This window comes from Arachis hypogaea, chromosome 20 (assembly GCF_003086295.3).
Source record: "Arachis hypogaea cultivar Tifrunner chromosome 20, arahy.Tifrunner.gnm2.J5K5, whole genome shotgun sequence".
Lineage (NCBI taxonomy): Eukaryota > Viridiplantae > Streptophyta > Magnoliopsida > Fabales > Fabaceae > Arachis > Arachis hypogaea.
Window position 1 is genome coordinate 12,142,270 of NC_092055.1, and position 62,607 is coordinate 12,204,876.

General features: G+C 35.0%; 1 protein-coding gene, 1 long non-coding RNA gene and 1 pseudogene across 2 annotated transcripts; 1 reads left to right on the plus strand and 2 right to left on the minus strand.

The window, feature by feature from the left end:
• Positions 1 to 2,396: 2,396 nt before the first annotated feature.
• LOC140182778 (uncharacterized) lies at positions 2,397 to 12,634 on the minus strand. The gene is made up of 2 exons (XR_011878892.1): positions 12,065 to 12,634; positions 2,397 to 2,648 (listed from the first exon to the last, which is right to left on the minus strand). It is a non-coding gene; the product is annotated as an uncharacterized lncRNA (long non-coding RNA).
• Positions 12,635 to 17,256: 4,622 nt separating this feature from the next.
• LOC112785437 (GDSL esterase/lipase At2g42990-like) lies at positions 17,257 to 22,207 on the plus strand (annotated as a pseudogene).
• An 845-nt stretch (positions 22,208 to 23,052) lies between these two features.
• Positions 23,053 to 24,684, minus strand: LOC112782547 (glutathione S-transferase F9). The gene is made up of 3 exons (XM_025824986.2): positions 24,215 to 24,684; positions 24,017 to 24,065; positions 23,053 to 23,668 (listed from the first exon to the last, which is right to left on the minus strand). Exons 1-3 carry the CDS (start codon positions 24,356 to 24,358, stop codon positions 23,214 to 23,216), a joined length of 648 nt encoding a protein of 215 aa, XP_025680771.1. The 5' UTR covers positions 24,359 to 24,684; the 3' UTR covers positions 23,053 to 23,213.
• Positions 24,685 to 62,607: the final 37,923 nt, after the last annotated feature.

The following is a 62,607-nucleotide window of genomic DNA, read 5'->3' on the forward strand; positions in this document are numbered from 1 at the left end:
TGTGGTAGCAGATGCGCTGAGTCGCAAGGCTGAGTTAGCGGCCATTTCTATGGTTGAAGGAGATATTATGCATATCATCAAGGAAGGGTTGCATCACGATCCATTAGCCAAGAAGTTGGTGGAGTTGGCTAGAGAAGGTAAGACCAAAAAATTTTGGTTAGAAAACGACCTTCTCTACACTAAAGGAAGAAGACTATACGTCCCTAAATGGGAAAATCTAAGAAGAAAATTAGTGAGGGAATGCCACGACACCAAGTGGGCTGGTCACCAAGGTTAGCGAAGGACCTTGGCACTCATTGAATCTTCTTATTATTGGCCTCAAATGAGAGATGAAGTGGAGAGCTATGTGAAGACTTGTCTTGTGTGCCAACAAGATAAGATTGAAAACAAGACACCAAGCGGGTTGTTGGAACCTCTGCCTCCATCAGAGCGACCGTGGGAAAGTGTCTCTCTAGATTTCATCTCTGCCTTACCGAAGTCCGAGGGGTTTGGATCTATTCTCGTGGTAGTGGATCGATTTTCGAAGTATGCTACCTTTATACCTGCCCCTACTGACTGCACTGCAGAGGAATCAGCACGACTATTCTTCAAGAATGTGGTGAAGTACTGGGGATTGCCTAAGAGCATCATTAGTGATCGAGATCCACGCTTCACAGAACGACTATGGACAGAGCTGTTCAAACTCCTTGGGTCGGAGCTTCATTTCTTAACAAGCTTCCATCCTCAAACCGATGGACAGACTGAGAGAGTGAATGCCTTACTTGAGTGTTACTTGAGGCATTTTGTAAGCACTAATCAGAAGGGTTGGACAAAACTCTTAGACATTGCTCAATTCTCATACAATCTGCAAAGGAGTGAGTCTACAGGAAAGAGCCCATTCGAGATTGTGACTGGATAACAGCTGCTTACACCTCACTCTCTTTCTTCCTCTTACTCAGGGAAGAGCCCTGGAGCTTATCATATGATTAAGTCATGGGAAGAACAAGCAGATGTCACTCGTTCTTACCTCGACAAAGCTGCCAAGAGGATGAAGAAATTGGCAGATAAGAAGAGGAGGCATGCAAGCTATCAAGTGGGAGACAAAGTAATGATCAAACTTCTTCCACAACAATTCAAAACCTTTCGCAAGGTTCATAAGGGCTTAATCCGCAAATACGAAGGGCCATTTGAGATCATTGGACGTGTTGGGAAGGTTGCTTACAAAGTACAACTCCCTCCCTCTGTGAAGATCCACCCGGTCTTCCATGTGAGTATGTTTAAACCATATCATGGAGACTAAGACGAACCGAGTAGAGGTGACTCAAGTCGCGCTCCGCCTGTGGTAATTAGATCCTTTGATAAAGAAATCGAAGAGATCTTAGCTAATCGCATCGTGCGACGAAGAGGGGTGCCACCAAGTATCCAATACTTGATCAAGTGGAAAGAGCTCCCGATAACCGAAGCTAGTTGGGAAACTCGCGAAGACCTGTGGCAATTCCAAGAACACCTAGAGCGCTATCATGAACAGAACGCGACGAGGACGTCTGCGCATTAGGTGGGGGAGAATGTCACGGTAAATTTTAGAAGGTTAGATTTAACAGTGTTTGTATGGTTTTCTAGAGTGTTTGAGAATACTCTAGATGGTTCCGGAACGTTCTAGAATGTCCTAGAAGGTCCCGGAATACCCTAGAAGGTTCTAGAAGACTCTGGAAGGTCATAGAGTATTCTAGAAGAGTGTAGATGTATATAGAAGTATAAAGAGTGGTATGGAATGATCTAGAAACATTTAGAGAGTTGTGGTAGGATAGATATTTGTAAAGAAGGTTCTGGATGATTAATCTGGACCGTTGACTAGATTTAATCCTAACCATCCATTGAGGAGGTGGATGGCTATAAATAGGGGTGAGAGTTAGAGTTTGGGTGTGTGTGAATCATTTGTAACCACACTTGAGCAATAAAGTGTTCTTCCACCAAAGCTTCCTTTCTCTTGTGTTCTCTTGTATTCTTAGCTTTCTTGCTAAGTATTGAGGGTTAGGCTGACTTGGTCTTAGCTCAAGAGGTTGAGTAAGTCCGAGTGCCGGCACGGTAGCGTTGGAGTGTGTCCAAGGCCGTGACATCCCGCTCCCAATTAGAGATACCTCTACTTCTTTGTCTGCTTATTTCACTTTCACAGAAATTCCTACCATTGTATTGTTGCCTACTAATAGAATCTCCATTGCACAGTTGGTGCAGATGGTTATATGCAGTTGATTAAGGAGGTTACAACTAAGTTGTCGATATATTTACCAAATTCTTTGAACAGTTTGAGACTTGAGGGGTAGAAGACAACTGCTATTGAGATTCTATAGTAGTTTTATTGGCAGGTTCCTGATTGGGTCATTGTCCTCGACAGCAATCTTGGCAATACAAGTATTGAATTCTTTAAAATTTTCTTGAATACTCATACAACTAAATAATTTTTTTTTGTTAAGTATGATTTTAGTTCTTAAGGTATAGGTCGAAAATTTTTTTCGTCCCCAACTTTTTTTTGCATACAAAATCGTCCACAAGGTTTAACTTGATTTTTAAATTGTCCTTCGGACCAAAATACCCTTCTTCTTCTTCACCAAAATACCCAATTTATATTCTTCTCCATCACAGCAACATCTCTTCTTCTTCTTTTTCTTCTTCTTTTTCATCACATCATCAGTAACAACAACAATAAAATCAGAAGCAGAACCAATGTAATAAACATAAAAAATAGAATCAGAAATAGAAGCAGAAACAAAAGTGAAAAAACAAATCTGCATTTCAAATATAAAAAATCAAAACACAATTCATTTCAACTAGTAGCAACAACAGAAGAAATAAATGAAAGATCAGAACTAGAAGCAAAATCAAAATCAGAAGAAACAAAATCAGAAGCACAACAACAATAAAATTAGAATCAGAAGCAGAAGAAACAGCAGAAGAACAATGGAATCAGAGACAACAACATCAATGGAATTAGAATCAGAAATAATGTGATTAACAAAATCAACAAATCAATAATGTAATTAACAAAATCAACAAATTAGAAACAGAATTAGAACCCTAGGGAGGAGCAGCAGCGAGGACGCGAAGCGGTGGTGAGGGCAGTAGCAGTGGTAGTGGCAGAGCACGACGGCGACGAGGCACCCCTCTTCCTCTCCTTGACTGTGCATTTTCTCTCTCTTCACGACCTCCTCGACGGCGGCAAGGCGCGGGACATCACCTCCTTCCTCTTCCTCTCTCTAGTGCATCACTGGCTCGCATCTCCTCTCTTCTTCGCGAGCTCTCTCTTCCTCTGGTTTTGATTCCCGACGGCGACGGTGGTTCCAAGCCTCGCCGGCGCCGTCCCCCTTTTCTCCCTCTTCCTTTCTTTCCCTTCTTCCCTTCCTTGTGATTCCCTTTCTCCCTCTCGTTATTTTTTTTTATTTTATAATTTTTATATTTAGGAGTAATTTGACAATAAATTTTAAGATTTTAAGTAAAAAACACAATTTTAAAATTAAGTTAAACCTTAGAAACGATTTTGTATGTAAAAATAGGTTGAGAACAAAATTTTTTTTATCTATATCTTAAAGACCAAAATCATACTTAACTATTTTTTTATTACTGTTAATTCCTTCTTTGAACAAACTTATATATTATCGATGGATATGTCTATTCCTATTTTTATTTGATACAACAATTATATAAAAAAAGCTAATACAAATAACATGAATAATGAAAAAGTAGTTGATGTGATTGAAGACGTTTTTACCAACAATATCAACGAACTTATTCTTGCGAACCGTGCATCTTGAAACGATTAGAACATGAGGGAGGATATTAGAGAGATCATAAATTCAGAAGAGATGATTATGGCAATGATTATAGTAATGATGAGCTCTTAATTATCTAAAAGATTTAATCTGAAGTGAAAACAGAAGAGGACGTCGCTGGCATAGTGAAAGCACAAGAAAAGAAAGACGAGGCGATATACAACAGCGAAATAGAAGCAATATGCGGCAGTAAAAAAAAGACATAAGAACCAAGAGAAAGAGGCAACATGCTACGGCAAAACAAAAGCAGAAGAAAGAGGAGGAGGCAACCAAATGAATAGGAACTATAGTGGGGTTTTACTCTAGTTATTTTAAAGGAACAATTATACTATGTATAAAAAAAATTTAGCTGCTAATCAAATACTACATAAGAATTCGTATTCAGTGTTTATAAAAATTTTTGAATGATGTTGTTGTATACAAGTTTGGTTATTTGTGTAACACCCTAGCCTTCAGCACGTCATGATCGTACTAAGAATAAGGCGTTACGACTCTATTTTTCTTTTATTAGCTATTTAATATTGAGCCTCTACACAATAACTGATCGATAGATTTTAAGAAAAAAAAAATTCCTTTTAGTTTGGTATATACTTCAACTCAACTATGTCAGATAAACATATACTCACATAATTAATATTAATACATAATAATTATTCATACAAGACTTAAATACAACCTACCCCTCTGTAAAAATACAACACTTTTCAACATCAAGGGCGAGGGGAAATAAACCCAAAAGCAACTAGCCAAACAAGCCTTCTATTCGTCCGTAGCTTTTCAATTAGCCATCTTGTCTGTACCTCTAAAAATGATTTTTTTAAAAAACTTTGGAGTGAGAACAAAGCCACACGTTCTTAGTAGGGAATGTGAATGCCGCAAAAAAACAGAGTAAATACAAATAGCTAGCTCATATCACAAAAACAATTTCACTTAAAACTGCTTTAAATTCCTTTCTTTAAATCACGTTACTTAAACAAAATCCCAGTCACATAAACAATTCCTTATCCATAAACAACATTCCTAAATACATTATCAAGACCACAACACAAGTAAAGTATCTATAAAGCACACGGGCACATCACCAAAATAACAGCACAATCACAAATAAATAAAAATAAAGCAAACACAATCAAATGTAAATGCGCAAACAAGATGATGCATGCCTGTTCCTAGCGCAGACCATGAGCTCATGCGTTGGTTGTCTACCCGCAACCCGACGTTACTCGGAGTGAACTCCGAATATGGTCCCTTTACTGTGTCAATTAGACACCTTGGCATCACGGTTACCCGTGTCAATTAGGCCTCATTATAATAACAGTTCAATGTGTATCACAGTAAGGAACAGTGCTATCAATTAGGCGAACATTCCCGCATTAGCAATCTCAGGCTATCAATTAGGCGGGCAATTTCGCATTAGCAGTTGGCACAAGGCCCATTTAACATACAATTCTCATTCATTTATTCCATTCATGACTTTTCATTTTCTTTCATTTCATTATACTGTTATGGTTGCTCTAGTATCCTTACTGTTAGGGCAGAATTGAATGTAGAAGATAAGGGTAGAAGGAAAGAACAGAGTAACTGAACAGAGGAAGGAATTATCGATGTGATAATTACCCCACTGACAGAATAACTATTATAGATTTAAATGAAAGAAAAACAAGAATAATTGACTTTCGAGAGGTCAATTCTCTCCTACTAGATTTTCACTCCACTTATTTCCTGCCTACTAGCTTTTCCAGCCTTCCTATTTATAATATCTACTCCTATAACTACTGTCCTAAAGATGTGGAGTTTCAAAATTTAAAATTCATTTTGCTACTTTTTCTCCTCTCCTTTTATAAGTATACTTAAAAGGAGTTAAATCCCTATTATCTCTCTGGTTTGTTGCAATACCCCCCTCCCATGAAGAGCCACCTTGTCCTCAAGGTGGAAAGAGGGAAATGTTGTTTGTAATGTTGCTGCTGACTCCCAAGTGTTCTCGAAATCTAGCAGTTCTTTCCATTTGATAAGGACCTCAAGATCTCCCTGATTGTTGTAGCGGCTGTCAACGGCGTGTTCAGGTTCGACCAGCAATTCCCCTTCTTCCGTGAGTGCTTCGGGTAATGGTTGAGGATGTAAGGAGGGTCCAACACTTTTCTTCAACTAGGAAATATGAAAAACAGGGTGTATTCTTGCGGTGTCAGGCAATTTCAGCCTGTAGGCCACTGCCCCAATCCTTTCTAGCACCTCAAAAGGACCATAAAACCTTGCACCCAACTTCTGATTTGATCTGGTCGCCAAGGACTTCATCCGATATGGTTGAAGTTTGAGATACACAAAGTCCCCTACTGCAAAAGACACATCACGTCTTTTCTTGTCTGCACTTTGTCTCATTCTGTTCTGAGCCTTATTAAGTTGAAATTGAATTTCATCCAGCATCTGATTTCGTTCCTCCAATAAGACCCTCACTTCCTCCACTGAAGATTCCATCCCTCCTCGTAATAAAGCTGGAGGTTCCCTGCCATATAACGCTCGAAAAGGTGTCATCCGAATAGAGCCATGGTATGAGGTATTATACCAAAACTCTGCCCAAGAAAGCCACGCTGGCCATTGTTTAGGTTTAGCACCAGTTAAGCATCGCAGGTAGGTTTCTAAGCATTTATTCACCGCCTCAGTTTGGCCGTCAGTCTGTGGGTGATAGGCCAAGGACATCTTCAAAGTAGTACCGGCCTGTTTAAAAACTTCAGTCCAGAAAGCACTCATGAATATTTTGTCTCGATCGGAGACAATTGAAGATGGAATACCATGGAGGCGTACCACTTCCTTAATGAACAAAACAGCAACATCCTTCGCCGTAAAGGGATGTGAAAGTGGGAAGAAATGAGCATATTTAGTCATGCGATCCACCACCACAAATATCGTATCCATCCCTTTGGCTTTGGGTAATCCTCCTATGAAATCCGTTGAGATGTCAGCCCATACATTGGAAGGAATCGGCAGCGGTTGTAGGAGACCAGCAGGTTGCAAGGTAGAGTGCTTGTTCTGCTGACAAATTTCACAGCTTTTAATAAAGTTCATCACTGCTGCCTTCATACCCTCCCAGTAAAGGATAGCAGAAATCCTCTTGTAAGTTCTAAAGAAGCCCGAATGGCCACCCAGCTTGGAGCTATGAAATTCCATCAGAATTTTTGGAATCCATTTAGAGGTTTTTGCAAGCACTAGCCTCCCTTTATATTTGAGTTTTCCATTCATTAATGCAAAACCGGGTGTAGTTTCTTCCCCCATCAATAACTTCTGCATAATCCCATTTAATTTCTCATCAGCCAATACTTCAGCCTCCATATCATCCCACTCTGCTGCCATGGAAAAAGACAGGGAGGAGAAATGAAATTTCCTAGAAAGGGCATCAGCCACCCTGTTCTCTGTCCCTGCCTTATATTTAATGTCAAAATTGTATCCCAGTAACTTGGATAACCATTTCTGCTGGCCTTCATCTGCGACTCGCTGATCTAATAAAAACTTCAAGGACTGTTGATCAGTAAAAACCGTGAATTGCTGTCCCATGAGATAGTGTTTCCATTTTTGAACAGCTAGGACAATTGCCATCAACTCTCTTTCGTAGACAGATTTCCGCTGGGCTGTTTCCGAGAGTTTTTGGCTCATAAAAGCAATTGGCCGACCCTCCTGCATCAAGACAGCACCCACACCCTTTCCAGAGGTATCGGTTTCCAGCTGGAAGGGTTTAGAAAAGCAAGGAACGGCTAAAACCGGAACTGAGACCATAGCTGTTTTGAGCATTTGAAAAGCAGATTCAGCATCCTTACCCCAATTAAAAGAGTCCTTTTTGAGAAGTTGGGTGAGAGGAGCAGCAATAGCACCATACCCCTTTACAAAACGCCGATAATATCCGGTTAAGCCCAAGAAACCCCTCAAGCTGCGAATATCTTTTGGTGGAGGCCAGTCAAGCATATCTCTGAGTTTCTTAGGATCAGCCGCCACCCCTTCGGCAGAGATAACGTGGCCAAGGTACTCAATGCTCGTTGCTTCAAAACAGTACTTCTTTTTATTTACCAATAAACTGTGCTGTCTTAGTACCTCAAAAATATTCTGCAAATGACCTCTGTGGCTAATGAGATCCTTGCTATAAATAAGGATGTCATCGAAGAAAACTAGAGCAAATTTTCTGAGAAACGGACGAAGTACAGTGTTCATGAGAGCTTGAAAAGTGGATGGAGCATTTGTGAGGCCAAAAGGCATTACAAGGAATTCGTAATGGCCGTCGTGGGTGCGGAAAGCTGTCTTATGAATATCCTCCTCCTTCATTCGAATTTGATGATATCCGGATTTGAGATCCAATTTGGAAAACACTGTTGCACCATCGAGCTCATCCAATAGCTCCTCTATAATAGGAATAGGAAATTTGTCTGGCACCGTGATCTTATTGAGGGCCCTATAGTCGACGCAAAACCGCCACCCACCATCCTTTTTCTTTACCAGAATTACCGGGCTCGAGAAGGGGCTTGTGCTGGGCCGAATAATCCCAATCTGCAGTATTTCATCAATTATTTTTTTCATTTCTGCCTTCTGATAATGTGGATATCTGTAAGGTCTAATGTTTGGAATCTCTGCACTGTCTTTTAATACGATAGCATGGTCGTGAGTTCTTTGTGGAGGAAGACTAGATGGGGACTGAAAGACATCCTCAAATCGCTGCAAAATTGCCAAAGTGGCTGACGAAACAGATAGTTGGGCTTCTGTAGAATCGGCAATGAACACAGGGGTTACGAGAAAGCCCTCTTCATTATTTCTCAGGGCATTTAAAGTCACTTTTGCACTAGCTCGACTTCTCCCTAAAGAGGGATCACCTTGCAAGGTCACCTTCTTCCCATTCAACATCCAGCTCAAGGATAAGGCATTATAATCCCCTTCAAATTTGCCCAAACTAGCAATCCACCTTGCACCCAAAACTACTTCAGAACGTCCCAATTCCATCACCAAGAAATCCGCCACAATAGAAAGTCCTTGTACCAATATTTCCACTTTTTCACAGCCCCCTAACCCTTGCTCGATTGCTCCATTTCCAACCTCAATTCGGAAAGGAGGCAGGTGTACCAATGGCAAACCCAGTATAGAGACGAGAGAAGATGAAATAAAATTTGCCTCAGCCCCTGGGTCAACCAATACGACCACCTCAACACCGTTTATAGTAGCTCGTACCTTCAAAGTTTGGTGTGATGTAAGTCCCCAATAACTTAGAGAAGAGAGACGAAGAGAAAGACTGTTAATGGTCACTACAGGTTCCTCCGAGGCCGAATCTTCGCAACAATCCTCGGGTTGTTCCTCCTCCTCCCCCAAGAGAATGAGTTGTTGATGTCTGAACTTGCATGCGTGGCCAGGATTCCACTTGTCCCTGCATCGGAAACAGAGACCTTTGCGCTGTCTCTCACTCCATTCCTCATGTGAAATCCATCGTGATAAAGGCTTTGTTATGTTAGTGGTGGAAGGAGCCGAGGAAGTATTGGATTCTATTTTACTATGTGGGATGGGTGTGGGCTGTTTAGTTACTGAAGGGGATTGTGAAGTGGGCTGAGCCCAATTATTGGACCTGGCCCCGCTCCAGCCCAGACGGTTAGTATTTTCATATCGTCTTCCTCCTGGGTGCGTTCCTTCTTCACGCCACGCTTCATTCCTCGACTCTAACATCATGGCCCTATCCATCAGCGCCTGGAGGTTTTCAAACTCGGCAACTCGCATCTCCGCTTTGATCGACGGTTTGAGTCCTTCATGGAACATGCACAACAAAGTATCTCCTTCCAAATGTCTATGTGCCCTAGCCGCTATCTCAAAGTCCCTCCGATACTCCATAACCGACCCATGTTGTCTCACTTGCAATAATGGCGCAAGAGGATTCGCATCTGCACCTGGCTCAAATCGTTTGAGCAAATCATGTTTAAAACGAATCCATGAAGGGAAGGTGGATTGAGACTCCCACCATTCAAACCACGTTAGAGCTTCCCCATGAAGTGCAAGCACCGCGTACTCGAGTTTCTCTTCCACCTGAATCCTCGATATGCGAAAATAACGATCCATTCGAACCAACCACCCACTCGCATCCGAGCCATCAAAGGAAGGAATGTCCACTCTGCGATTGAGATCACCCCTGTTTGGAGTTGGATCTCGCTGACGTCCGCCACCCGAATCGTTGATGCGTGAGTTCCCACTGCTCGAATCCTGTTGTGGAATTCGCATCACCAATTCATCCATCCTTTTCGTCATCGTTTCCATTATTCTGTTTTGTTCAGATCGAAACTCATTCAACTGTTTCTCCAGACTCTCAACCCGATCCTCCATCGCACCTCCGCTGCGTGTGGAAACCATTCACAGGAAGAAGCCCAGATCGAACTTCTGATACCAATTGTTAAGCCGGCGTCCACGGCGGCTTCACTCTATCGACACTGACCCAATGGTAGCCACTTTGCTATGGTCTATCAGTATTCGGTATTCACCTTAATCCAGCCTATAGGTAGCTCTTTCCATGGCGCCGACAACCATGCTCTGATACCATTGTTATGGTTGCTCTAGTATCCTTACTGTTAGGGCAGAATTGAATGTAGAAGATAAGGGTAGAAGGAAAGAACAGAGTAACTGAACAGAGGAAGGAATTATCGATGTGATAATTACCCCACTGACAGAATAACTATTATAGATTTAAATGAAAGAAAAACAAGAATAATTGACTTTCGAGAGGTCAATTCTCTCCTACTAGATTTTCACTCCACTTATTTCCTGCCTACTAGCTTTTCCAGTCTTCCTATTTATAATATCTACTCCTATAACTACTGTCCTAAAGATGTGGAGTTTCAAAATTTAAAATTCAGTTTGCTACTTTTTCTCCTCTCCTTTTATAAGTATACTTAAAAGGAGTTAAATCCCTATTATCTCTCTGGTTTGTTGCATATACCTCTGCATCACCAATTACATACTCATACCTCCGCATCACCATATTATTAAACATACCTCCGCATCACCGCTTAACTATATATACCTCCGCATCACCAATTAACTTTAAACCCTTCCTAGTTGTTATAGTACTAATGATTTAAAAGCAAAACTTGGTGTTGAGGTAATTTGGTCACAATAAAAACTTGTACCATCTCTCTTAAAATTCTGTTATTGTTTCCTAAGAAAATGCAGAAAAACAGCAGCAAGTAGTAAGTTTGATAAATTCCTTAAAAATCCAATTTTTACCCAATGCCTTTCAAAATTCACGACCTCAAACAAGACTCTTTTAGCTTTCTATTGAATCAAATTCCAGATTAATACCATGTGATATGAAAAAGTTATGAAGTGAGAAACACAGCCATGCCTTTTAGAATTCGATTTCGAAAATCCAGTGAGCTATCTATACTCTTTTCAACATATCTACTTGGTTAAATAGGGTATTGACATGAAATTTAAAATGAAGATTGTGGACACAGAAAGCTTGAAAATGCCGTTGGTTTCAGCTCAAATACTTACCAGAATTGAAAGTTAAGTGAGTTGGAAGTTAGTGCTTCTGCAGTAAAGAAACAGAATTTTCTGCAGAAACCATCAATCTTCAAAAATTCATTTCTCCCAAACCACTCATCAATAAATTCTGAATTTTTTGAGATGCTCAAAACACATTAAAGTTTCATAGAAAAATAGTTTCATTCAAAATTATGACCTAGACTGCTCCCAGAAATTGATTCTTTCTACTGTCATGTATGCAGAAATTCTGCCTTAAGCATTTCCAACAACCTTACTTATCAAAAACCACATTTGAACTTATAACCCTTCCAAAATCACACGTTTAACCTCTTGTCAGTTATTCGAAATTGTCTTCATTGCCAACACAGCCCAAGAACCCAGAATCAACAATTTACACGATTTCAAGTACTTAAACATCATCAAACCTTTACTTTTCTACATAATGCCAAGCATAATTTTCCATATACACTCATCAATTCACACCAGCAAGCTCAGCAACAAAAGTAACACCATTTATCCTATCTCTTACAACATTCAGTACGCAAAATCATCATAAACAGATACTAGCAACAAGTATAACTTCAAAATACACACCATCATCATTAATAATTACTACATTAAATCATCAAATCAATCACCAACTACAGATATAATTCAACTCAACTCCGTCAATTATTCACACAAAGCAACCATAAACCATTTGCAGTTACTCAGTTAATTTTAGTAGCATTCATGAGTTAAAACCTTTACTTTTAAAACAAATCTCTTACCTCAATTGGTCGAACTTCGAAATTAACCCAACAAACCCTCTTTTGTTTTGAATCAGCAGCGGCGACACCCCAATGCAGTCGGAACAACAGCGGCAGTAGCATCAATTGAAACAGCAGCAACGCCAATCACCTATGGTGGTGGCAGTAACAGCAGCTCCGATGTAGAACCAAGGTAGCAGCAGTAGCTTGTCCTCTCCAACAGTGGTTCTCACAGCAGCGCCATAAGCTCTATTGGGTAAAGAAGATAGGGTTCAGTCATGGTGGAGTGAAGCAGTAATTAGAAACGGCAACACCCACAACAGCAGCAGCCCCAGTGGCATCTCTTTTCACTCTTGACAATAACGATGATGGCAATAGCAGCGTGGTCTTCCTCTTTTCCCACCATGTGCAGCAGCGACACCAACCCCTCCTTTCCTCTCCGCGACAGCGACGGCGCCGGGAGCGATGACACCTAGCCCCGACGGCGGCGAGCCTCCCCTCCCTTCCTTCTTCTCGGATGCCCTCTGCTTTCTCTCAGATCGCTCTCTCCCTTTCTTTTGTTTTCTTTCTGTGTGTGTGTTTGTTTTAGTTGTGTTGTGTGTATAACTAGGGAGACTTGGCAGTGGGTGAGGCGGTGAGAAGAATGAGCGTGGCTCACTGAGAGGTGACCACGTGGGGAGTACGTGTGTGAGTTGGATAATAGGGGTTATGGTTAGTGAAATTAGGGTTTGAAATTGGGAATTTTAGATACTTTAGTAATTTTAATAAAATTAAAAGTAACAGAGTAATAATTTGAAATCAAATTTAATTAAATAATTTTTATAAAAATACTATTTAGTTATCAACTTACAATTTATTTTTTAAATAAAGATTCTAATTCAATAATTAGAGATAATATCATTAATTTTTTTTAAAATTATAAAATAAAGTTCAAAATCTAATTATTCAAATTAGCGCATATAAAATCCTCTTGTTTTTAAATCACTAAAGCTTTAAATCAATAATTAAAAGTACTCAATTAATACAAAATTTTTTGAAAATATGCTTTCGAATAAATAAAATAAATCATAAATAATTTATTATTTAATTTTCAAAATCTGGGTCTTACAATTTGCGTTATGGCAGGTTTATTTGTTCTATTGTAATAAGTTTGATTATATTATTTTGGTGGCTAATTACTTTGTAAAAACAAAAAAATATGAAATAATTCAACAATATATTTTATCTTATATTTTTAAAATATTAGTGACTAACTAATGATAAAAAATAATAAATTCTGTCTCTAACATTTCTCAATAAAAAATAAAATTCAAGTACTATATGAATTCCATCTTAAATTTTTTTTGTGTGTTGGAAAATGAGAAGTGAAAAATTTTGGAATCAAATTGAATTCTAAATCAATTTTGGAATAAGTCATATAAAATGAGAATTAGAATGATTTAAAAATTAATTTTTATGTTTAAATAGTAAACTAGTGAGAATTAAATTAATTTGAATTTAAAATGTTGCATTTTTATCCTTTTCCCTTCAATTATATTGCATAATCCACCACCGTTTTTCAATAGCTGTGGCTCATTGTCAACTTATTGTTGAATCAATGTCCACCGCCTAAAGGACACAAAAATAATTCCTCAATTGTAATACCTGCTAACTAGGATCCAATTGGAATACTTGATGTAACGAGAGTACGTCTCCCTACAAATATACCTGATTTTCACGTAGTTTTTTTTTTTTTTCTGGTCTTCGGCTCATTTGTATACCAAAAAAATATTATATCAAAAGAGAAGAAAGAGAAATTGAAATAAGAAATCAAACAAATTTAGGAGATTTAAAAAATCAAATTAATTCTAAACACTAAGTACTTGATTAAGATTTTAATTTGATATTAAAAATTACATTTTGAATAATTTTAGGCAATTATAATTTCATTACTAGAGGAGTAGGAAAAAACTGAACATGAACAAGTATGTGAAAAAACAGAGACATTCTACATAGAAACCAAAAAATAGCTATAGTATAAGATACGATGCTTATGAAAAAAAATGATTATTAAGTTATAACATGTTTGATTATTTTATTATGTTAAATTTAGTTATTTTAGTGGTTGAATATTTTTTTAAAAAATATATGAAGTAATATACCAAAAAAATACATAAATATATAATAATTCATTTAATGGTAAATTTTTTTTTGTAATTTTATACAATGACTAAATATTTCTTTAATTCTAAGATATTTTAAAATTATTTTTTGATGTGAATTATTTTCTTTCGTCTATCACACAATTAAAATAAAATGTTTAATGAACAGAGTATAAACCGACTTTTATTTATTTTTAACTTTTGAATTTATCAGAATTTAATGTCTACAGGCCCTGTAATAAATACATTGATAAATTTAAGAAAACATTAGCTGTGTAATATAACTACCTATATTTATGAGTGGCCCATTGCCCCATTCTTTTGGTCTATGGTATCTGTGTTACCATCCCCTTAACTTATCTTTTGTTAGATTAGGTCCATAACGTATTAAATTTACCGTGAACCTTTAATTATCTGTCAACTTCAAAATCAAATCATCCATCTTTATTATTTATCTTCTTAACTTTTTGTATGTTTGATGATTCATTATTCCAATTACTCAATCTATCAAAATTTCTTACCAAAATTATTTTTTTATCCAATATTTCTCGAAAGCCTTATTACTCATAATATTTAATCATGCACGCAGTTCAATATATCTTAGTGAGTAACTAATTTGTTTAAATTTTGTTCAAAATAAAGATAAATCAAATTTGTATCATAATTTCAATTCAAAAAATAAACATAATTTCATTTTGTGAGTTGCACAATAAATTTATAGTAATATTAAATAGCTCAAAGTAATAAAATAAAGTTTAAACATGTCTTCGTAAATAAGAAAAATCACATAAAAAAAAAATAATAAATAATTTGTATTAAAATGCGTAAAAATACAAAAAAAAAATTGAATGAAACTAGCAGAAATATAAAATTTAAGAAAATATAAATTGTGAAATGATAAATTGCAAAATTTATAAAGATAAAAAAATAGAATACAAAAATATAAATAGAACAAAAATTAAATTTGTTCTAAACTCTCACGTGCATTGACAATGTATCCTTCCTTTCATCAGTATAATCCAAAATTTTTCAGAGTACATGTGTTTATATAATAGAATGAAAATATGGCTTGACTCCAACTTCTTTATATATTTATAGACATAATACATTTATAGAAGAAACTAGACTGGTGACATTAAATTTTCATGTTGCATGATCTTCTAAATTCTTAATCATTATTTTAGTTGTTGCTTTCTGCTCAAATCTTCATTCTTATCCAAAAACCCATGTGGATTGTTCTATAAATCTTTTGACAGACAACCAAGTCTTTACCAAAAAATGTTCGTATTTATGAACAATCTTTTCATTTTTTCGACCTTGACTAATTGTCTCAACATTCAACTAATTATCCTTAGTTTTCAGATAACAAATTTTTCCTTGAAGCATTTGATATTAGTATTTAAATTTATTGAAGTTCTTGAACTGATAGTAAAAAGAGATTATATTAGAGAGAACTGAATTGAGAAAAATTATAATTTCTTAAAATGCAAGTAATGCAAAGAAAATGAGTTATGATTTTGTTTGGTACACTACCCCTGAAGCACGGCTATATATAGAATATAACAAACTCGATGAGAGGTCTAACTAACACTAACTATCATTGACCTATTCTAACTAATTTAGTTGAAGATTCTTTATTAGTTGCACTTCTCTTATCAGTCCCTCAAAATCAAGGGAGATTTGTGAATGACCTTTAGTTTGTACTTAAGATAGAGGTTTTGTATAGACGTCAGTTACCTAGTGAGTTCTTGCAACATGGACAATTTTTCAATTTTTGTTGATTAACTCTGTTTCAAACATGATAGGATTAGCCAAAATTTGGACAGCACTTAAAGATATGCTTGAATGATTTTCAATGAGTGATTAATGGATTACTCGTGAATTTAATACATTTATTTATAACAAATACGATTTCAAGTGTAATGAATGTGCAATACTGCAAAGCATCTATGAAAAAATTATCTATAATGAGTAGGATTAAACTATGGTTCAACACCAAATTGTGAGATCTTATTAGATGATGTCATTGGTTTTAGAATTGGTTTTGCATTTTTCATTCCAGCACTTAAAAGAAAATATAATTTGATTGTTTCAATCTCAAGAAAATAATTAAAAGTACCAAACTGATAAAAACCTAATGGTTGAATCATAAAAATATTTTTATTTAATTTTTTTTTTAAAATGACATTATTAAAACTTAAATTGTTAAGAATAAATTTCTTAAAGATCTAGTAAAAAATAACTATCCAACTCTCATTTTATTATTATCTTTGATTTTCACTTTATCTATTAATCGTCATATCTTTTTTCTCATCAATAACAGACAATATTCATTCCCATATATACTAATTAGTTTTCTAATTTTATAAACATTTATTTATAAAACAAATTATTTAGAAAAAAAGTAAATACTTACTTGAAAACATAAAGAGTAGTAAGAAAAAGTATTAAACTAAAACATTTTCTTTTGGCTCTAATTTGTTCTAGTTTTTGGTCTTTTTGGTAATGGCTGTGTATGTGACAAACATCTCAAAAGTTTTCCACCTAAATTAAAGGTATATACTATGTTTGGTATTGAATTGGAAGTAGCCATGTCTGTATCTCTTCCTTTTCTTTTTTTTTTCTCTAATTTTTTAATGTATGGTTATAATTAATTTTGTAGTGGCTGGGGTATACAAGGAGTACATAAGGTTAATCACCTAACAAATATTATTTTAGATTTTTATTTTTTAGTTAAATTAATTTATATTTTAATTAGTATATACTAAAGTGACTAACTAATTACAATTAAGTCTATATCTATTGTTATGAAAAATGATCTAGATAACAGTATTGATTATACACTTATTTTTTCAAGATTAAATCTACAATTTATAAAAGTTATTCATTATAGACGATTTTCTTAGTGCAACTGTTAATTTGTGATAGTTAACGTTTTTTCCCTCTTATTAAACAAGACAACTGCCTGTCCTCCTCAATAAATAGCATACTTGTCACAAGTACCTCTCTGTCTGCAGTATTATGCACTCAATATAGGATTTCTGTCACAAAAGCATAATCAATATTATTATCATGGAAAAAATTTTGTGTTATTCATTATTTCTGTTTCAAATTCATTTCCTTTCACATAGCAGCAGGGCCAATAATAATAATAATAATTATAACAAAAACAAGGTTCCAGCAATAATAGTGTTTGGAGACTCATCAGTTGATTCTGGTAACAACAACTTCATTCCAACAATTGCAATGAGCAACTTTGAGCCTTATGGACGTGATTTTCCTGATGGAAACTCAACAGGGAGATTCTCAAATGGAAAAATTGCCCCTGATTTTATCTCTGGAGCCTTTGGTCTTAGGCCAATTGTTCCTGCATATTTAGATCCGTCTTATAGTATTTCAGACTATTAAACTACTCTTCTACTTTAGCTCATGACAACAATAAAGAAGTATCATGGCCCACAAATTCAGCCCAACAGAATACAAAAATTCAATTTTAATTTTAGTCTTTATTATCTTATCTTTATCTTATTTTTAACTGTTCTTATCTTATCTTTATTTGCTTTTATCTTTCATAGGACAATACTCTATATATATTTAGTTTTACCCTCATAGTTTACAATACACTTCAGTACAATTCAATCAATCAATAATCAATAAAATTTCTTCATCTTTTATTTTCTTATTCTTTCACAATTTTATCATGGTATCAGAGCTATGGTATCCTCCTTGAGAAGGATATATAAGTTATCATCTTTTCGGTGAGAAATCACCATGCTTCTTTTTCAACTTCCTCCCACAATAAATAATCATAGATTTAGTTACATGCATCCAAGTGAAAATTCTACCACAGTTTTGATTATCCCGGTTCTTTACTAGCAATTCCGTCTGCGCCTTCTTCTAGCATTTCATCTGCAACTTCTTCCGGGAGTTTCGTCAGTATTCTGTTTCAGCAATTCAATCTGCATCTGTTCTAGCAGCTCAATGTGCATCTGTTCTAGCAGTTCCATCTGCACTCTTATTGCGCCATACGCGCCCTCTAAAGATCAATCTTGTTGCGTTTTACACGCTTATTTTTTTATTTTTTATTTTTTCATTCTTTTTTTTATGAAGATCGCTGCTTGCTCTCTCTCCCTCAAGCACAGCATCTCCTTTTATGTATTTTTGCCGTCGGCAGCTCAAGTTCCGCCGCACGCAATTGTTTAAAGATCGCTGCTCAAGTACAGCATCTCCTTTTATGTATTTTTGTCGTCGGCAGCTCAAGCTCCGCTGCACGCAATTATTTAAAGATCGCTGCTCAAGCACAGCATCTCCTTTTATATTTTTGCCGCCGGCAGCTCAAGCTCCGCCGCACGCAGTTTTTGAAGATTGCTGCTCAAGCACAGCATCTCCTTTTATATTTTTGCAGTAGGCAGCTCAAGCTCTGCCGCACGCATCTTCCTCCGCGTCACCACGTCAGACGCGCTTTTCTCAACAATTTCATTAGGAACTTATCCAAGCTGTGGATTATTGACATCTTCCATCCACCAGCTTGCGGGGGCGTATTAAACTACTCTTCTACTTTAGCTCATGACAACAATAAAGAAGTATCATGGCCCACAAATTCAGCCCAACAGAATACAAAAATTCAATTTTAATTTTAGTCTTTATTATCTTATCTTTATCTTATTTTTATCTGTTCTTATCTTATCTTTATTTGCTTTTATCTTTCATAGGACAATACTCTATATATATTTAGTTTTACCCTCATAGTTTACAATACACTTCAGTACAATTCAATCAATCAATAATCAATAAAATTTCTTCATCTTTTATTTTCTTATTCTTTCACAATTTTATCACAGACTTTGCTAATGGTGTTTGTTTTGCATCTGTTGGAACTGGATTTGACAATGCTACTTCAAATGTTGTTGTAAGTGTGTGTTACTACTTCCACTCTATCTATTTTGCAATAGAAATTACTCTTAGTAAATGTATTGTTATCAAAAGAAATAAAACTACAAATTAAGAGCCAAAGATAAAGAGATATAGATAGATAAAGAACAAAAATAATATTTGTGAATTATTTTAATAGATGTCACAGTAGAATCTTTTTGTATCATATGTATGGTATGAAAAGTCACCAAAAAATATGTATGGTATGAATATATATCTGATTATAGTCCAATCAGCAAATTATCATTTTTATATCAAAAAATTTGTATTTCAATAAAATAACTCATAGAGATTCTAAATTAAAGAAAGATACCCTGATTTTTTTAAAATTTAAAATTTTGACAAAATATTACCAAATCTCATTTAAATAACACTAATTTTTTTTCTCTCTTAAAAATTGTATTTCTAAATGAAAAACTTATTGTTAATTGCTACGTATTACAAGGAAAATCTCCTTTATAAAGCAAAGTTGAACTAATATACTTTGTGCATAATAATTTTTTTTTTCATGATTTAATTTTTGTTTTAAAAATTACTAAAACCATTATTTTTAGAAGGAAATTTAATTATTTTATATTATTTTACAGGATGTGATACCTCTATGGAAAGAAATTGAGTACTACAAGGAGTACCAAAGAAAATTAAGGGCACATCTTGGTGAGGAGAAAGCTAATGAAATATTCAAAGAAGCATTATATTTAGTTAGCATAGGTACAAATGATTTCCTAGAGAACTATTACACACTCCCTCAACGTAGGTGCCAATTCAGTGAAGTTTAACAATACGAGGATTTTTTAATTGGATTAGCTGAAATTTTTTTTAAGGAAATATATCATCTTGGAGCAAGAAAAATTTCTCTGATAGGGTTGCCTCCTATGGGGTGTTTGCCATTGGAAAGAGCCATAAACATTATGGAGTTTCATAGTTGCGTGGAGGAATACAATAATGTGGTTTTGGAATTTAATGGTAAATTGGGATGGTTAGTGAGTAAGCTTGACAAGGACCTTCCTGGCTTCAATTAGTTGATGCAAATGCATATGATATCCTATTGCAGATTATTACACAGCCTACTCGTTTTGGTAAGTCCATTATCAATTATTATTAGCCATCCTTGTAAAGTTTATAGCTTTATTTTTTTTTAATCTCAAGTATATTCATCTCCTTTTTCCCTCAAGTTAAAGAAAGTAATTGACCTTAGATTATGCTTATGCATTAGAAAAGTAAATGATTATTTTAACTTTTTAAAAAAATTTAATTTTAATAAAACATTTTTAAAAATAATTAAAAAAATTGATATTTTGTCCCATCAAATATAATGTTAGCTTGATAAAATGCACTAAAAATAAAAAATATACTTGAAAAATGATTTTAAAGATTAGATTTCTATGCAATGTTTGAAAAACTTCCTTACAAAAATAGATCTTTTTATCATTTAAATTTGGTAATTTCCCACTAAGTGAATTTGTTTTAGCAATTGTGTTTTTGTAAATGGCAAATATTTCAAAAAAAAATTGAAAAAGGTATGAAGATTGAATATTTTCTTGGGTTTTTATATGTACATTTTAAGTATTCAAATGTTTCAAAAACAAAATAGATCAAACAGATGATTTGTTCTTATAAAAGAATTGTGTATTTTATCAAATTGTGATCATTTTTAAAAATTAAATATAAAATCTTTTTTGGATAGTCATTCCGTCAAAAACTTAAATCTTTTGGAGGACCAAAATCCAAAATAATAGTTTATTTGCACAAAAAATATCGTGATCGAAATACTGAGAAAGAGATAAAAAAAAAAAAAACTTTTTGTGTTTAACAATAAAATTTTTTGCATTTTTGTCTCGTCTTAATTGTCAAACAAGTTTTGTATTTGTTATCTATATATTTCTATCTTATAAATAGAATTCAAACATATCCATCCAGTAACTTTTGGTCTTTAGCGTTTGACATAAAATACTACAATTATAAAGAATAATGTATTATTTTTTATCTCCTAAATTTTTGAAAAGTTTAAAATTACTTTTAATTTATCATATCATTTATTTAATTTTTTTTCTAATATTTCAAATACGTTTCAATTTTATTATGGGAATTAAAACAAAGATGCTAGTATCAGTGATAGTCAACCTAACAAATTATGATTTGGGATCCTAACTGCACATAACGAAAAATAAAATAAAAAAGTTGATTATCTTTTTGTAAGGTTAAAGCATGATTTAAGAAATTGTAGTCCAAAGATATTATTAGTAACTCATAGTTTACTTCTCTATATTATTAAGGTTTTTGAAAAGAAAAAAAATGCTATTTTAGTTCTTAATGTTTGAATAAAAAATTTTTAATTTGGTTTCTAATATTTTAAATATTTTATTTGAGTCTCAACAAAATTTAAATGAATTAAATGTTATTCTACCAAAATAGTATTTTATCTTTTTTAAAAATAAATTTCTATTTTTCAAAACTAAAATCACTTCGTTTTGTGTTTAATAAATAAAAAATTATTTGCTTATACTTATAACTTTTAAATATTACCGCTTTTAAATATTACAGGTGCTTTTAAGAGCATTATATTTATTAAAATTAAAAAAATTTAAATATAACATTATATATTAATAAATATCTAAATTTACTTTTATATTTATATATGTTACAATTTTTAAAAAATATATTTTTCGAAAACAAACTTTGATAAACTATTTTTCAAAACAAATGAAAGCATAGTCCGTTAATATTCAGCCATGGTGAAATGCAGTTATTTAAATGACATGAAATATTAGACTAAATTCATTTATTTATTTGTTTGTTTATTTATTGGTAAGTTATGGTGAAATGCAGTTATTTAAATGAAATGAAATATCAGACCAAATTTATTTATTTATTTGTAAATATTTTAAAATATTCAGGTTTTGAGGTTGCGCAAGTGGGATGTTGTGGAACAGGGAGATTTGAGATGAGTTATTTATGCGACCCAAAAAGTCCATTTACATGCTCAGATGCAAATAAATATGTATTTTGGGATGCCTTTCACCCTTCCGAGAAAACAAGTCAGATAGTCTCTAACTATTTAATTGAAAAATATTTAGCAAAGTTCCGTTAATTTTACACACGGACCAATATGTCCTTCCAATTTCAATACTATAGGTGTATTGGACTACTCAATAATTGATCAAATTATTAATTTTGTAAACGGCGGCTACAAAATTATTTTTGTTTAATTTGCATCACTTTTTGCGACGATTTTTTCTACTCGGTTAGACATTTGTCACGGATCCTACAGTGGTTAAAAACATTGTTTGTACTTAGATTTGTATGTAATTCTCAAAAGTTATAATATTTGTTTCAAGAGTCACACTATAATTCAGATTTAAATTGATAAAGAAATTAAGAGATACTTTTTCGTTTATTACAAGGTGTGATTCTATGTTAAATATGTACAATACAGAATAAACTATGTTTGATTTTTATGATTAGTCTAATAAAAAAAATATTGTTGGGCGATAAAGAAATACAATAGTAGCCACATGTGTATCAAAATTATCACTTGTCAAGATCATGCTAAACTGAATTTAAAGATGATTGTAGAAGCGATAAAATCATTGATTGAAACTAACCTATCTTTAAAGGTAAAATCTATGATTGCTGAAATCTAGTCCAAGTTCAATTATATGATACGTTTAATCGTTATCACAAATCATGGTCATGGATGGACGCAATGCGACATATGCTGCACATGCTTTGTTTATGGATGAATTTGTTCTATTTTCGTTGTATGGGACAACAATACTTTCTCCTCCTCAGTTGATACTTATTAGATTATTCAAATTTAATGCTTACTTGAGCGAATTTCATTGTTCTATTCCAGCCAAAAATGTTATCTTTAATTTCTTATTTTACATTCTCAACTGATGTTGCTAAATGATAATAGAGGTATTCAACCGAAGCTCCAACAACACAAGATATTTATTCTCATTTCTCATGTAATAACTTATTGCACACCCATCATGATAAACACACAAAAGCAATCTAGAAAAACAAATTATGATCCTTATTGGTAGCATGGTAGCTTTATCTGATTATGTTCTTAACTAGATCATAGAAACAAATTAGACAGGGTACTTGTGTTGATCAAGAACCTTCTTCCAAGAGGGCCTGTTGCTAATATCATCCCACCAAGCACTCACATGCTTCCTTTCTCTAACCAAATTCCCTCTCCCGGTTTGGTTCACAAGATAATGACCAAACGCCAGATGGCTAAGATCCGCAAGGCTGAAGAAATCCCCAGCTAAGTACTTGGCTTTCGACAACCTCTCCTCGTATATGTCAAGAACCTTGGCAATCTTTTCGTCGCTCTCTTGAACCGCTTTTGCATCTGAGGGAACACCCAGAATTGGGGCAAATAGAATATTCTCCACTAATTTGTAGATTGGAGGTTGGAAATTGTAGGCTTCAACTTCAAGCCATTGTTCCACTAGACCCCTTTCTTCTATTGTCTTTCCTAGCAATTCAGTCCCTTGATCTCTGTACTTTTCGGCATAGTACCTGATTATTGCACGAGATTCTGCAGAATTGGTTTCACAAAGTGCATTAGAATGAATTTAAATGAAAGATTCTACATCAGTTTCAAGATTTTTATTATTTCGATTCTCTTAATACCTATAAATACTCTTTTGTATTGTATCATTCTACACAACTTGAATAGACACAAATCCTTTTTTCTATTGCTCTCTCGGCAACACATACCATTATCATCTTGCTAGATTCCACACTTTCGTCAAATTAACTATCACATTTCTTTCATCCATCCAACTAAAATTATTTTATAAAACTAAATTACTAAGCATGGCACTTAAAAAAGGGAAAGAGAAAGGAAAATTGACGAAATTTGTACGGAGTTGAGTGAGCTAACCATAGAGAGTATAATCACCATCTTGAATAACAGGAAGAACTCCAAAAGGCTGCACAATTAGGAGAGGAAAAGGTACCACCGTATAATTATACATAAAAAAAAAAAAATAAAAAGAAGGAAGAAATCTTGAAACCACATAAAGCAAACAGAAGGTAAAAAAGAGGTTCAGTTAGAAGAACAAAAAATTAGAAGTTGGACCTGTAACTTGAGGAACTCAGGTTCCTTATGTTCCCCCTTGAAAAGATCAACATCCACTGTTTCAAACTCAACTTGTTTCTCAATCAGACACACTAGCACCCGTTTTGGGGAAGCATATGCTGGACCATACACCTTTACTACCATACTTGGTTGTTATCGAATTTTTCGTGAACAAGGTTAAGGTTTAGATTCAGGAATTCTATGTATGTTGGGTGGTGTGACTATGTAGATAACTAGATACGTTGCACAACTTTATAGTACCCTCCTGGCTCCTGTAGGCCAAAACAGTTATCAATTTTTTGGAAATTGTTCAAAGAGAATTAGATTACGGAAACAAATTAGAATTGGATTCGGTGACTTGGGGAATATTGCCACCAATTCGTTTCATATGAAGGGCTGCTCAGGACACTCAGATACAGAAACAATGTATTTAACAGAGGGATATAAATAAAAATAATATGTTGAGAGAGATTAAATTAATATATTTTATGTCTATTTTAATAAAAATATAAAAATATTAAAAAAGTATATAATTTATTTTTTATTTTTATTATTATATTTTTAATTAAATTAATTTATCAAAAATTAAAAATTAATCATATTTATTATGTAATTATTTTATTAATAATTTTTGTCAATAATTAATGTTGTAAAATATTAATTGACAATATATATAATACTTGATGCATGTGTAATTAAATATTAACAAAATATATTTATAAAATTTATTTAGTTTTTGTCAATAATTGACAAAATAATTTTTGTCAATAATTTATTTTTGTCAATAATTTATTTTTTATTTTTTTATTATTTTTATTAATTTTTTATATTTTTATTTTTTTAACAAAATAATTTTTGTCAATAATTTATTTTTTATTTTTTTTATTAATTTTTTATAATTATATTTTTTATTATTATATTTTTCGTCCTTCTGTCACTCCGGCATTATTGCCATCAATTTGTTTCATATGAAGGTTCTTTCGCCACCCTTTCCTACTTTAATTAAAATACAATTAATAACTAATAATTAAATAGGATGTCTTTTGAATGAACGGTGAGAGATGGCCATAATAATAGTGGTTATGACACTAAGTTGATTTGATACCATTCTGATTGATTTTCAGTTTAGATTTGATCAAAATACAAGATCTCTTCACTAATTTTTTATTTTTTAAAGATTAATTGTTAAATTAATTTTTTAGAGATAAGATGTTCTTTAAATTTATTGTTAAATTTTTTTCAATTAAATTAATTTATTAAAAATTAAAAATTAATTATATTTATTATTTAATCATTTTATTAATAATTTTTGTTAATAATTGATGTTGTAAAATATTAATTGACAACATATATAATACCTGACGTGTAATTGAACATTGACAAAATATATTTATAAAATTTATTTAGTTTTTTGTCCCAATTACATAAATTATATTTTCAATATAGCTTAGCAACTAAATTGATAGATTTTTATAAACATATTTGATCAATGTCTAATTTGACATATTAAGTGTCATATATGCTATGAATTAACAATCCACATCATCAATCGTTGACGAAAATTATTAATGGAGTAACTAAAGAAAAAATATAATTAATTTATAATTTTTGAAAGACTAATTTGATTAATAAAATTTTTTAAAAATAAATTTAGAGAATATCTCATATTTTAAAGATTAATTTAATTATTATATTTTTTTTAATAAAGGCAATTTCATTAAAAGTGGACATAAATAAATAAATAAATAAATAAATAAATAAAGACACATGGGTCTACACTACAATAATAGAAGTCTAGAAGCGTGGAATTTTCCAATAAAAATCCAAAACAAAGTGAGATATTAGTTTTGAGAGAAGAAACTAAAAACCTAAAAAGTTAATAAATTAATCTATCTATTATTCTATTATCTATTATCTTTTTTACTATCTTAAAATCCAGATACTTTTAATCAAATTTATAACAAAACATATTAAGTATATATTTAATCCAACAATGACAGTAACTACTCTTCATTATAATAAACTTTATATGCTCACACTTGTGAAAAATTTACTATTTTTTATTTCAAAAATACTATTCGTACATTAAAATTAGTCATTAAAATCAATCACAAATATATTTGTATATGAATATATGTATGATTTAATTTATTTTTAATGTGTATTTATATTTTAATATGTATTTTATATTAATAACTAACTTTAATAACTAATTTTGGTGTACATATAATATAGTTCTTTTTATTTATATTTTAAGTTTATATAAACTATAAATGTTGACATGTAAAATATTAGTTGAAAGTTCAATTGATTGCTCTATACAAATTGACATTTACAAGTTAAAGCGTTTTGTCTTCAGTGTTTATATAACTCTTGGTATCTTTATTGACTATAGTGTATAAGTATATAACTAACCTCACTATTTAGAGAATCATATTTTAAGTAAAAAAGTTATATAATTCTTCTTTCACAATGGGAAAAGATAAAACTCAGATTATACAAACTGTCTTAAAAGAGTATATAGTTATAAATGAATCACTATGAATAATTTTAAAGTTATTTCTCAAATTTTGATAAAAATTCCTTTTGAAAACTTGTGAAATTTAAATTTTTGATAAATATAAAAGATGTAGTGTATTGAAAACGCAAATTATTTTTGATATTGAGGTGAAAATGGTATTTTTTAGAATTATGGATAATAAAATATGAAACTTTTTTATTTAAAATGTGAAAATTAGACCCTCTGATTTGTTTGGGAATAAAAATCGGACCATCCGATTTATAAAGAACAAAAAGTCAGACCCTCCGATTTGTAAATTTTTATTTTTAAAAAAAAATCATAACAAACAAATCGGACACTCCGATTTGATATTTAAAAAATTTTAAAAATCAAGTTACAAAATAATCGGTAGATTCGATTACTGATTTCCATATCAAAATAAAACACATGCACACACCAATAGAATTGAATTGCATACATTTATTTTCCATAATAAAAATTTTTAACCTATTAAAAACATTCACATAAACCTCTATTTATAGGCCTTTAAACTCCCATATTCGTTGGGAATAGATGGAAAGAGCCTATGGGTCAAGAAAATACGTTTTTGGTAGGGTCTTTGTGTCTTTTGAATGTATAAGCTTGATTCCAACCTTTAGGATAGAAATCGATCCTCACATAGCAAAATTTAAATTTTTGGATTAGCTAACATGTGAGGATTGATCCTCAGGAGTCAATTCTCTATGTGTAAATTGCTCCAAAATTCAAATTTCGAACTTTGGCACCTTGGTTATGATTAGGTTGGGTCTTACCTTCCATAATCCATCAAGATCAGATTATGTTCATTATATATAGAATGTCCCATACCTTCCATAATTCAAGAATTTTGAAAATTATTGGTTAAAAATCATTTTAACTTTGACAAAATATGCTTTTAACTTGAGAGATAAATTTAAAATTTTTTCTAGAATAAAAAAAATTTATTTCCACATAAAATAATTCTGGGATTATATCCCAGAATCTAATTTTTTTTGGTGGAGGACAAGTTCGCTGTGCCCCTTTGCGAACTCAGCATATTGACTAAAGTTCGCCGAATCTCTCAGCAAACTTCACAAAAATTCTAGGACGAACTTCAAAGTTTCTGTGCCTCCAATTTGGGAAGAACATACACTATGAGCTAAGACTCTTAATTCTAAAAAAATCTAGTTTGGTTTGGGTGAGAAGGAAAGTCAGGAATTTGAATACTGAACAGACAACAAGCATGACTTTTTCAATACCGGCGACGGCAACGGCAATGACATTATCATCGTCTCCATTTGAGGAATACACAGGAACAAGCCGCATTTAGAAATGATATTACATTTTTGTACTTTCACATTAGTATTTTTAAGAATACGTACTCTTGAAAACTCATGAGAAAAACTGAGATGAAATTATATGTTCAAGTTATTATTTGTTCAATTGTATGTGGCATATGCATGCATGGAGTAATAGCGTAGTAGGAATGGTGCTCCCCAACCCTAAGAAAGAAGTGATTGTGAAGTTAAAGCAATTGAAGTTCGCCGAGAGGCACGACGAACCTTATGAATTTGACAAGATTCACCGAGAGACAGGGTGAACTTGCCCCCTTAAAAAATTGGATTCCAGGATATAATCCTAGAATTATTTTTCTGTCAAAACAAAAAAAAATATTTTATTTCAAAAAAAAATTTCGATAAACTTAATTTACCTTTATCGAGTAAAAACTAAAGTCCTACAACTAAACTTTTGCTCGTTGGACTTGTTCTTATCACTTTATCTTCATTGCATGCATGATTGATTTCATGATGAGCTTGTACTTGAATTTGATGTATAAATTCTCATGTAAAAATCCACTTTTACTTCCTGTAAAATAGTAAAAACTTTTTGTGTCGAATCTTCGTCGAAACTTGATATCTATCAGAATTACTCATCAAACCAAATGTTATATCATAAAACATGTATCATGAGTTATCCTTAATCCATATAATCAATCAAAAGATTTAGGATAAAGTCATGCAAAAGATACATATTTTTATCTTTTCAAAACACTAGTTAAAATAGAAAACATAAGCACATATTGTCACTTATCAAAACATATAAGCATTCATATCATGCAAAGTGGTGAACATGCCTCAACTAGGATTATACCACTAGCAACATCATCTCACGGATATTCAATTGTACACCAAGAAAAAACTTGATCGTAAGATCCTTCATTTTAAATTATCTTTTCAATAATCCATGGCGTTTATATAGGATCTCTTCGGGAGATCCAATGATATTTAAATTATCAAATAAACAAATATAACAAATTTTAATTCAAACATTTTTATGAAAGTACATGGACATAAACAATTATTTTTATAGTCATCTTTCAATAAGTATTCACTAAGGCCATTATACCATATGAGTCCAAATTGTTTTAGCTCATACGATGATTTTTAAAGTCTTATTGAATAAATCTATAAAAAAAATGATGTGCTTCAAGTATTTTGAATCGTTTAGGGATTTTTATTTCAATTTCACTTTCTACGCCTTTCAAATAATATGCCACAATAACATTTTTTGTTAAACATGTCTTGTTTCTTTTACTATCAGAGTCTTAAGCAAGGTTGCAAGAATCGGACCGGTCAATAAACTAGTCGAGTAATTGGTTCAATAGTTTAACGGATCAAACCAATTTAATTAAATATTAAATAAAATTATTAAAAAAAATTATACAATTAACCTGAACCTGAACATTTTGAACATAATTAACAAAATTAAGAGTTACCATCAAGATTATGGAGATAAACCTGAACCTCAAGATTATGGACATAGGTACCATCAAAATTATGGACATCCATACAATTAACTTGAACCTCAACATTATGTTAATCCATAGAATTGCATAAAAAATCGACAAAATTAACAAGATGCCAAGATTATGGACATCCATACAATTAACCCGAACCTCAACATTATGTTAATCCATAGAATTGCATCAAAAATCAACAAAATTAATAAGATTCCATCAATAATGAACAAATTATTTCAAAAAAATTAACTTAGAAAAAGAATTAACAAGAATCAGAAAAAAATGAACAAAAATAAGAAAAATTAACTTACAAAAAGAATTAACAAGAATCAGAAAAATAAAAGTCAACAAGAATCAGAGAAATTAACTCAGAAATCAGAATCATAAAAAATAACGAAAGGAAAAAAGACTGGAAGCAGTGGAGGAGTGCTAATCAGAGAAGAAAAACCACCAAGGAGAGACAAGTTCAGGGTGGCAGAAAGAGCAGAGAAAACCTAGAGTCCACAGCGGCAAGGACAGAATAGAGGCGGCGGACGACAAAAGTTTTGAACCGACCTTCCGACGACGTGACAGCCAAACAACGCCGATGATAGAAGCTTCAGACGACCAGGCGACGACGACAGAAGCCTCAAGATGACCACGACAGAAGGTTTGACCAGCGAGGGTGGCAAGGGAAAGGGACTGAGGGAGATGGAGTTGCTTCTACTCGTTGGGGGAAAATAGGAAATTAGGGTTGGAAAGGAGATGGACTGAATGAGGTGTTCGTAGGGGATTGGGTTAGTGGATTCGGCTTTTCTTTTTATTTTTTTCCTGGTGTCAAAACGACGCCGTTTCTAGAGTAGATCATAAAAGTAGGACTTGAAAAACCTGGCCAGTTCGTCAGTTAACTGCCAGTTCCGTCGGTTTTTTAACCAGATTTTTGCAAAGCGATTCTGGAGGTTAACCGGACCGGCCAGATAACCGATTTCTAGTTAACGCGGTAGAACTAGCCGGTCCAGTCTGATTTTCAGAACCTTGATCTTAAGAGATCTAAGTATAATCAAGTCTACCACATTTATAGCAATATAATCAATGTTAAGATTCATTTCGCACAAAACTTATAACCCACTATCTTTACAACATGAGGGATTTTGGCTATACACTTAAAAGTCATTTTTATTTCAAATCTAATTCAATTTCAACTCGATTTGTGTCTTTTCACTTCGGCAAAAAATAAGCCTTTAACATACTTTTCACATTTCTCATAGTGACATAGTCTTTTGAGATCTTTTTATTTTCAGTTGAGTACCTGAACCTCTTTTAAGGTTTTACAAATAGTTATATTATGCTTTGTACGAGTATTTATCTCTATAATAAGACCATCTTGATCAATAATAATTTTTCTATTTTGAGAATTTACTTTAGGAACCAACCATTTTTCTACACTTTAGGTTCCTTATTATCATTTGGGATATTAATTATGTTAAAATACTTGTACCTGTAAATAAGATTTGTAAATTTCTTTAGGACAATAATTTCATTTGGCAGTTGATTTGCAAAATCTTGTAATCAAATAACATTTTTCACTCCAACTTTATAATGTATTTCGCAAGAACAAAATAAAGACAACATATTTCTTATAAATGTCAATTTTTCTTTTAGCTGCTTATATCCTCCCCCTTAGTATTATGAAATTACATCATTTGATGATGATAGCCATAAGAAAAATTAGCTGAAATAAGTGTTTAATCATTAACTCAAGGTATTGTACGAGGGACATATATATTTTCAACCTTCTTTAATTTTCTATTTTATCCATTGTGGTGAACTAATTGAAAAAACAAATTGAATTGTACATCTCTAAGTTTTTTAAAAAGATTGTTTGGCTCATAAGAAAAAGTCAATTCACTATAACAGATGCAGATATTAGCGGCAAATTTTTTGCTATTTGCGGCGTTTTTAAACTGCCGCAAAATCGCTCTCTAGCAGTCCTCGAACACTCATCCTTTGGCGTGAGGGGGTTAAACCGTTAGTATAACAGCCGCTATTCAGACATTTCATGTTGGATTGCATGGCAGCGGGTTTTAACTGCCGCAATATGCCCAAATAGGATAACGATGCTGTTTTGCGATGGATACAAACTGCCACTATTATGTGCTGCTATTTTATTTTTATTTTTTTTGGCAATTACAAATCGCTGCTATTCGGAAGCAAATTTTTTTCGAGTCTATTTTTGTTAGTTACAAATTGCCACTATTTGATGCTGCTCACTTTTTAAATTAAAATATATTAATTTGTTTTTCTTTAAATATTTTGGGTTTATTTTTTTCTAATATTTGGGAGTTATTTTTTAATATTAAAAATCCTATTAATTTTCCACTAAAATCAGAGCGAAAACTCAAGAAAATATAACTGCAAAACAAACTAATATATTTATATTAATATTAATAAAATATATCTCTAATTAATAAAGCTGTATATATAGTCAAATTAAAAAAAAATGTACACTTCAAATAAAATAAGATCAACTCTTAATATCTATCTTTCACTCTGTCCCTCCAAGAAATTCAACCGTGCATCAATGTCTAGTGGTAACTCCCTACATTGCCATTGAATTAGATAACATAAAAGCACAATCTTTTCTGCTGCTACTACATTCTCCATTGCCTTCCTTTTCAACTTCTCGTCTACCACCTCTGCTTGTAGTTCAAATAGCATCCTTTGGGTGTTCTCTGTTTGAGCTCCATCCATTGACAGATGCGAACTCGGATGGAAGAGTTGACTTGGCGTCGTTCCGAAACCCACACCACGCACTCTACCCGAGTGCTCTTTTCTGAGAGCTTGGACAAACGAATCATCTTCAGACAACATTTTAGAGGATTTATCACGCTGCTCAATCTCCATAATTTTTTCCTATAAACATAAATAAGCAAACATAAGTAATTACGGGCTAGAGCGTATTCAACACAATTTTATAATTAAAACCAATGAGAAACAATATAAAGGATCTCAACATAGTACTTATACCAATGGCCCGAGCTTCTTCATATATCTAGGAGCCATGAATTTGCTTATGCACTAAGTTCCATAAATCTCCTCTACTAACTTTCATCCATGTAATTTCGACGGTAACAATATAGTTTACACCATCACCATATTCCACCCAAATAAAAAGAAATGTAGTAGATAATAAAGTTCAAAGTGAATTTAAACATAAATTACCTCTTCTTTCCTTTACCTCACTAGTGTTTTTCTTGCACTTTTTCTATTATGCCATAAAAAATAAGAGTAATTATACACGAAATTTGTCCATATCAATGTAGCATACATAGTATTATTTTTTTACAAATTCAAAATATGTTACCTGTGTCTCAGGTTTATTGCGATACTCAAGGAACCATCTCCAATGCTCTTTATCAATTCCCGGCGGGCGTTCCTCAATATTTTGTTCAAGTGTCTTTGTTGATTTGTAACACTCATGATCCAACCTATTCCTTATTTCCTTCCAAGACCTCCCTATACCTTTTAAAATTGTACTTTTCATACTTCGAATACTATCTTTTTATCAAAGTAGAATATTTCTTGCAATGAGAAGTTTAAATTGTAAGTAATTGTTAAATGAAAGAATCAATTTAATTCAACAATGCTATAAATTTTTACCTTTACACAATCATTATAAATCTTGTCCTTGTCAGGCTCCTTTCTTCAAATTTCCTCACATATAGGAAATTTATTATAGTCAGCACCTAGCCATCCAAGAATTAGTCAGCACCTAGCAATCTAAGAATTTCACTCAATAGACCAGCTCTATCTCCAATTGGTTGCAATTATCTGTTGAATTTCAGTATGATCTTTCCACTATTAATAGGTTGTTCCAGAGCTTCTCTTACACTTAAACGAGCTTTCTTCATTATGGCATCAGAATCTACAAAGAATATAACCATATTTATGTGACCTTTGTGGCCAAGATGTGAGAAACTAAATATACTAACGTCTAATCATTTTAAATATATAGAAGGTTCAAAATTTGTTACTGATGACATCATTCCAAAATTTGGTATTCTTGCATCTTTTGCACCTTTGAGCATCAGAAGCAGAAAATAAGTTTTTAGTGTGTTGTTCATATAAATCTACCTCGTTTGTCTCCGGGTCCAAGTCTTCATCGCCTATCCACCATTGGTCCATGTCTGTGTATCAGGTCTTGGTTACTCCGGGGCGGACAGAATGTGAGAAAAGATGCCGAAGCGAACTATGATTGATACACAGACCTGCACCAATGGTGTACAAACCTCAGAGCCAAACTTTACCCATAGGCAAACGAGGTAGATTCATTTAAACAACAGACAATCAATTTTATGTTTTTGATGCACAAAGGCACAAAGGATGCAAAAATACCAAATTTTGGAATAATAATGTTATCAGAAATGTTCCACTTTAATGAAGATAGTATTGGAGGCATCAAAAGTACAACCTTAAAAAGTATAAGGAGGTCCAGGAACGAAACAAGGAATAGGTTGTATCATGAGTGTTACAAATCAACGAAGATGCTTGAACAAAATATTGAGGAACGCCAGCCGAAAATTGATAAAGAGCATTAGAAATGGTTCCTTGAATATCGCAATAAACCTGAGACACAGGTAACCTATTTTGAATTCGTGAGAAAATAATACTATTTATACTACGTTGATATGGACAAATTCGGTGTGCAATCACTCTTATGTTTGATGGCATCATAGCAGAAGTGCAGAAAAAATATTGTGAATCGATCGAAATAACGATATACTTACACTGGCGGATCGAAAAGCCTGGTGAGGCGAAAGAAAAAAGAGGTCATTTACGTTTGAATTCACTTTGAACTATATTTATTACTTTTCTTTATTTGGGTGGAATATGGTGATGATATAAACTACATTGTTACAATCGAAACTACAAAGGAAGAAAGTTAGCAAAGGAGAGTTATGGAACTTAGTACACAAAAGAATTTATGGCTCCTGTATACATGAAGAGGCTCGAGCAATTGGTATAAGTACTACGTTGAGATCCTTTATTTTGTTTCTTGTTGATTTTAATAATAAAATTTCGTTAAATATGCTTCATCCCGTAATTGTTTATATTTGCTTATTAATGTCGGTAGAAAAAAATTATGGTAATTGAACAGCGTGATGAATCCTCTAGAATTTTGTCTGAAAATGATTCGCTTGTCCAAGCTCTTGGAAAAGAGCACTCGGGAAAAGTGCGTCGCATAGATCTCGGACCGACTCCAAGTCAACTCTTCCGTCCGAGTTTGTATCAGTTGCCGTTGAATTAGATAACTTAGAACACTCTCCATTGCATGTCACTTTATCATCTCTGCTGTGACTTCATCCTCCATCACCTTCCTTTTCAATTTTTCGGCTGCCACCTCTGCTTGTAGTTCAAATAGCATCCTTTGGGTCTTCTCTATTTGAGCTCTACCCGCCGACAGATGCAAACTCGGGCGGAAGAGTTGACTTGGAGCCAGTCCGAAATCCACGCCACGCACTTTATCCGAGTGCTCTTTTCCAAGAGCTTAGACAAGCGAATCATTTTCAGACAACATTCTAGAGAATTCATGACACTTTTCTACCAACATAAATAAGAAAACAAACCATTATGGGTTAGAGCATATTCAACATAATTTTATTGTTAAAATCAACAAGAAACAACATAGAGGATCTCAATGTAGTACTTATACCAATCGCCTGAGCTCCTTCATGTATATAGGAGCCATAAATTCGTTTGTGCACTAAGTTACATAACTCTCCTTTGTTAACTTTCCTCCTTTGTACTTTCGATTGTAACAATGTAGTTTATATCATCACCATATTCCACCCAAATAAAGGAAAGTCAAAAATACAGTTCAAAGTGGATTCAAACGTAAATTACTTCTTTTCTTCGCCTCGCCAAGCTTTTCAATCCGTCAGTGAGTGTATCGTTGTTACGATCGATTCACAGTATTTTTTTTTGCACTTCTCCTATTATGCCATCAAACGTAAGAGCGATTACTCACCGAATTTGTCCATATCAACGTAGCATAAATATTATTATTTTCTCACGAATTCAAAATAGGTTGCATGTGCCTCAGGTTCATTGCGATATTCAAGGAACCATCTCCAATGTTCTTTATCAATTCCCAACGAGTGTTCCTCAATATTTTATTCAAGCATCTTCGTTGATTTATAACATTCATGATACAACCTATTCCTTGTTTCCATCCACGACCTCCCTATACTTTTTAAAATTGTACTTTTGATGCCTCCAATACTATCTTCATCAAAGTGGAATATTTCCGCAACAATAAATTCAAATTATTAGTAATAGTTAAATAAAAGAATCGATTTAATTCAACAATGCTATAAAATTTTACCTCTACGCAATCATTATAAATTTTATCTTAGCCAGGCACATTTCTTTGAATTTTCTCACATATATAAAATTTATTATAATCAACACCTAGTAATCCAAGAAAGACACTCAATAGACTAGCTCCATCTCCAATTAGATGCAAGTTCTTTGTTGAACTTCAGTATGATCTTTCCACCCTTATTAGACCGTTCCAAAGCTTTTCTCACACTTAAATGAGCCTTCTTCATTATTCCATCAAAATCTATAATGAATATACCTTATTTATGTGGCCCTTGTGGCCAACATGCGAGAAAATAAAAATAATAGCGTCTAATTATTTTGAATATATAGAGATTCAAGATTTGTTATCGAGGACATCATTCCAAAATTTGATATTTTTACGTCCTTTGCACCACTGAGCATAAGAAGCAACAAATAGATTGTCAATATGTAGTTCAAATGAATCTATCTCGTTTGTCTCTGGGTCCAAGTCTTCATCCCCTGTTTTTGAAGTTTGTACACGATTGGTCCATGTCTATGGTCTTAGTTCCGGAGCGAACTAAGACTTGATACCCTGCACCAATGGTGTACAAACCTCAAAGCCAAGAGATGAAGACTTGGACCAGAGGCAAACGAGGTAGATTCATTTAAACAACACATTGACAATCTATTTCATGTTTCTGATGCTCAAAGGCGCAAAAGACGCAAAAATACCAAATTTTGGAATAATGATATCATCAGTAATAAATCTTGAACTTCTATATATTGAAAATGGTTAGACTCTGTTATTTTTATTTTTCTCGCATCTTGGCATAAGAGTCACATAAATAAGGTTCTATTCTTTATAGATTTTGATGGCATAATGAAAAAAAGTTCGTTTAAGTGTGAGGGAAGCTATGAAATGACCTAATAATGGTAGAAAGATAATGCTCAAATTCAACAGAAAACTGTAACCAATTGGAGATGAAGCTGGTTTATTGAGTGGCATTGTTAGATTTTTAGGTGTTGATTGTAACAAATTTTCTATATGTGAAAAAATTTGAAGAAATGAGCTTGGAAAAGACAAGATTTATAATGATTGTGTAAAGGTGAAAATTTATAGCGTTGTTGAATTAAATCGATTATTTTATTTAATTACTAACAATTCGAACTTATCGTTGCGAAAATGTTCCACCTTGATGAAGATAGTATTGGAGGCATCAAAAGTACAATTTTAAAAAGTATAGGGAAGTCTTGGAAGGAAACAAGGAATATGTTGTATCATGAGGGTTACAAATCAACGAAGACGCTTGAACAAAATATTGAGGAACGCCCTCTGGGAATTGATAAGAAGCATTAGAAATGGTTGCTTGAATATCGCAATAAACCTGAGATACTGTAACCTATTTTGAATTCGTGAGAAAATAATACTATTTATGCTATGTTGATATGGACAAATTCGGCGCGTAATTACTCTTACGTTTGATGGCATAATAGGAGAAGTGTAGAAAAGATACTGCGAATCGATCGAAACAATGATACACTCAAACTGGCGGATCGAAAAGCCTGGTAAGGCGAAAGAAAAAAGAGGTCATTTATGTTTGAATTCATTTTGAACTTTATTTTTTACTTTCCTTTATTTGGGTGGAATATGGTGAGGATATAAAATACATTGTTAAAATCAAAACTACAAAGGAGGAAAGTTAGCAAAGGAGAGTTATAGAACTTAGTGCACAAAAGAATTTATGGTTCCTATATACATAAAGGGGCTCGTGAAATTGGTATAAGTACTACGTTGAGATCCTTTATGTTGTTTCTTGTTGATTTTAATAATAAAATTGCGTTGAATATGCTCTATCCCGAATCATTTATATTTGCTTATTAATGTCGGTAGAAAAAAGTTATGGAGATTGAGCAGCATGATGAATCCTCTAGAATTTTATCTGAAAATGATTCGCTTGTCCAAGCTTTTGGAAAAGAGCACCCGGGAAAAGTGCGTCGCATGGATTTCGGACCGACTCCAAGTCAACTCTTCCGTCCAAATTCGCATCAGTTGCCGTTGAATTAGATAACTTAGAACACTCTCCATTGCCTGTCACTTTATCATCTCTGCTGTGACTTCATCCTCCATCACCTTCCTTTTTAATTTTTTGGCTGCCACCTCTGCTTGTAGTTCAAATAGCATCCTTTGGGTCTTCTCTGTTTGAGCTCTACCCGCCGACAGATGTGAACTCGGGCGGAAGAGTTGACTTGGAGCCAATCCGAAATCCATGCCACACACTTTATCCGAGTGCTCTTTTCCAAGAGCTTGGACAAGCGAATCATTTTCAGACAACATTTTAGAGGATTCATCAAACTTTTCTACCGACATACATAAGAAAACATAAACCATTATAGGTTAGAGCATATTCAACACAATTTTATTGTTAAAATCAACAAGAAACAACATAAAGGATCTCAATGTAGTACTTATACCAATCGCCCGAGCTCCTTCATGTACATAGAAGCCATAAATTCGTTTGTGCACTAAGTTATATAATTCTTCTTTGCTAACTTTCCTCCTTTGTACTTTTGATTGTAACAATGTAGTTTATATCATCACCATATTCCACCTAAATAAACGAAAGTCGAAAATACAGTTCAAAGTGGATTCAAACGTAAATTAATTCGTTCCTTCTCCCGCCAGGCTTTTCGATCCGTTAGTGTGAGTGTATCGTTGTTTCGATCGATTCACAGCATTTTTTCTGCACTTCTCTTATTATGCCATCAAATGTAAGAGTGATTACTCACCGAATTTGTCCATATCAATGTAGCATAAATATTATTATTTTTCCACAAATTCAAAATAGGTTACATGTGTCTCCAGTCCATTGCGATATTCAAGGAACCATTTCCAATGTTCTTTATCAATTTCCAGCGAGCATTCCTCAATATTTTATTCAGGCGTCTTCTTTGACTTGTAACATTCATGATACAACCTGTTTCTTGTTTCCATCCACGACCTCTCTATACCTTTTAAAATTGTACTTTTGATGCCTCTAATACTATCTTCATCAAAGTGGAATATTTCCGCAACAATAAATTTAAATTGTTAGTAATAGTTAAATAAAAGAATCGATTTAATTCAACAATGCTATAAATTTTTACCTCTATGCAATTATTATAATTTGATCTTTGCTAGCACATTTCTTCGAATTTTCTCATAGATATAAAAATTTATTATGGTTAACACCTTGCAATCCAAGAAAGCCACTCAATAGACTAGCTCCATCTCCAATTGGATGCAATTCTTTGTTGAACTTCAGTATGATCTTTCCACCTTTATTAGACCGTTCCAAAACTTTTCTCACACTTAAACGAGCCTTCTTCATTATTCAATCAAAATATATAACGAATATACCTTATTTATGTGGCCTTTGTGGCCAACATGCCAGAAAATAAAAATAATAGCGTCTAATTATTTTGAATATATAGAGATTTAAGATTTGTTACCGAAGACATCATTCCAAAATTCGATACTTTTACGTTCTTTGCACCTTTGAGCATAAGAAGCAGCAAATAGATTGTCTCTGGATCCAAGTCTTCATTGCCTATCTTCGAAGTTTGTACACCATTGGTCCATGTCTGTGTATCAGGTCTTAGTTTCGGAGCGGACTAAGACTTGATGCCCTGCACCAACGGTGTACAAACCTCAGAGCCAGGAGATGAAGACTGGCAAACGAGGTAGATTCATTTGAACAACACATTGACAATCTATTTCATGTTTCTGATGTTCAAAGGCACAAAGGACGCAAAAATACCAAATTTTGGAATAATGATGTCATCGGTAACAAATCTTGAACCTCTATATATTGGAAATGATTAGAAACACCCTAATAATGGTAGAAAGATCATACTCAAGTTCAATAGAGAACTACAACCAATTGGAGATCAGCGTTCTTGGATTGTTAGGTGCAGACTATAACAAATTTTTTATATATGAAGAAATTTGAAATGTACTTGGTAAAGACAAGATTTATAATGATTGTGTAAAAGTAAAAATTTATAGCATTGTTGAATTAAATTGATTCACTTATTTAATTAATGACAATTTGAAGTTATCGTTGCGAAAATATTCCACTTTGATGAAGATAGGTTGTATCATGAGTGTTACAAATCAATGAAGATGCTTATACTATAGAGGAACACCCGCCAGAAAATTGAAAAAGGAGAATTAGAAATAGTTCGTTGAGTATCGCAATAAACCTGAGACACAAGTAACCTATTTTGAATTCATAATCACTCTTACGTTTGATGGCATAATAAGAGAAGTGCAGAAAAAATCCTATGAATAGATCGAAACAATACACTCATGTTGGCGGATTGGTGCACGAAATTGTGATGTCCAGGCTCGAACAATCCCTGGTAATGGCTCCAAAGCTTGGTGCTCTGATCTTAATTCATAATTGTCACAACTTCGATACAACTAACCAGCAAGTGCACTGGGTCGTCCAAGTAATACCTTACGTGAGTAAGGGTCGAATCCCACGGAGATTGTTGGTATGAAGCAAGCTATGGTCACCTTGTAAATCTCAGTCAGGCAGATATAAAGTGATAATGGTGTTTTCGAATATTATATAATAAAATAGGGATAGAGATACTTATGTAAATCATTGGTAGGAATTTCAGATAAGCGAATGGAGATGCTTTTCGTTCCTCTGAACCTCTGCTTTCCTGCTGTCTTCATCCAATCAGTCTTACTCCTTTCCATGGCTGGCTTTATGCAAGGGCATCACCGTTGTCAGTGGCTACATCCCCTCCTCTCAGTGAATAATATGCTCACGCACCCTGTCACGGCACGGCTATTCATCTGTCGGTTCTCGATCATGCTGGAATAGGATTCACCCTCCTTTTGCGTCTGTCACTAACGCCCAACAATCGCGAGTTTGAAGCTCGTCACAGTCATTCAATCATTGAATCCTACTCAGAATACCACAGACAAGGTTTAGTCCTTCCGGATTCTCTTGAATGCCGCCATCATTCTAGCTTACACCACGAAGATTCTGGTTAGGAGATCTAAGAGATACTCATTCTAGCTTAATTCATGTAGAACAGAAGTGTTTGTCAGGCACGCGTTCATAAGGGAGAAGGATGATGAGCGTCACACATAATCATCACCTTCATCACGTTCTTGGGTGCGAATGGATATCTTAGAAGCGAAATAAGAAGAATTGAATAGAAAACAGTAATACTTTGCATTAATCTTTGAGGAACAGCAGAGCTCCACACCTTAATCTATGGAGTATAGAAACTCTACCGTTGAAAATACATAAGTGAAAGGTCCAGGCATGGCCGAGATGGCCAGCCCCCTAAACGAGATCACAGGATCAAAATACAATCCAGGATGCCTAATACAATAGTAAGAGGTCCTATTTATAATAAACTAGCTACTAGGGTTTACATGAGTAAGTATTTGATGTATAAATCCACTTCCGGGGCCCACTTGGTGTGTGTTTGGGCTGAGCCTGAGTGTTGCACGTGCAGAGGCCATTTGTGGAGTTGAACGCCAGTTTCTGTGCCAGTTTGGGCGTTCAACTCTGGCTTTGGATCCTTTTCTGGCGCTGGACGCCAGATTTGGGTAGAAGGCTGGCGTTGAACGCCAGTTTACGTCGTCAATTCTTGGCCAAAGTATGGATTATTATATATTGCTGGAAAGCCCTGGATGTCTACTTTCTAACGCAATTGGAAGCGCGCCATTTCGAGTTCTGTAGCTCCAGAAAATCCACTTTGAGTGCAAGGAGGTCAGAATCCAACAGCATCAGCAGTCCTTTTTCAACCTCTGAATCTGATTTCTGCTCAAGTCCCTCAATTTCAGCCAGAAAATACCTGAAATCACAGAAAAACACACAAACTCATGGTAAAGTCCAGAAATGTGAATTTAACATAAAAACTAATGAAAACATCCCTAAAAGTAACTAGATCCTACTAAGAACATACTAAAAACAATGCCAAAAAGCGTATAAATTATCCGCTCATCACAACACAAAACTTAAATTGTTGCTTGTCCCCAAGCAACTGAAAATCAAATAGGATAAAAAGAAGAGAATATACTATAAATTCCAAACTATCAATGAAACAGAGCTTCAATCGTATGAGCGGGACTTATAGCTTTTTGCCTCTTGAATAGTTTTGGCATCTCACTTTATCCATTGAGGTTCAGAATGATTGGCATCTATAGGAACTTCAGATTTCGAATAATGTTATTGACTCTCCTAGTTCAGTATGATGATTCTTGAACACAGCTTCTTTATGAGTCTTGGCCGTGGCCCTAAGCACTTTGTTTTCCAGTATTACCACCGGATACATAAATGCCACAGACACATAATTGGGTGAACCTTTTCAGATTGTGACTCAGCTTTGCTAAAGTCCCCAATTAGAGGTGTCCAGGGTTCTTAAGCACACTCTTTTTTTTGCTTTTGGACCTTGACTTTAATCGCTCAGTCTCAAGTTTTCACTTGACACCTACACGCCACAAGCACATGGTTAGGGACAGCTTGATTTAGCCGCTTAGACCAGGATTTTATTCCTTTAGGCCCTCCTATCCACTGATGCTCAAAGCCTTGGGATCCTTTTTATTTGCCCTTGCCTTTTGGTTTTAAGAGCTTTTGGCTTTTTCTGCTTGCCTTTTTTTTTTCTTTCTAATTTTTTTTTTGCCTATATTTTTTTTTCTGCAAGCTTTGTTCTTTGCTGCTTTTTCTTGCTTCAAAAATCATTTTTATGATTTTTCAGATTATCAAATAACATGTCTCCTAGTCATTATTCTTTCAAGAGCCAACATATTTAACATTCTTAAACAACAACTTCAAAAGACATATGCACTGTTCAAGCATACATTCAGAAAACAAGAAGCATTGTCACCACATCAATATAATTAAGCTAAGTTCAAGGATAAATTCGAAACTCATGTACTTCTTGTTCTTTTGAGTTAAAACATTTTTCATTTAAGAGAGGTGATGGATTCATAGGACATTCATAACTTTTAAGACATAGTTACTAACTACTAATGATCATGTAATGAAGACACAAACATAGATAAGCACATAACATAGAAAACGAAAAACAGAGAAAGCAAGAACAAGGAATGAATCCACCTTAGTGATGGTGGCGTTTCCTTCTTGAGGAACCAATGATGTCCTTGAGCTCTTCTATGTCTCTTCCTTGTCTTTGTTGCTCCTCCCTCATTGCTTTTTGATCTTCTCTTATTTCATGAAGCATGATGGAGTGCTCTTGATGTTCCACCCTTAGTTGTCCCATATTGGAACTCAATTCTCCTAGGGAGGTGTTGATTTGCTCCCAATAGTTTTGTGGAGAAAAGTGCATTTGAGGCATTTCCGGAATCTCATGGTGATGAGCTTCATACGCCTCTTGAGCTCCATGAATGGGCTCTCTTGCTTGCTCCATCTTCTTCTTAGTGATGGGCTTGTCCTCTTTAATGAGGATATCTCCCTCTATGTCAATCCCAGCCGAATTGCATAGGTGGCAGATGAGGTGAGGAAAGGCTAACCTTGCCATAGTGGAGGACTTGTCAGCCACCTTGTAGAGTTCTTGAGGTATGATCTCATGAACTTCCACCTCTTCTCCAATCATGATGCTATGGATCATGATGGCCCGGTCTATAGTAACTTCAGACCGGTTGCTAGTGGGAATGATTGAGCATTGAATGAACTCCAACCATCCTCTAGCTACAGGCTTGAGGTCCAATCTTCTTAGTTGAACCGGCTTGCCTTTGGAGTCAATCTTCCATTGAGCTCCTTCTACACATATGTCCATAAGGACTTGGTCCAACCTTTGATCAAAGTTGACTCTCCTTGTGTAGGGGCGTGCGTTCTCTTCCATGTTTGGCAAGTTGAACGCCAACCTCACATTCTCCGGACTAAAATCTAAGTATCTCCCCCGAACCATTGTAACATAGTTCTTTGGATCCAGGTTCTTACTTTGATCATGGTTCTTGGTGATCCATGCATTAGCATAGAACTCTTGAACCATTAGGATGCCGACTTGTTGGATGGGATTTGTTAGAACTTCCCAACCTCTTCTTTGAATTTCATGTCGGATCTCCGGATACTCATTTCTTTTGAGTTTGAAAGGGACCTCAGGGATCACCTTCTTCTTGGCCACAACATCATAGAAGTGGTCTTGATGGGCTTTGGAGATGAACCTTTCCATCTCCCATGACTCGGATGTGGAAGCTTTTGTCTTCCCTTTCCCTCTTCTAGAGGATTCTCCGGTCTTGGATGCCATCAATGGTAATGGAAAAACAAAAAAGCTATGCTTTTACCACACCAAACTTAGAATATTGCTCGCCCTCGAGCAATAAACAAAAGAATAGAAGAAGAAGAAGAAGAAATAGAGGAGAGGGAGAAGGGAAGGTGTTTCGGCCAAGAAGGGTGTAGAGGGGTGTGTTGTGTGAATTTGATGAAGAATGGAGGGCTTTATATAGGGAAGGGAGGGGGGTATTGGTTCGGCCATATGGGTGGGTTTGGGTGGGAAATTGTTTTTGAATTTTGAAGGTAGGTGGAGTTTATGAGGTAGGTTTATGGGGAAGAGGGATGGAGGTGATAGGTGAAGGGTTTTGGGGGAGAGTGTTTATTGGGAAGAGAGGATGATTGAGAAGAGAGAAGAGAGTGAGTGGAGGTAGGTGAGGATCCTGTGGGGTCCACAGATCCTGGGATGATCCTGTGGGGTCCACAGATCCTGAGGTGTCAAGGATTTACATCCCTGTACCCATTAGGCATGTAAAAATGCCTTTGTACACAACTCTGGGCGTTCAGCGCCAGGTTGGTGGCCATTTTGGGCGTTCAACGCCCATTTGTGTGCCATTTCTGGCGTTGAACGCCAGAACCATGCCTATTCTGGCGTTCAGCGCCCAGAAGCTGCCCATTTTGGGCGTTCAGCGCCAGAACCATGCTCTGTTCTGGCGCTGAACGCCAGACAGATGCTCCTCCAGGGTGTGATTTTTCTTCTGCTGTTTTTGATTCCGTTTTCAATTTTTATATTTATTTTGTGACTCCACATGATCATGAACCTAAGAAAACATGAAAAACAATAAAAATAAGAATTAGATAAACATTGGGTTGCCTCCCAACAAGCGCTTCTTTAATGTCAATAGCTTGACAGTGGGCTCTCATGGAGCCTCACAGATGTGCAGAGCTTTGTTGAGACTCTCCAACACCAAACTTAGAGTTTGGATATGGGAGTTCAACACCAAACTTAGAGTTTGGTTGTGGCCTCCCAACACCAAACTTAGAGTTTGACTGTGGGGGCTCTGGTTGACTCTGCTTGGAGAGAAGCTTTTTCTGCTTCCTCTCCATGGTTGCAGAGGGGGATCCTTGAGTTTTAAACATAAGGGAGTTCTCATTCCATTGAAGGAATATTTCACCTCTGTCAACATCAATCACAGCTCTTGCTGTGGCCAGGAAAGGTCTTCCTAGGATGATGGATTCATCCTCTTCCTTTCCAGTATCCAGGACTATGAAATCAGCAGGGATGTAAAGGCCTTCAACCTTTACTAACACGTCCTCTACTTGTCCATAAGCCTGTTTTCTAGAGCTGTCTGCCATCTCTAATGAGATTTTAGCAGCTTGCACCCCATAGATTCCCAGTTTCTCTATTACAGAGAGGGGCATGAGGTTTATTCCTGAACCAAGGTCACACAGAGCCTTAAAGACCATGGTGCCTATGGTGCAGGGTATTATGAACTTTCCAGGATCCTGTCTCTTCTGAGGCAATGTCAGTTGATCCAGATCACTTAGTTCATTGATGAACAAGGGAGGTTCAATTTCCCAAGTATCAATGCCAAATAGTTTGGCATTCAGCTTCATGATTGCACCAAGAAACTTGGCAGTTTGCTCTTCAGTAACATCCTCATTCTCTTCAGAAGGGGAATACTCATCAGAGCTCATGAAGGGCATAAGGAGGTTCAATGGGATCTCTATGGTCCCTAGATGGGCCTCAGAGTCCTTTGGTTCCTCAGAGGGAAGCTCCTTATTGATCACTGGACGTCCCAGGAGGTCTTCCTCCTTGGGATTCACGTCCTCCACTCCATTTGTAGGTTCGGCCATGGTGCTTATGTCAATGGCCTTGCACTCTCCTTTTGGGTTCTCTTCTGTATTGCTTGGGAGAGTACTAGGAGGGATTTCAGTGATCCTTTTACTCAGCTGGCCCACTTGTGCTTCCAGATTTCTAATGGAAGACCTTGTTTCATTCATGAAACTTACAGTGGCCTTAGATAGATCAGAGACTAGATTTGCTAAATTAGAAGTATTCTGTTCAGAGTTCTCTGTCTGTTGCTGAGTGGATGATGGAAAAGGCTTGCTATTGCTAAACCTGTTTCTTCCACCATTATTAAAGCCTTGTTGGGGCTTTTGATCCTTCCATGAGAAATTTGGATGATTTCTCCATGTTGAGTTATAGGTGTTTCCATAAGGTTCACCTAAGTAATTTACCTCTGCTATTGCAGGGTTCTCAGGATCATAAGCTTCTTCTTCAGAAGATGCTTCTTGAGTACTGTTGGATGCAGCTTGCATTCCATGCAGACTCTGAGAGATCATATTGACTTGCTGAGTCAATATTTTATTCTGAGCCAATATGGCATTCAGAGTATCAACTTCAAGAACTCCCTTCTTCATAGGCGTCCCATTACTCACAGGATTCCTTTCAGAAGTGTACATGAACTGGTTATTAGCAACCATGTCAATGAGTTCTTGAGCTTCTGCAGGCGTTTTCTTTAGGTGAATGGATCCACCTGCAGAAGTGTCCAGTGACATCTTTGATAGCTCAGATAAACCATCATAGAATATATCCAGGATGGTCCATTCTGAAAGCATGTCAGAAGGACACTTTTTGGTCAACTGTTTGTATCTTTCCCAAGCTTCATAGAGAGATTCACCTTCTTTTTGTCTGAAGGTTTGAACATCAGCTCTAAGCTTGCTCAGCTTTTGAGGAGGAAAGTACTTGGCTAAGAAAGCCGTGACCAGCTTATCCCAAGAGTTCAGGCTGTCTTTGGGTTGAGAATCCAACCATAATCTAGCTCTGTCTCTTACAGCAAAAGGGAAAAGCATGAGCCTGTAGACTTCAGGATCTACTCCATTGGTCTTAACAGTATCACATATCTGCAAGAATTCAGTTAAGAACTGAAAAGGATCTTCAGATGGAGGTCCATGAAACTTGCAGTTCTGCTGCATCAGAGAAACTAATTGAGGTTTCAGCTCAAAGTTGTTTGCTCCAATGGCAGGAATGGAGATGCTTCTTCCATGTAAATTGGAATTAGGTGCAGTGAAGTCACCAAGCATCTTCCTTACATTATTATTATTTTCGACTGCCATCTCTTCTGCCTGTTCGAAAATTTCTGAAAGGTTATCTCTGGATTGTTGTATTTTAGCTTCTCTTAATTTTCTCTTCAGAGTCCTTTCAGGTTCTGGATCTGCTTCCACAAGAATGTTCTTATCCTTGCTCCTGCTCATATGACAAAGAAGAAGGCACAGAAAAATAATAATAATAATGGAGATCCTTTATACCACAGTATAGGGATCCCTGTGTGAGTAGAAGAAGAGGGGGAGACAAAGAATGTAATATAATGGAAGAAACACAACTGTGAGGAGGCTAGAGATGTGAGATGAGATGTTAGGATATGAATGAATAAATAGAATAAGATGGGAGAGAGGGAATTTTCGAAAATATTTTTGAAAAAGAGTTAGTGATTTTCGAAAATGGTTTTTGAAAAATGTTAGTAATTTTCAAAATTTTTTTGAAATCAAAAATAAAAAAATAAAAATAATTAATTAATTAAAAAGAAATTTTTGAAAAAGAGGGAAGATATTTTCGAAAATTAGAGAGAGAGAGTTAGTTAGGTAGTTTTGAAAAAGTTAGGAAACAAACAAAAAGTTAGTTAGTTAGTTAAAACAAATTTTGAAAAGATAAGAAGTTAGGAAGTTAGAAAAGATATTTTGAAATCAAATTTTTGAAAAAGATAAGAAGATATTTTTGAGAAGATATGATTGAAATTAGTTTTGAAAAAGATTTGATTTTTTTAAAATCACAATTAATGACTTGATTCACAAGAAATCACAAGATATGATTCTAGAACTTAAAGTTTGAATCTTTCTTAACAAGCAAGTAACAAACTTCAAATTTTTGAATCAAAACATTAATTGATTATGTTATTTTCGAAAATTTGGTATAAAAATAAGAAAAAGATTTTGAAAAATATTTTTGGAATTTTCGAAAATAACTAAGTATTTTGAAAAAGATTTGATTTTTGAAAAAGATTTTGAAAAAGATAAGATTTTCAAATTGAAAATTTGATTTGACTCATAAGAAACAACTTGATTTAAAAAAATTTTGAAAAAGTCAACTCAAATTTTCGAATTTGATGAGAGGAAAAAGGGAAAGATATTTTTTTTGATTTTTTGAATTTTTATGAAAACATGAAAATTATGCAACGCATGAAATTTTTAGATCAAAACAATGAATGCATGCAAGAATGCTATGAATGTCAAGATGAACACCAAGAACACTATGAAGATTATGATGAACATCAAGAACATATTTTTGAAAAATTTTTAATGCAAAGAAAACATGCAAGACACCAAACTTAGAATTCTTTAATGCTTAGACATTAAGAATTCAAGAATGCATATGATAAACATGAAAAGACACAAAACATGCAAATACAAAGATCAAACAAGAAGACTTACCAAGAACAACTTGAAGATCATGAAGAACACTATGAATGCATGAATTTTCGAAAAATGCAAGATGCACATGCAATTGACACCAAACTTATAACATGACACAAGACTCAAACAAGAAACACAAAAAATATTTTTGATTTTTATGATTTTCTAATTTTTTTGGATTTTTATTTTATATTTTTCGAAAATTATATGAAAAAGAAAAATAAGGATTCCAAAATTTTTAATATGAATTCCAGGAATCTTGCATTCTTAGTCTAAAGCTTCAGTCCAGGAATTAGACATGGCTCACTAGCCAGCCAAGCTTTCAAAGAAGGCTCCAGTCCAAAACACTAGACATGGCCAATGGCCAGCCAAACTTCAGCAGGTGATCATGGATCAGCAGCAGGTGAATGAGCAACAACTAAATTGCTCTTGATAACAGATTGCAAGCCTCAGTCCAAATGAATTTAGACATGGCTTTACAGCCAGCCAGGCTTCACATGCTCCATGAAATACTAGAATTCATTCTTAAAAATTTTGAATAAATTTTTGAAAACATTTTTATTTTTTTTTCGAAAACAGATGAGAAAATTTTGAAAATATTTTTGAAAAAATTTTTTTTGAAAATAAAATAAAAGGAAAATTACCGAATCTGAGCAACAAGATGAACCGTCAGTTGTCCAAACTCAAACAATCCCCGGCAACGGCGCCAAAAACTTGGTGCACGAAATTGTGATGTCCAGGCTCGAACAATCCCTGGTAATGGCTCCAAAGCTTGGTGCTCTGATCTTAATTCATAATTGTCACAACTTCGATACAACTAAACAGCAAGTGCACTGGGTCATCCAAGTAATACCTTACGTGAGTAAGGGTCGAATCCCACGGAGATTGTTGGTATGAAGCAAGCTATGGTCACCTTGTAAATCTCAGTCAGGCAGATATAAAGTGATAATGGTGTTTTCGAATATTATATAATAAAATAGGGATAGAGATACTTATGTAAATCATTGGTAGGAATTTCAGATAAGCGAATGGAGATGCTTTTCGTTCCTCTGAACCTCTGCTTTCCTGCTGTCTTCATCCAATCAGTCTTACTCCTTTCCATGGCTGGCTTTATGCAAGGGCATCACCGTTGTCAGTGGCTACATCCCCTCCTCTCAGTGAATAATATGCTCACGCACCCTGTCACGGCACGGCTATTCATCTGTCGGTTCTCGATCATGCTGGAATAGGATTCACCCTCCTTTTGCGTCTGTCACTAACACCCAACAATCGCGAGTTTGAAGCTCGTCACAGTCATTCAATCATTGAATCCTACTCAGAATACCACAGACAAGGTTTAGTCCTTCCGGAGTCTCTTGAATGCCGCCATCATTCTAGCTTACACCACGAAGATTCTGGTTAGGAGATCTAAGAGATACTCATTCTAGCTTAATTCATGTAGAACAGAAGTGTTTGTCAGGCACGCGTTCATAAGGGAGAAGGATGATGAGCGTCACACATAATCATCACCTTCATCACGTTCTTGGGTGCGAATGGATATCTTAGAAGCGAAATAAGAAGAATTGAATAGAAAACAGTAGTACTTTGCATTAATCTTTGAGGAACAGCAGAGCTCCACACCTTAATCTATGGAGTGTAGAAACTCTACCGTTGAAAATACATAAGTGAAAGGTCCAGGCATGGCCGAGATGGCCAGCCCCCTAAACGAGATCACAGGATCAAAATACAATCCAGGATGCCTAATACAATAGTAAGAGGTCCTATTTATAATAAACTAGCTACTAGGGTTTACATGAGTAAGTATTTGATGTATAAATCCACTTCCGGGGCCCACTTGGTGTGTGTTTGGGCTGAGCCTGAGTGTTGCACATGCAGAGGCCATTTGTGGAGTTGAACACCAGTTTCTGTGCCAGTTTGGGCGTTCAACTCTGGCTTTGGATCCTTTTCTGGCGCTGTACGCCAGATTTGGGTAGAAGGCTGGCGTTGAACACCAGTTTACGTCGTCAATGCTTGGCCAAAGTATGGACTATTATATATTGCTGGAAAGCCCTGGATGTCTACTTTCTAACGCAATTGGAAGCGCGCCATTTCGAGTTCTGTAGCTCCAGAAAATCCACTTTGAGTGCAAGGAGGTCAGAATCCAACAGCATCAGCAGTCCTTTTTCAACCTCTGAATCTGATTTCTGCTCAAGTCCCTCAATTTCAGCCAGAAAATACCTGAAATCACAGAAAAACACACAAACTCATGGTAAAGTCCAGAAATGTGAATTTAATATAAAAACTAATGAAAATATCCCTAAAAGTAACTAGATCCTACTAAGAACATACTAAAAACAATGCCAAAAAGCGTATAAATTATCCGCTCATCACGGATCAAAAAGCCTGGCAAGACGAGGGAGAAAGGAGATAATTTACGTTTGAATTCACTTTGAACTGTATTTTCGACTACATTTTTTTTTTGTTTGGTGGAATATGGTGATGGTATAAACTATATTGTTACCGTCGAAATTACAAGGGAGGAAAGTTAGTAGAGGGAGTTATGGAACTTAGTGCACAGACGAATTAATGGCTCCTAAATACATGAAGAAGCTCTAACTTGTAATTGCTTATGTTTGCTTATTTATGCCGGTAGGAAAAAAAATTATGGAGATTGAGCAGCGTGATGAATCTTTTAAAATGTTGTCTGAAAATGATTCGCTTGCCCAAGCTCTCGAAAAAAAAGCACTTAGGTAGAGTACGTAGCGTGGGTTTCGGAACGACTTCAAGTCAACTCTTCCGTCTGAGTTCGCATCTGTCAGGGGATGGAGCTCAAATAGATGGGATCCAAAGGATGCTGTTTAAACTACAAGCAGAGGTTATAGCCGAAAAATTGAAAGGAAGATAATCGAGGATGAAGTAGTAGCAGAGAAGATAAAGAGGCAGGCAATGGAGAGTATTCTAAGTTATCTAATTCAATGGCAATGTGGGGATACATTGCTGCACGGATGAATTCCTTGGAGGAATAGAGCGGAAGATAGGTATTAAGAGTTGATGTTATTTTATTTGAAGATAGCGACAATAATACCAACAGAAACCGCCACAATACTTAACCCCCCTATAGGACGACGGTTGGAAAACTGCTATAGAGCGGTTTTGCGGTGGTTTAAAACTGCCACAAATAGCAAAAAAAAATGCTACTAGTATCTGCATTTGTTGTAGTGTAAATTTCCCAAGTATGAAAAATCCCTAATTGTCCACATCAACACAGCATACTTCTTGAATATTTTTTTTTCGTTAGCGTCATATGTTTCAACACCACCCCACAGCTGCTTCAACTCATCTACCAAGGGTTCTAGGTAGACATCTATATCATTTCAAGGCATTTTAGGACCGAAAATAATCATAGAGAGAATAAAAGAAGTGGGTTCCATGCAATCCTAGGGAGGTCAGTTGTACGAAAAAAGAATCACGGGCTAAATTGATTCTTTGAACTTAAGTTTCCAAAAGGATTAAAGCCATTGCAAGCTAAGGCTAAGCGAACGATGTGCGGATCGCTAGAGAAGTCAATATATCTTCGATCAAATGTCTTCCATGCATCACCGTCCCTTGGATGCCTCAAAGAATCGTCAGAGTTAGGACCTTTCTTATGCCACATGTCAAGGGATATCTTATTGGACATGAACATCCACTGCAATCGTGGAACAAGTGAAAAGTAACGAAGAATCTTCGCTGCCTGTGATTTCCCATTCTTCTTAACATCCATGTTGATCCTTACTCTAGAATTCTTCTTAGTCTTTTACTTTCATCTCACTGTCCCGCACCTCTTGCATTTAAATAGTTCTTGGTCGCTGCCCTAGCATAGCATGCAGTTATTCGGACATGCATCTATCTTCTTGTAAGCAATATTGATCTATCTTATGATCCTCTTGGCATCGTGCAATGAATTCAGAATCTTTGTATGCTCAAAGGCTTCCCCCAGTAACTCTAGTATCATTTCAAATGCTTTATCGCTCACTCCACACATGCACTTTATATGGTAGAACATCAGCAAGAAAGATAGCTTTGAGAATTTTAAGCATCCCAGATACAATTTTTGCTCTCCATCTTCAAACAGGTCATGAAAATTACAGGCCTCGCAACTAGGTTTGCCGTATATATATGGTAACTCTTCCGCATCCCCTCAAGCATGTTCATTATTTGAGTCTTCGTCATCGCCAATCAGTCCTGGGAAGTTGAATGCCTCATAGACATGTCGCGTATTGGATCCCTGAGGTCTCTATAAGGTTCTGCTTCTTGTCTACCACTAGAGCTCTCTACTACGCATCTCTCACCGTGATGTAACCAAAAGGTAATAATTAGGGAGAAAAGGTTTTATCAGCAGATGATCGTAGGCATTCTTTCTAGTTTGGAGAAGACGGAACCCACACGAAGGACATGGACAATGTTTCATCCCATCGGACGATGCATTAGCAAATGCGAAATCTAAGAATCTATTCAAACCAATCCTATATTTTGTACCAGCTCATGGCTTTGAAATCCAACTCTTATTTATATCTAATTTATTGAAATCATACAAAAAATGAATATAAAATTAATAAAGTCATACAACTAGAAAAGCTTAAAAAAATTCGGGTTGTGTCAAAAGAAATAATTACAGTTTATCATAATTATGTAATGGGAGAGTAATAAAAGAGTTAAATTCAATAATTTCTTATAAGTAATCCTATAGGGAGAGTGGGAGAATAACTTAAAAAGAAAACAGAAACAAAGTTACTTGTATCCTAGATAATATAGAGCATACGAATGGTATTGGGAAGGTTGCTTACTCATTGCAAAATTATGCACTTTCTAAAAAATTATTGAAAGAAAGAATGGCTGGTTTCAAAGGCAAAAAATAAAAAAGGGAAAAAAAGCTTCCTTAAAAAATAAAAGAGAAAAAGAGGAGTAGAAGTTAAATTTAAAAAATACTTAAAACAAAAATATAAGTAAACAATCATAGTGGATAAAAAGAATAGAATCTTCAAATTATATTTTCAGCCCTTCTTTAGGTGTTACCTCAAGAAAGAAGAAAAAAATAGAGGCTTTAAATATCCTTTGTTATGTTTACAGAAAAATAGTTTGAATGTATATAAAGAATTTAACAAAAAAAATTTTCCATGGTTTAAAAGTCACTGTCATACAAGTTGTTTGAGTTGAATACAATTTTTGAAGTTCAATGTCATGTAATACCCCTTTCAAATTTATTTTTCCTAGCTTCTAACATATATTATTATTTAAACACCCTAACTAACTTGTCTTCTTCTAAATGAAAAAGACTAAAAGAGAGCAAATATACAACTGAGATCTTATCTAAGCAAATAAGATCTACTGTACTTTCTAGTGGTTTATTAACTTAACCCTCAATCTCAAACTAAGCATAGAAATCAGTACTTTACATATAATCATAATAAAGAAAACTCAAGCAAGCAACATCAATCAGTTAGCATTTAGACACTCAATATCACTAAATTTATATTTTTATGTATTGTTATTTAAATAAATAAACAAAACCAAAAGCAAACAGACAGACGTATCATGGAAGCAGCATATAATTGCAAAACAGTAATGATAAGGTTTACATTATCTTCACAGTGAATTTAAAAAATGAGCAGTAATATAGTAATCCTTAGCATTGGAGAACTTTTTCAAACAGTCAAAATAGGCAGGAAATGATAATATAAGCGGCCACTTCTAAATCACAATGACAATGCTGCACATCTCATGAAGTATACTAGGAATAATATATAAACTGGAGAAAATAATATATAATGCCATTTTATAGTTTGAAAACAAAGAATGTCCTACTGTAATTAAGTGTGGTCCATGTATGAAAGAGATATGAAGATTCATATTATCCATTATGTAATTTATATTTATGACCAAATTTGCTACATTACTTTGATTGAGACAAGAACTGTTACATTGTGGAAAATTCAAAGAAAAAATTCACTTGATTTTAGAGTCATTTAGTTTGAAGGTGAGGGGTATCCCACTAGAAAGGAAAATTGATCATGTGTTCAAATTAAATAAAAGAAAAATATTGAATCATGCACATAAAAAGATAAAATTAAAAGATAATCATCAGATAAAGGAATAGAGAGATTCAGATATTGCATGCGATTTCCAAATTCCAACATTGTGAACACAGAGGACATATTATACAAAGAGCAGAGATAATGATTTATTAAGAAAGATAAAAGATTAGAACCAGCTAGTTGGAGAAACAAACTATATGAGGAAATAAACGTAGCAAGCCTTACTTATTTGGTAGTCTACTACTATTTACACTTTACATTCAGGGCTACAAGAACATAAATATTATTATCACACTATCTATATAGAGTTGCAATTAAAGACATGTATAATGGGGCCACAACTAGTGTAAAGACTCAAGGTAGTATGACAGAGGAATTTCTTATTGGTATAGAATTACACCAGGGATCATCCTTAAGTCCATAACTTTCCACATTAGTCTTGGAAGTACTCACAGAGCACATCCAAGAGCCTGTGCCATGGTGCATGCTTTTTGCCGATGATATTGTCCTTATGGGAGAGTCAAAGGAAAACCTAAATAAGAAGTTGGAATTATAAAGAGAAGCTCTAGAAGTGTATGGTCTGCGTATAAGCCGTAGCAAGACGGAATATATGGAATGTAAGTTCGGTCTGAGAAGAGAAAACCCTAATATAGAGGTGAAGATTGGAGAAAACATCCTACGAAAAGTTAAAAGTTTTAAGTATCTTGGGTGCATCATACAGGATAATGGAGAGATTGAATTGAACAAGATGTAAATCATATGATCCAAGCAGGTTGGTCAAAATGGTGGAGTGTATCTGGCTTTATATGTGACAAAAAAGTGTCTTTAAAACTTAAAGGCAAATTCTATCGCACTGCTATAAGATCGGCTATGCTTTATGGTATGGAGTGTTGGACGGCCAAAGGGGAGCACGAACATAAGCTAAGTGTGGCAGAGATGAAGATGTTGAGATGTATGAGTGGTCATACGCGATTGGATAAAATAAGAAACGAAGATATAAGGGAGAGAGTTGGAGTAGTACCCATTGTGGAAAAGATGGTAGAATCGCGTCTCAGGTGGTTTGGATATGTGAGAAGAAGACCGACAGAACACCCAGTCAGGAGGGTGGATGAGATGGAAGATGGACAAGGGGTGAAAGGCAGAGGAAGACCTAAGAAGACCATCCATGAGGTGGTCAAACGAGATCTACATATAAACGGTCTCTCTGTAGACATGATACATAACAGAGCTCAATGGCATCATTTGATTCATATAGCCGACCCCACCTAGTGGGACAAGGCTTTGTTGTTGTTGTTGTTGTTGTATTTATACAGAGTTGCATCACCAATCAAACTACTCTGATATGCAAGGAATGAGGATTGGCTTCTTGGGTTCTTAGCCTCTATAAATAATATAGCCATCATTGAAGGCAGAAGCAAACCATAATCTGCTTCATGCTCAATCCATCATTAGCTTCCCTCTATGTTATTAGTTTTGAGCTTTGTTGTTTTAGTTACTTAATAGTGAAAGTTTAGCATGCACCAATTAATTTAGTACCGAGAGATATTTAAGATGCATTTGAAATTTGACATTTGATTAGAGTATTATTACTTTGTTATGACTTTATTAGTTATTTGAATTAAGTTAAGTTGTCACTTAATTTTGAATCTTTGTTAGTTTAACAGATTTTTTAAGTTGAACTACACTAAATCTTTTGTTAGCAAAGGAGTAGCTAGGCATTCCTATCTTGTTAAGAATTTGACAAATATATATCCATTGGTTAGATGTATATCCTATTATTCACCTTGTTTACCACTTGATTTTCATCTGGAGGGACTTGTCATATTCCAATTATCCAGCAAGAGTATACAGTCAGTTAGGTTTCTTGAAAAGCAAAAGGCAAGTCTAAAATTCTTTCATCTAGAACCTTTACATATGACAATAAAAATCTTTAAGATTTTTCATCATTTGACGTCCTTTTTTTTCTGCAGGCCTGCAGTACATGAGCTTGACGGTCATATCATTCTAATGTAGAAAAAATACCTGATATATCCAGAGTCCCAAATTTAGTACACCTATCATTGAATATGTGATTGAATTAATTAAAATTCACAAATCAATTGGATTCTTAGATAGACTTAGCCTATTGAGTGCTCCAAGTTGCAGGAGGCTTAAGAGATTTCCATCTATCAAGTTGACCAATCTTGTACATCTCTGTCTTTCAAGGTGCTCTAGTCTTGAACATTTCCCAAAAATGTTGGGAAAATTAAAGAATATACTAATATTTATTTGGATGGTACTCGATAAAATAATTGCCATATGCTATTAAAAGGTTTTAGGGTTGGAAGGAGGTTTGCTGGTAAGTTATCATTTAAAGTATTTTTGAAACTATTATTTCTTTTGTTTTCATAATTTTAGTATCAATTTTCTCTAAAGTTGTTACTTTGTATTTAGTTTTATTTCTGTCTTTTAAGTGTTTATAAGTCTAGAGTCTAGATGTAGAATTCCCTTTAGTTATTGGTTTTCTTTGGATTAGCATGCTGCTGGATATTGCAACGTTTACAAAGAATTATGTTTTTTGGATTTTATAACTCTCATTATAATTCTTTCAAATTTCTTTATAGGTCAGAGTCACCAAAAAAAATTTCTTTATAGGTCAGAATTTTTTCAAGAGCTACAACTGCCATAAGTTTAGCAAGGCAGCCAGAGACTTATCGTGGTGAGTTAATAAGATAGATTCACATTCTAATAATTAATGCCTATGTTACATGAATTCGGAATGTAGTACAATACATGCATATCCAAATATAAGAACTATTAGCATAGGTTATGTAACAAAACATGCCTTGATTTTGTGAATGATTCTACTTTTTGCACAAATATATACTGAGTTTTTAGGAATTTTCGTGGGTACTGATTAAGGATAATTTTCTTTCAAGATGTGATAGAACTTTACATTTAAACATCACAGACAAATTTCAGACCAAAAAAAGGTACAGTGAAAGGAAAATGTCATCACGTACCAGATAAGAAAGAGCCAGAATGGAGGTGCAGCAAGTCCTCACAGTGGTACAGGTACGTCTTGATGGATTGGATTTCGCTTCACCCCTTTTGTACTGTCTTCTTGGCAAGACCAAAACAAAACAAAAGAGTAAATTGAAACCAAATCAAGAAGAAAAAGATTAATCTGAACCGAATTGAAAACTGAAACCAAAAGGAAAACGGGACAAATTTGAAAGAGGGATTTTTTTTATACCAATAATCTGAACCAAGAAGTTGAGTGAACCTAAGAACAGAACCAGAGCGAGGAGGGAGCAGATCGGCGATGGACCGATTCTACTGAGTAAACCTAAAATTGGAATCTGCTGATTCTTAAATATATATACCCAAAACAATTGATTTGCAGCGGAGGCCATACCGCAGCTCAGAACCGCCACAATTCTGCCAATTCTGCGGCAGTTTCGAAGAAGGTCGCTATTTTTTCGCTACCAATATTGTCCCTGAATTTAACAAAGGTGACTCGTGTCGTTCCTGAAATATTTTCCAGAAAATATTCCTCAACGGAATGATGACGCGTACGGAAAGACACCACAGTGGATAGGTAACAGCTATATGACATTATTGTTATGATTATTTAACTCAATTTAGCCCCTGAAATGGTTTATAACTGTTGTGTCCACCATTAGATAGTTCATCTACCATGGCTTCGCAGCCTCATACTCCCCTAACAGTAGTGTCAGCTGCTCACATCCCTCTTGCTTCAGTGTAAATATCGTCATTATTGCACACAATGTTATTCCCGCCAAACCCGCCAGATAAATGCTAGTGAAGATGGCTATTGTCCAGTATCTCCGCAGATATGCATCTGCTAGAAAACTACCCAGTTCCAATGATGCTTGAGATATCCCTAAGAAGTTGTTCACTGCATTCGATGAACTGCTGAAGGGTCTGTGCATCACGTAGAACATGAACACCACCATGTTCACTGATAGCCCGAAATATGCCATTCTTTCTGCCATCTCATTCCCTGCACCATCGCAGTTTACAAACACACCCAAATTAATCATATTATTAATAAATCCATACACATCAGAGCACTGAGAGCAGAGAGCAATTACCAAAGATGAACAAGGCAGTAATCTTAGAAAGATCAACGATGAATTTGCCATGGATATCGACCGGTGTAGATCCAGCTGGTGTTGTGTAGCCGCGACCAAATGCCATTCTTCTATCCTCAGACTCAATGAATGAATCCCCAGGTTCTTCCTACTCGCCATTGGTGTCCCCAACCTCTCTCCCTCCGCCGGTGACCTGATCTCTGACGAATCCATCACCAGAGATCAGACTGGGTGACCTGTGCAACACTAGATGGATAGATAGATTAGATACCTTATAGCTTCATCCATCATATACATTTACCATTTGTTTTCTTCTTAACACCAGTACAGTTGGGGAAGTTGCCGTCTATTAAAGGTTGCTCAACTAACACGTGAAGATGCGTGGAAATTGATCGTGCTCAATAAATGATGAGCATAGTACAATCACTTACTGCAACATAAGTGGAAGCCATTAAATGCCTCCAATTTATGGCCACCTGCTCTGGATGTTTATATTATATAATTAATTATTGCATAGATGCCCCTCTCCTTGACTCCATATGTGTGTGTTATCTCCAACTCTTATTATTCCAAACTTCGGGTTCCATCAGCATGAAAATATGGATACACGTAAAATATGGATACACATGAAAATATGCATTCAGAAAGAGAAGGTTACTGGAGCTACCAACAAGGTTGCTGCCTCCACACATAATGACCCATTCAAACTACGCTTAACATTGGCAGAAAAGAAGGAGAGCAGAGGAGAAGAAGAAAAAGAGTGGTTTCTAATGGTAGACATAACTATTTGGAACTCAAACTGGGGATTAGGGTTATAAACCACTTCAGGGACTAAATTAAGTTAAATAACGATAACAGTCACATCATATAGCCATTATCTATCCACGGTGGCGTCTCTTCATACAGGTCATCACGCTGTTAAAGAATATTCCCTGAAAAATACTTCAGTGACGACCGTGAGTCACCTTTGTTAAATTCAAAGACAATATTAGAGCCAATACAAATTTAGAAATGACTGTGAGGCTCAATTATAAGTTCATGAACCATTTTGATATTTAACTCCACAGTGTTTACATAAGAGCATTAAAAGTCCAGAAAGTTAATAACTCGGTTAAAAAACTTATCATAGTTTTTAGTTAGTTCAAAAATTTTATCAAATGAACGGGAACTATCCTTAGATTTACATGTATGTAATCTACACTATGGATGCACAAGAAAGTCCTAGATTACAAACTATTTCGTCTTTCTTCTATAAGTATTGACTTATGGGGCGAAGATACCAATGAAATGATTTCTTATTAGATGCATCTTTTCTTGTGTTTTGTCACTTAACCTCTAAGTTTGATAATAAATAGTTAGAGTAATTTAAGTTAGGAGCTGATATGTGCCTGATCAGTTAGTCATGTTGATAATTATATTAGATGACACCTCAGCAAATTGGTTACTAGTTTGTTAGAAGGGTGCTGATCTAGTACAGCTAAGGTATAGTGTAGGTGCTGTATATATATGTATTTGCAACTCACCTGTAAAGTGTGATTCACCATTTTATGCTATTAGGTATTTTGCAATTGTGCCTTTCTCTCTGGTTTTCTCTCACTGAAAGTGCAGCTACTCACACTTGCAACACCTTCAACATGGTGCGGTGAGCGTGGAGTGTGGCAAGCACTGAGATTCAGATTGAGGAAGGTGCAGCCTGATCTAAAATCTTGCCAATTTTGCAAGAGCTCAGTTATGCGAATGGTGATCCAAATTCCTCTCTTCTCGATCCAGATTCTGTATCTCGTTCCAAACTGAAATTTCTTTGAGTTTCTTTTCAATTCAGCGTGTGATTCATCTAATTTCAATTTGAGTTTAATCCGTTGAATTTCTTTCTTTCTCCATCTAATTTCTCAAGTCAAATTCATCCTCTCTTTCTATCTTTCTTCTCTTCCTACAAACTTATACGATAGAGCTTGATGAGAGTGCGCCGCCTCACACTCTCTGTAACTGTGAGAAGGTGACTCCGATCAACGAGATTGTAGGAAGAAGGTTAATCACTGAGGCTTCTATCAATCGACGTTGCTGGAAGGTGCGATGGAAGGTGTAAATGCAGAAGCATTCATGAATTTTCTGAATCAGCTCACAACATTTCAAGCGAGCATTAGCAAGAAGAGTACCAAACCGAATCAGGATCCAGAGAGCATCTATTATCTTCATCCCTCTGAGAGCACTGGTATTCCTCTTACTACTGTTATTCTCGATGGTAAAAACTATGGTGATTGGAGTAGATCTGTGCTGTGGGGACTGAAAGGGAAGAACAAGATGAAATTTATTGATGGTAGTTTGCCTAAGCCTAATAAGGATGATGAAACCTTTGAGGCATGGGATAGGTGTAACACTTACGTCGTAGCTTGGATAAACCTTTCCCTTAGTCCAGACATAGCTAGAAGTGTTGTTTGGAACAATGTGGCCAGCAATCTGTGGAGTGAATTAAAGCACCGATACTATCAAGGAGACAGATTTAGGGTGGCAGAGTTGCAAGAAGAGTTGTTTGCCATCAAGCAAGGAGACCTAGATGTAACTAAGTATTTCACAAAGTTGAAATCCATTTGGGAAGATCTTGACAGTTTTAGAGCTATACCCGATTACAAATGTTCAAACAAGTGTAATTGTGGCTTAAGTGTGATGCGACAATATCGAGTAGAGGATCATGTAACACGATTCTTGAGAGGGCTGAATGAGCAATACTCCACCGTTAGATCTCAAATCATGTTGTTGGATCCTCTCCCTGATGTAACCACTGTGTTGTCCATGTTGACACAGCAGGAACGACAATTTCAAAATCCAGATGCCGCTTCGGACATCAAAATTGCATATGCTGCCATTCCCTCGAACACTGCAGGATCCTTTCAAGGCAGAGGGAGAGGGAGGGGCAGAGGTGGACGATCCCAAGGTGGTAGAAGTCAGGGAGGGAAAGGCAGACCATAATGCTCCTATTGCGGAAAGCTTGGCCACAGTGTTGACGTATGTTATAAGAAACACGGATTGCCACCACATTTAAGAGGTAAAAATGCTGCAGATGAAAATGGAAGCTTTGCAGCAGCAATGAACACTGAGAGTGAATCAAGAAAACTCAGTGAGCACGACAATTCATCGCGTTCCTCCCATTTAGAGAGAGTTGGAAGTGACACACTGGAGTTCACGCTTGAGCAAAAGCAGGCATTGCTCACTCTTCTCAACAAGATTCATGGAGAGCAGCCTCATAGCATCAACGTGACAGCATCAAAGGTTTCACCCGAGTTGCCTCATCAAGGTAATTCGGTGCATACACCAATCCTTCATCTAGGGAAGTTGGTAACAGTCATGCATTTTTAAACAAGCATTAATGCATTGAATATTTCTTCAAACAAGTTCTCATCCTGGGTAATCGATACTGGTGCAACTGACCATGTATCCCATTGCCTTAATGATTTTTTCACATATAAAGAAATAGCTCCTGTGATAATTAAATTGCCCAATGGAGCTTGGACTACAAGTAGAATCATGGGAACTATTGTTTTCTCAAACAAACTGTTACTGCACAATGCCCTTTACATCCCATCTTTCAATTTCAAGCTCATTTCTGTTTCAAAACTCACCTCTGCATTGCATTGCCAAATGAACTTTACTGACATAAAGTGTGAGATACAGGATCGGAGCTCGATGAGGATGATTGGAGCAGCTAGAGAAAATGGTGGTCTCTACATATTAAATAAAGAGGCTTTAAAACTCCCCAAGCCAAGTACACAAGTATGTTCGGTTGTAAGCAATAATCACAGGCAAGATCGCTGCATTTGGCACTACAGGTTGGGTCACTTGCCAAATGATAGACTAATAAAGATGAAGAGAGACTTCTCCTTCATCTCATTT

Bases quoted from the DNA above. Each gene is read 5' to 3' on its own strand.
- LOC112782547 (XM_025824986.2), bottom strand. From the start codon at position 24,358: ATGGTAGTAAAGGTGTATGGTCCAGCATATGCTTCCCCAAAACGGGTG. The intron at 24,066-24,214 runs GTCCAACTTCTA...CTAATTGTGCAG, and splicing joins CTGAGTTCCTCAAGTTACAG to CCTTTTGGAGTTCTTCCTGT. The intron at 23,669-24,016 runs GTTAGCTCACTC...CCAATTCTGCAG, and splicing joins TGGTGATTATACTCTCTATG to AATCTCGTGCAATAATCAGG.